This window comes from Schistocerca serialis, chromosome 4 (assembly GCF_023864345.2).
Source record: "Schistocerca serialis cubense isolate TAMUIC-IGC-003099 chromosome 4, iqSchSeri2.2, whole genome shotgun sequence".
NCBI lineage: Eukaryota > Metazoa > Arthropoda > Insecta > Orthoptera > Acrididae > Schistocerca > Schistocerca serialis.
In genome coordinates, this window is record NC_064641.1 from 135,568,186 (window position 1) to 135,629,133 (window position 60,948).

Below are 60,948 nucleotides of genomic sequence, written 5' to 3' on the forward strand. Positions count from 1 at the left end.
AGTCCAGCAGCGGAGTCGCGCGTGCGCGTGCGTGCGTGCGTGCGGCGTGCGTTCAACGGTGAGTTTGCGCTGTGGCGCAGTATTTATAGGTAGAGCACTGGATATACCGAGCTGAACAATTCGCCATTTTGAATCCCAATCCGAGGACAGTGTTACATGCTTCGCGTGGCGTAGGTAAGTGACTCAGCGAATTTTGCTTAATTTTATTGTTCCACAGTGTCAAATGGTTGGGTGTGCAGCTCCAAACTGCTCAAATAATAGCAGACATGGTCGCTATAAGTCTTATCGGTTTCCTTTAGATATAGATCGGCGTAAAAGGTGGCTTGAAAATTAAAGGCGCAAAGACTGGACATCAGAATCGAGCAACTACCTGTGTAATGTAAGTAAAAACGGTTTTTTTCCTTTGTTTTAGAAATAGATATGCTCATAGAGTGGTGGTAATGAAATTATATATGTAAGAAGTGTTTTTATTTCAATCTTGGTGCATATCATGTTTACATCACATGACGTAACGTTGTCCCAAATTTAAGTGTAAGCTACTTTTCTTGATTATATTTACAACAACTGTATAAAACCACAAGTCATCCTAAGGAGCTGTAAATTTTATAGAAAGAGTAAATTGATGATACTTACCTCATCGAAACTTCTTGGTACAAGAAAATATTTGCAGTTATTACTACAGTTCCATTTTCAAGAAAGCCAGTTTGAGGAAAACCGAGGACAAACTGAAACCAAATGCCATCCCTACTCTTTTTGATGTGCCAAATCCTCCACTTCCAATTGCTCAGCTATGTTTGAGAAGTGTTAGCCACTAGTGAGGGGTCAGTTAGTTTATTGCTTTTTCAATCAATCTGGTATTGCTGTGATTACCTAGCATTCAATGCCCTTTTAACAACATGCCAAGTTGCTTTAGTTTTATTCCTAGATTTACCAAACAGTTTGTCGTTTCTCAGTTATTTTTTTTAACTTTTTGAAACAACTTCTGACAGATTTCTTTTAAAGGTGTTAAAATAGTCAACAAATTGGCATCAGTAATATACTTTGAGTACTCATACAATTCTCTCTTCTACCGACATGACATTTTTATGTCAGTTATGTTCCGTTTTAACATTATTCCGTAATTATTTACTGTAAACTTATGGATATACCATATATAAAACAGAACATACAACGTACGGCTTACATAGCACCTAAGTTAATGTATCATATCTCGAAATACTCGACTAATCACCTACTTTAATTTGCTTGCCTTTTAATGTCAAATGTAAGCCAATACATTTACTACACCGTAATTTTATTTGCGGAAGGAATATACCCTTGATGGCCTTAAGAGCATATTAAAAAGCGAAAACGTTCCTAGAATTTAAACGAGCGTCTTCAACGTGGGGTTCAAGATGGCAGATTGTTCAGCTTGTGCTATGGAGTGCTCTATCTATAGGCACTACGTATTGCAATTAAAGAGCCATCAGTTAGCGGCTTTTCGAATTATTGTGAAACTTCTTTATAATTTACGTATAAAATTTTTACAGCTTTCAGAGTAAGCATACCGTTTGTTGTACTCGTCTATCGACCTTAATTTTTGAGATATTTACTTTTAAATTTAGGAGCTCCTTCGCAGGACAACCTGTTAAGTATTCCATTTACCTACGCCTCTTCTAACGCGTAGCTATCATTCTCAGCTGACTTTCGATATTCTGATAACCTACTAGGAAATATAGCGTATACAAACTACAGGGAGAACGGTGGAAAGACGGACATAAGAGACAACTGCAGAGGAAGGAAATAGATAAATCTTTCGTAACGGGGCTCGCTTTCTAGCGGGAAACCACAACATTTTGTCTGATAAGCCATGGCAGCTGCAAGCGGATACCACAGTAGATTGTACAGCCAGAGGACAGAGGTTACTACACAAGGAAATAAAAAATATATCTTAGTACGGTGACAGGATTCAAAAAGCAAGTTCTGTGAGTAGCTTCAAGAATAGTTTTAAGGCCACTAAACCAAACGTTTTGCCCAGGGACGTACGGTGATGTTCGTGTACTTACAATAAAGATTCGTTGACGTTCTTAAAACTATGGCAGACGTAGCTCTAACGATTAAGAAACGTGATGAGCGCAGTGTAGAAATAAGTCTTAAGAAGAAAACTGAATGCAGGACTTCTGTTAATCTGCGTATACACCTGCGTCTATACTCCGCAGGCTACTTAGTGTGTGTGGTGGAGGTTACTTCTGCTACCACAATCTGACTCCCCTCCCGTTCTCTGACCCACTCACGAATGGCGCGTAAGTAGAATGACTATCGCAAAACCTCCTCATTAGCTCTAATTTCCCAAATTTTCTCGTCGTGGTCATTTCGCAAGAGGTATGTGGCGGGAAATAATTTGTTACCCACCTCTTTCCCAAGTGCACTCTCTTAGAATTTCGATGATAAACCTCTCCGTGATGCACAACGCTTCTCTGCCACCGAAGTTTGCTGAGAAGCTGCGCGACTCTCCTGTGACGAGTGAACGATCCCGTTACGAATTTTGCCGCCTGTCTTCGCATCTACATCTGCGTCTACATCTACATGGATACTCTGGAAATCACATTTAAGTGCCTGGCAAAGGGTTCATCGAACCACCTTCACAGTTCTCTATTATTCCAATCTCGTATAGCGCGCGAAAAGAATGAACACTTATATCTTCCCGCACGAGCTCTGATTACCCTTATTTTATCGCGGTGATCGTTCCTCCCAACGTAGGTCGGTGTCAACAAAATATTTCTTCATTCGGACGGGAAAGTTGGTGATTGGAATTTCGTGAGAAGATTCCGTCGCAACGAAAAATGCCATGCTTTTAATGATTTCCTGCCCAAATCCTGTATCTTTTCCGTGACACCCTCTCCCATATTTCACGATAATACAAAACGTGTTGCCTTTCTTTGAACTTTTTATATGTACTCCGTCAGTCCTATCTGGTAAGAATCCCACACCGCGTAGGAGTATTCTAAAAGAGGACGGACAAGCGTAGTGTAGGCAGTCTCCTTAGTAGGTCTGTTGCATTTTCTAAGTGTTCTGCCAATAAAACGCAGTCTTTGGTTAGCTTTCCCCACACGATTTTCTACAAGTTCCTTCCAATTTAATTTGTTCGTAATTGTAATACCTAGGAATTTAGTTGAATTTACGGCTTTTAGATTAGACTGATTTATCGTGTAACCGAAGTTTAACGAGTTCCTTTTCGCACTCATGTGGATGACCTCACACTTCTCGTTATTTAGGGTAAACTACCACTTTTCGCACCATTCAGATATCATTTCTAAATCGATTTGCAGTTGTTCTTTTTTATCTTCTGATGACTTTATTAGTCGATAAAGGACAGCGTCATCTGCAAACAACCGAAAAATGCTGCTCAGATTGTCTCCCAAATCGTTTATATAGATTAGGAACAGCAAAGGTCCTATAACACTACCTTGGGGAACGTCAGAAATCACTTCTGTTTTACTCGAAGACTTTCCGTCAATTACTACGAACTGTGACCTCTCTGACAGGAAATCACAAATCCAGTCACATAACTGAGACGGTACTCCATAAGCACGCAATTTCACTACGAGCCGCTTGTGTCGTACAGTGTCAAAAGCCTTCCGGAAATGCAGAAATACGGAATCGACCTGGAATCCCTTGTCAATAGCACTCAACACTTCGTGTGAATAAATAGCTAGTTGTGTTTCAGAGGAACGATGTTTTCTAAACCCATGTTGACTGTGTGTCAATAGACGGTTTTCTTCGAGGTAATTCATAATGTACGAACACACTATATGTACTAAAATCCTGCAGGATATCGACGTTAACGATATGGGCCTGTAATTTAGTGGATTACTCCTACTACCTTTCTTGAATATTGGTGTGACCTGTGCAACTTTCCAGTCTTTGGGTACGGATCTTTCGTCGAGCAAACAGTTGTATATGATTGTTAAGTATGGAGCTAATGCATCGGCATACTCCGAAAGGAACCTAATTCGTATCTAGTATATCACTTCAGTCAAGCCAAGGAGCAATACTCGAGAGTGAGTCGAACAAGTAGCTTCAAGGATAGCATTAACTCCACTAAACCCAACGTTTTGGCCTGGGACGTACGGTGCTGTTCACGTACTTAACTAAGGATTCGTTGATGTTCTTAAAACTATGGTAGACAAGGGTGTCGTGAGGAGTGCCCCGGGGGAGTGTGATGGGACCTCTGTTGTTCTCTATTTACGTAAATCGTTTGGTGGACACGGTGGGCAGGAATCTCCGGTTGTTTGCCGATCATGCCGTGGTGAACGGTAAGGTGTCGAAGTTGAGTGACTATAGGAAGATATGAGACGACACAATCTATCCAGTTGGTTGATGAATGGCACCTAGCCCTAAGTTTACATCTATCTACATCTACATTTATACCCCGCAAGCCACCCAACGGTGTGTGGCGGAGGGAACTTAACGTGCCACTGTCATTACCTCCCTTTTCTGTTCCAGTCGCGTATGGTTCGCGGGAAGAACGACTGTCTGAAAGCCCCTGTGCGCCTCGAATCTCTCTAATTTTACATTCGTGATCTCCTCGGGAGGTATAAGTAGGGGGAAGCGATATATTCGATACCTCATCCAGAAACGCACCCTCTCGAAACCTGGACAGCAAGCTACGCCGCGATGCAGAGCGCCTCTCTTGCAGAGTCTGCCATTTGAGCTCGCTAAACATTTCCGTAACGCTATCACGCTTACCAAATAACCCTGTGACGAAACGCGCCGCTCTTCTTTGGATCTTCTCTATCTCTTCCGTCAACCCGATCTGGTACGGACCCCACACTGATGAGCAATACTCAAGTATAGGTCGAACGAGTGTTTTGTAAGCCACCTCCTTTGTTGATGGACTACATTTTCTAAGGACTCTCCCAATGAATCTCAATCTGGTACCCGCCTTATCAACAATTAATTTTATATGATCATTCAACTTCAAATCGTTCCGTACGCGTACTCCCAGATATTTTACAGAAGTAACTGCTACCAGTGTTTGTTCCGCTATCATATAATCATACAATAAAGGATCCTTCTTTCTATGTATTCGCAATACATTACATTTGTCTATGTTAAGGGTCAGTTGCCACTCCCTGCACCAAGTGCCTATCCGCTGCAGATCTTCCTGCATTTCGCTACAATTTTCTAATGCTGCAACTTCTCTGTATACTACAGCATCATCCGCGAAAAGCCGCATGGAACTTCCGGCACTATCTACTAGGTCATTTATATATATTGTTAAATGTGGAAATATGTAAGTTAACGCGGATGAGTAGGAAGAATAAACCTGTAAAGTTCGGATACAGTACTACTAATGTCCTGCTTGACACAGTCAAGTCATTTAAATATCCGGGCGTAACGTTACAAAGCGATATGAGATGGAACGAGCATGTGAGAACTGTGGTAGGGAAGGCGAATGGTCGACTTCAGTTTATTGGGAGAATTTTAAGATACAATGGTTCACCCGTAAAGGAGACCCCATATAGGACGCTAGGGCGATCTATTCTTGAGTACTGCTCGAGTGTTTGGGATCCGCACCAGGTCGGATTGGAACAGTTCAGAGTCGGGCTGCTAGATTTGTTACCGGTAGGTTTGAACATCATGTTAGTGTTACGTAGATGCGTCGGGAACTCAAACGGGAATCCGTGGAGGGAAGGTGACGTTCTTTTCGAGAAACAGTGTTGAGATAATTTAGAGAACCGGAATTTGTAGCTGACTGCCGAACGACTCTACCGCAGTCAACATACATAGCGCTTAAGAATCACGAAGATATGATACGAGAAGTTAGGGCTCATGCGGAGGCATAGAAACGGCCGTTTTTCCCTCGCACTATTTGCGAGTGAAACAGGGGAGGAGACCGACTAGTAGTGGTACAGGGTCCCCTCCGCCACGCACCCTGCCGTGGTTTGCGGTGTTCCTGTCTAGATGTAGATGTGTCAAGCTTCCCATCGAGTGACACGTCCAAGGTAGCTTTGGGCAGAAATGTGGGAAAATTTGGTGGCAATGTGACATCATAAACCCAGTTGAGCCGGCCGTTGGTGGCCGAGCGGTTCTAGGGGCTTCAGTCTGGAACCGCGTGACTGCTACGGTCGCAGGTTCGAATCCTGCCTCGGGCATGGATGTGTGCGATGTCCTTAGGTTATTTAAGTTTAAGTAGTTCTAAGTTCCAGGGGACTGATGACCTCAGATGTTAAGTCCCATAGTGCTCAGAGCCATTTGAAACCCAGTTGACACGTCCCTGGGCTTCTGAGTTTTTGCCTGTTTACCTTGTGTGTGGACACGCTGCTATCTGAAGCGTCGGCAAGGTAGTAGGGCGTCACGCTTTTGTACCATTACACAAGGAAGCCGTAGGCACCGTTGACGCAAATCTCAAAATTCTGCATCGCACTCGGAAACAATTACAGCATTTGAAAAAAGTGATCTTTTAATTGCTTTAGTCCTCTGCATCTTGTAGGGATGTAGATGTAACTCCAACAAGTTACTCTTATCGTTGACGAGCTACACTTCCTTAACACTCTTCCAGTCCATCTCGTCCTGGAGTCTGTTTTTCCCGTAATTTGTATTACGTGGCCATTCCGCTTCAGGTCGCTCCAGATATTTTACGGCAGTTACTGTTTCCACAAATGGGAGATATGACCTAAGTCTAAACGAGGCCACGGGAGTAGACAACATTACATTAGAACTACTGACAGCTTTAGGAGAGCCAGTCCTGACAAAACTCTACCACCTGGTGAGCAAAATGTATGAGACAGGCGAAATACCCTCAGACTTCAAGAAGAATTTAATAATTCCAATCCCAAAGAAAGCAGGCGTTAACATATGTGAAAATTACTGAACTATCAGTTCAATAAGTCACGGCTACAAAACACTAACGCGAATTATTTTCAGACGAATGGAAAAACTGGTAGAAGCCGACGTCGGGGAAGATCAGTTTGGATTCCGTAGAAATATGGGAACACGTGAGGCAATACTGACACGACGACTTATTTTAGAAGCTAGATTAAGAAAAGGCAAACCTACGTTTCTAGCATTTGTAGACTTAGAGTAAGCTTTCGACAATGTTGACTGGAATACTCTCTTTCAAATTCTGAAGGTGGCAGGGGGAAAATACAGGGAGTGAAAGGCTATTTACAATTTGTACAGAAACCAGATGGCAGTTATAAGAGTCGAGGGGCACGAAAGGGAAGCAGTGGTTGGGAAGGGGGTGAGACATGGTTGTAGCCTCTCCCCGATGTTGTTCAATCTGTATATTGAGCAAGCAGTAAAGGAAACAAAAGAAAAATTCGGAGTAGGTATTAAAATCCATGGAGAAGAAATAAAAACTTTAAGGTTCGTCGATGACATTGTAATTCTGTCAGAGACAACAAAGGACTTGGAACAGCAGGTGAACGAAATGGACAGTGTCTTGAAAGGAGGATATAAGGTGAACATCAACAAAAGCAAAATTGAGGATAATGGAATGTAGTCGAATTAAGTCGGGTGATGCTGAGGGAATTAGATTAGGAAATGAGACACTTCAAGTAGTAAAGGAGTTTTGCTATTTGGGGAGCAAAATAACTGATGATGGTCGAAGTAGAGAGGATATAAAATGTAGACTGGCAATGGCAAAGAAAACGTTTCGGAAGAAGAGAAATTTGTTAACAATGAGTATGGATTTAAGTGTCAGGAAGTCGTTTGTGAAAGTATTTGTATGGAGTGTAGCCATGTATGGAAGTGAAACATGGACGATAAATAGTTTAGACAAGAAGAGAATAGAAGCTTTCGAAATGTGGTGCTACAGAAGAATGCTGAAGATTAGATGGGTAGATCACATAACTAATGAGGAGGTACTGAATAGGGTTGGGGAGAAGAGGAGTTTGTGGCACAACTTGACTAGAAGAAGGGATCGGTTGGTAGGACATGTTCTGAGGCATCAAGGGATCACCAATTTAGTATTGGAGGGCAGCGTGGAGGGTAAGAATCGTAGAGGGAGACCAAGAGATGAATACACTAAGCAGATTCAGAAGGATGTAGGCTGCAGTACGTACTGGGAGATGAAGAAGCTTGGACAGGATAGAGTAGCATGGAGAGCTGCATCAAACCAGTCTCAGGACTGAAGACCACAACAACAACAACTGTTTCAAATGGTTCAAGTGGCTCTGAGCACTATGGGACTTAACATCTGAGGTCATCAGTCCCCTAGAACTAAGAATTACTTAAACCTAACTAACCTAAGGACATCACACACATCCACGACCCAGGCAGGATTCAAACCTGTGACCGTAGTGGTCAAGCGGTTCCAGATTGAAGCGCCTAGAACCGCACGGCCACACCGGCTGGCTAACAACTGTTTCCCCACGTTTGTCACCAGGAATGTAATCGTAAAATAGTGGATTTCTTCGCCTATTTATGAGCACTACGTTACATTTGTCTAAGTTCAGGGTCAGCTGACAATTCCGGAACGATCATTGAACCTTTGAAAGTCATCCTGCGCTGCGCAACATTCCTCAGGCGTTGCTACGCGGGTTTGTCAGAAATATGGAAACGCCGCGAGAAACTCATGCTCGAAAACAAATGCAGATCCTAGACAAGCCCCCAGGTTGCGCTGTTGTATTTGACCGCGAACGACACCTTGCAAGTGTCATTCGTGATCAGAATAGTGTTCTGTGTAGTCATGACTGCATTATATCAGAGCTAAGTGAACTTTATTTTTAATTTTTTTTTTATTTACACGTCAAGTTCCGTAGGACCAAATTGAGAGACAAATCTCCAAGGTGTCAGTACATGAAATAAGAACATAAAAGTAATAACAGATAAACATAAATGTTTATCAACCCGAAAAAAGTCAGTCCATAAGTTTAAGTAAGCGCAATGAACAGCTTAATTTTTCAAGGAACTCCTCAACAGAATAGAAGGAGTGACCGATGAGGAAACTCTTCGGTTTCGATGCGAAAGCGCGTGGATTACGGCTAAGATTTTTTAATTCGAGTGGTAGCTTATTGAAAATGGATGCAGCAGTATACTGCACACCGTTTTGCACAAGAGTTAAGGAAGTCCGATCCAAATGCAGGTTTGATTTCTGCCGAGTATTAACCGAGTGAAAGCTGCGTTCTCTTGGGAATAAGCTAATATTGTTAACAAGTATTGACGGTAAGGAATATATATATTGAGAGGCCAATGTCAAAATATCCAGACTCGTGAAAAGGGGGCGACAAGAGGCTCGTGAAATTACACCACTTATTGCCCGAACCGCCCGCTTCTGAGCCAAAAATATCCTTTTAGAATGGGAAGAGTTACGTTTTTCCATTCGTCTGTAAAGAATTCGCGTTAGTATATTGCAGCCGTGACTTATTAAACTGATAGTTCGGTAATTTTCACAGCTGTCAAAACCTGCTTTCTTTGGGATTGGAATTATTATATTCTTCTTGAAGTCTGAGGGAATTTCGCCTGTCTCATACATTTTGCTCACCAGATGGTAGAGTTTTGTCAGGACTGGCTCTCCCAAGGCTGTGAGTAGTTCTAATGGAATGTTTTCTACTCCCGGGGCTTTGTTTCGACTTAGGTCTTTCAGTGCTTTGTCAAACTCTAGATGCGGATATGGAGGGGCATGTGATCAGCACACCGCTCTCCCGGCCGTATGTCAGTTTACGAGACCGGAGCCGCTACTTCTCAGTCAAGTAGCTCGTCAGTTTGCCTCACAAGGGCTGTGTGCACCCCGCTTGCCAACAGCGCTCGGCTGACCGGACGGTCACCCATCCAAGTGCTAGCCTACCCCGACAGCACTTAACTTCGGTGATCTGACGGGAACCTACGTTACCATTGCGGCAAGCCCATTGGTTGGACATCTGTTAGTGGACATTAATATCGCATGAGTCCACCCTTCGTCTTTATGACGGATTGAACTCCGCTGGGGACGTTTTCAGTGGGTTTGGGTTGGGTTGTTTGGGGGAGGAGACCAGACAGCGAGGTCATCGGTCTCATCGAATTAGGGGAGGACGGGGAAGGAAGTCGGCCGTGCTCTTTCAAAGGAACTATCCCGGCATTTGCCTGGAGCGATTTAGAGAAATCACGGAAAACCTAAATCAGGATGGCCGGACGCGAGATTCAGTGAGGTATCTGAATGTACTTGGAGGAATGCCAGCCCATTTTTCCTCAAAAGCCGAAACCAGAGAAGTAGCGATGTTGGACGCTGGCGTCTGGAGAGGATTCGACATTCAAATTGATCCCAAGTGTGTCTCCATTGTGTTCACAAACAATCACTGTTTCCCAATCACTTACACATGACGGTAGGTTAGGTTTCCCAAGCATTCGCCAGACCCAAATCCATCCATCGGATTGCCACAGGGTACTGCGTGATTCACTGCTCCAAATCACTCGTTTTCAGACATCCACTCTCCAGTGGCGTCCCTCTTCACACCATCCCCAAGTGTTGATTAGCTCTGACCATGCAAAAATGTATCCTGTGAGGAGCTGCTTGACCCCATTCTTTTTAATTCGCTAGACAGAAGCTTTGGAAATGTGGTGCTACAGAAGAATGCTGAAGATCAGATGGGTAAAGCATGTAACTAATGAGGAGCACTACTTTATATGTAAGGCACAAATATTCCGCGATTTGAATAAACAAGACTGCTGCGACTGTTAGAATTCTTTATTGGAGAACACGACCGGGCTCGCAAATTTGCATCATCAGGTCCTTCACTATATACAAAGAAATGAAAGAATTTATCAGAAATTTAGCCATGCCAAGAAACGGACAAATAAAAGCGGTAAGGTCTGTGTTTCTACTTACAGTCAAAAGATTATGGTTCTGTTTAAACCGGATAAAGCCATTCCCAACATTTATTAATGTAAAAGACTTTTAATTTGTGAAAACAATTTTACTGATTGTAAGGACACTGGACAGTGCTGATTTATAGCATCCTAAATAGAATCAAGAAGTCTTTTGACATTAGCTGTAACAGTAATTCTGACACATAAACACAGGCTGTTGTTTCTCATTATTGCACATCAGTAACTTAACATGTGCAGACAGCCTCCAGTATTTCAATCAAGGCATCTGGTCACTCAATGTTTGCGACACTGCGCACGAGCGGTTTTCCAGGCAGGCCTCGCTACAGTTAGTGGTCAGGTGGCACTGGCAACACCAACGTTTCGTCCTCAGGCTATCTACAATGGAGGAAATGTGTGACACACTGACAACTTTTTCTCTTTTAATGTTACAAACTCGTCGATTTTGCGAAGTATTTTAATTATTTTTATTATAAACTGTTTTAATAGCTACTACGCTCTTAATTTGACATTTTTACTGTGTTCTTTTATAGGTTGGGACGGCCTTAGCCCCCAGTACATTTTATCATAGACGCTCGCACATTCGTGAAGATTTTCAAATGTGTGTGAATTCCTGAGGGACCAAACTGCTGAGATCATCGGTCCCTAGACTTACACACTACTTAAACTAACTTATCCTAAGAACAACACGCACACCCATGCCCGAGGGAGGACTCGAACCTCCAGTGGGAGGTGCCGGCACATTCGTGAGTCACAAGTTTTAAATACATATAAATAAATGTTGGGAATGGCTTTACCTGGTTTAAATAAAGCCATAATCTTTTGATTGAAAGTAGACAAAGACCTTATAAATTTTATTTGTCCGTTTCCTGGCATGGCTAAATTTCTGATAAGTTCTTATATTCCTTTGTATACAGTGAAATACCTAAAGATGCAAATTTAATTTGCGAAATTCGCCAACTAATCAGGAGGTACTGAACAGAATTGGGGAGAAGAGGAATTTGTTGCACAACTTGATTACAAGAAGGGATTGGCTGGTAGGACGTGTTCTGAGGCATCAAGGGGTCACCAATTTTGTATTGGAGGGAAGTGCGTATGGAGGGGGGGGAGGGGGGGGGTGGCGGTAAAAACGTTAGAGTGAGATCCCAAGAGATGAATGCAAAAAGCAGATTCAGAAAGATGTAGCCTGAAGTACACTCATGCTCATAAATTAAGGATCTTTGAAGAATGTGATGCCACACAACGTGGCACTACACAAAACTGGCGCTAATAGCATAGACACCTATGGAATACACACGACACAGATCTGTAAGTCCACAGTATTGGTGATAAATTGAGAAACCGTCCCGAAACGTATGTGCTACAAAACGCCACTGTTCCCTGCCCATGTACACCGACATCAATATGGGATATGATCACCAAGCACACTTACACAGGCCGCACAACGGGTTGGCATACTCTGGATCAGATGGTATAGCCTCCCATTCTTGCACCAGTGCCTGTCGGAGCTCCTGAAGTGTCCTAGTGGTGTGAAGACGTTCAGCGATACGTCGACCGAGAGCATCCCAGACGTGCTCGATGGGGATAAGGTATGGAGAACAGGCAGGCCACTCCATTCACTTGATATCTTCTACTTCAAGGTATTCCTCCACGATGGCAGCTCGGTGGGGCCGTGCGTTACCATCCATCAGGAGGAAGGTGAGACCCATTGCACCCCTGAAAAGGCGGACATACTGGTGCAAAATGACTTCTCGATACACCTGACCTGTTAAAGTTCCTCTGTCAAAGACATGCAGGGGTGTATGTGCACCAATCATAATCCCACCCCACACCATCAAACCACGACCCCATACAGGTCCCTTTCAAGGACATTAAGGGGTTGGTATCTGGTTCCTGGTTCACGCCAGATGAAAACCCGGCGAGAATCACTGTTCAGACTATAACTGGATGCGTCCGTGAACATAACCTGGGACCACTGTTCCCATGACCATGTATTGTGCGTCTTGATACCAGGCTTTACGGCTCTCCTGTAACCAGGGGTCAGTGGAATGCACCTTTCAGGTCTCCGGGCGAATAAACCATGTCTGTTCAGTCATCTGTAGACTTTGTGTCTGGAGACAACTGTTCCAGTGGCTGCGGTAAGATCCCGAGCAAGATTACCTGCTGTACTCCGTGGCCGTCTGCAGACACTGATGGTGAGACATCGGTCTTCTTGTGGTGTTGTACACTGTGGATGTCCAGTACTGTGGCGCCTGGACACTTTTTCTGTCTGCTAGATTTGTTGCCATAATCTGGAGATCACACTTTGTGGTACACGGACTGCCTGTGCTATGACCTGCTGTGTTTGACCAGCCTCCAGTCGCCCTAGCATTCTACCCCTCATAACGTCATGAATATGTGTTCCCTGAGCCATTTTCAACAGTCACTATTAGCACGTATAAAAACGTCTTCACACTTATTCGCTGCACCGTACTCTGACATGCACCAACACACCTCTGCGTATGTGGGCTGCTGCCAGCGCCACCGTGCGACGACCGCAGGTCAAATGCATCGCATTGTCATACACCGAGGTGATTTAAACTCGCAAACCGCCAACCAGAGCGTTTTATCACCATGTATCAGCATATCCTTAATTTATGAGCATGAGTGTAGTTATTTGCAGATGAAGAGGCTTCCACAGGATAGGGTAGCATGGAGAGCTGTGTCAAAACAGTCTTCGGACTGATGACCATAACATCAGCATGGTAGATGGACTACTGATAGCATTTTGGAGCTCGCGGGTAATTGATTGCGATCATTCAAGCGATTTCTTATAACCACCCTCCGCAATGCTCGACGGTCCCTTTCCGTCAGTGCACGAACTGTGCCTGGTTGTTGGTTTAGCTGTGGTCGTTCCTTCGCGTTTATGGTACACTTCACACCCACATCACCAGCAGTGAACTTAGGCAGATGAACGCGTGTTGTTATTCAGGTCTCATCCAATGACTTGTCCATATTTGAAGTCACTGAGCTCTTCTGTTACCTCTCCTCTTCTCACCTCCTTTTAAAATCAGTGTTGGAGAGGGGAGGGAAGGGGAGGGGGGCGTCCACCTCTCGTGACATCTGGTGGTCAATTCAGCATTATATAGAGGTGTCCAGACACTTTTTAGTAGACAGTGTACATCTTCTGGGAACAGCCTCATGGAACATCCAATGTTACTCGCTGGAAAATTTATACTTATGTAAACAGCAACGGTCGTATCACAGTTCCTTGTGCTACTCCTGAAATTACCATCAAACCTGTCGATAGCATTTCGTTAAGAGTGACGTGTTGAGTTCAGTCTGCAACGAAGTCAGTTTACTCAAAAATCTTATTTTGTCCACACAACGACAATGTTGTTGTTGTTGTTTTGAGTCCTGAGACTGGTTTGATGCAGCTCTCCATGCTACTCTATCCTGTGCAAGACTCTTCATCTCACAGCACCTACTGCAGCCCACATCCTTCTGAATCTGCTTAGTGTATTCATCTCTTGGTCTCCCTCTACGATTTTTACCCTCCACGCTGCCCTCAAGTACTAAATTGGTGATCCCTTGATACCTCAGAACATGTCCTACCAACCGATCCCTTCTTCTAGACAAGTTGTGCCACAAACTCCTCTTCTCCCCAATTCTATTCAATACCTCCCCATTAGTTATGTGATCTACCCATCTAATCATCAGCATTCTTCTGTAGCACCACATTTCGAAAGCTTCTATTCTCTTCTTGTCTAAACTATTTATCGTCCATGTTTCACTTCCATACATGCCTACACTCCATACAATAACTTCCAGAAACGACTTCCTGGCACTTAAATCTATACTCGATGTTAACAAATTTCTCTTCTTCAGAAACGCTTTCCTTGTCATTGCCAGTCTACATTTTATATCCTCTCTACTTCGACCATCATCAGTTATTTTGCTCCCCAAATAGCAAAACTCCTTTACTACTTTAAGTGTCTCATTTCCTAATCTATTTCCCTCAGCATCACCTGACTTAATTCGACTACATTCCATTATCCTCGTTTTCCTTTTGTTGATTTTCATCTTATATCCTCCTTTCAAGACACTGTCCATTCCGTTCAACTGCTCTTCCAATTCCTTTGCTGTCTCTGACAGAATTACAACGTCATCGGCGAACCTCAAAGTTTTTATTTCTTCTCCATGGATTTTAATTCCAACTCCGAATTTTTCTTTTGTTTCCTGTACTGCTTGCTCAATATACAGATTGAATAACATCGGGGATAGGCTACAATCCTGTCTCACTCCTTTCCCAACCACTGCTTCCCTTTCATGCCCCTCGACTCTTATAACTGCCATCTGGTTTCTGTACAAATTGTAAATAGCCTTTCACTCCCTGTATTTTACCCCTGCCACCTGCAGAATTTGAAAGAGAGTATTCCAGTCAACATTGTCAAAAGCTTTCTCTAAGTCTACAAATCCTAGAAGCGTAGGTTTGCCTTTCCTTATCTTTCTTCTAAGATAAGTCATAGTTTCAGTATTGCCTCACGTGTTCCGACATTTCTAAGGAATCCAAACTAATATTCCCCGAGGTCGGCTTCTACCAGTTTTTCCATTCGTCTGTGAAGAATTCGCGTTAATATTTTGCAGTTGTGACTTATTAAACTGATAGTTCGGTAATTTTCACATCTGTCAACACCTGCTTTCTTTGGGATGGAATTAATACATTCTTCTTGAAGTCTGAGGGAATGTGGCCTGTCTCGTACATCTTGCTCACCAGATGGTAGAGTTTTGCCAGGACTGGCTCTCCCAAGCCTGTCAGTAGTTCTACTGGAATGTTGTCTACTCCCAGGGCCTTGTTTCGACTTAGGTCTTTCAGTGCTCTGTCAAACTCTTCACTAAGTATCATATCTCCCATTTCATCTTCATCTACCTCCTCTTCCATTTCCATAATATTGTCCTCAAGAACATCGCCCCTGTATAGACCCTCTATATACTCCTTCCACCTTTCTGCTTTCCCTTCTTTGCTTAGAACTGGGTTTCCATCTGAGCTCTTGGTATTCATACAAGTTGTTCTCTTTTCTCCAAAGGTCTCTTTAATTTCCCTGAAGGCAGTATCCATTTTACCCCTAGTGAGATAACCCTCTATATCCTTACATTTGTCCTGTAGCCATCCCTGCATAGCCATTTTGCACTTCCTGTCGATCTCGTTCTTGAGACGTTTGTATTCCCTTTTGGCTGCTTCATTTACTGCATTTTTATATTTTCTCCTTTCATCAATTAAATTCAGTATCTCTTCTGTTACCCAAGGATTTCTACTAGCCCTCGTCTTTTTACCTACTTGATCCTCTGCTGCCTTCCCTATTTCATTCCTCAAAGCTACCCATTCTTCTTCTACTGTATTTCTTTCCCCCCTTCCTGTCAATTGTTCTCTTATGCTCTCCCTGAAACTCTGTACAACCTCTGGTTCTTGCAGTTTATCCAGGTCCCATCACCTTAAATTCCCACCTTTTTGCAGTTTCTTCAGTTTTAATCTACAGTTCATAACCAATAGATTGTAGTCAGAGCCAACATCTGCCCCTCGAAATGTCTTACAATTTAAAATCTGGTTCCTAAATCTCTATCTTACCATTATATAATCTATCTGAAACCTTTTAGTATCTCCAGGGTTCTTCCATGTATACAACATTCTTTCATGATTCTTGAACCAAGTGTTAGCTATGATTAAGTTATGCTGTGTGCAAAATTCTACCAGGCGGCTTCCTCTTTCATTTCTTAGCCGCAATCCATATTCACCTATTACGTTACCTTCTCTTCCTTTTCCTACTGTCTACTTCCAGTCACCCATGACTATTAAGTTTTCATCTCCCTTCACTACCTGAATAATTTCTTTTATCTCATCATACATTTCATCAACTTCTTCATCATCTGCAGCGCCAGTTGGCATATAAACTTGTACTACTGTAGTAGGTGTGGGCTTCGTGTCTATCTTGGCCACAATAATACGTTCACCATGCTGTTTGTAGAAGCTTATCCGCACTCCTATTTTTTTATTCATTATTGAACCTACTCTTGCATTACCCCTATTTGATTTTGTATTTATAACCCTGTATTCACCTGACCAGAGGTCTTGTTCCTCCTGCCACCGATCTTCATTAATTCCCACTATATCTAACTTCAACCTATCCATTTCCCTTTTTAAATTTTCTAACCTACCTGTCCGATTAAGGGATCTGACATTCCACGCTCCGATCCGTAGAATGCTAGTTTTCTTTCTCCTGATAACGATGTCCTCTCGAGTAGTCCCCGCCCGGAGATCCGAATGGTGGACTATTTTACCTCCGGAATATTTTACCCAAGAGGACGCCATCATCATTTAATCATACAGTAAAGCTGCATGCTCTCGGGAAAAATTACGGTTGTAGTTTCCCCTTTCTTTCAGCCTTTCGCAGTACCAAAACAGCAAGGCCGTTTTGGTTAGTGTTACAAGGCCAGATCAGTCAATCATCCAGACTGTTGCCCCTGCAACTACTGAAAAGGCTGGTGCCCCTCTTCAGGAACCACACGTTTGTCTGGCCTCTCAACAGATACCCCTCCGTTGTGGTTGCACCTACGGTACGGCTATCTGTATCGTTGAGGCATGCAAGCCTCCCCACCAACGGCAAGGTACATGGTTCATGGGCGGGGGACGACGACAATGCAGAACTGTATTCGGTGCCTTTCTCAAGGAACACGCCATCAACCTTTAACAGTTAAATTCGCCAAACAGCTGTGTAATTGAGATGTTATTTTATTTCATTTTCGCTACCAGTTTCGTCAGTCATTGTGCCATTTTCAGGCCTCACATGCACCTCTCAAAAATAATTGGTATTGGCATACTGGGGCCATGTGTTTCTGGCCCAGTTGCAGTCAAGTCTTCGAAGCGAGTACTTGAGCTACGAATTCACGACGTCCAGAAACGCATGGCCCGAGTATGCCAATATCGATTATTTTTGAGAGGTGCATTTGAGTCCTGAAGATGGCATAATGAACTGCCGAAACTAATACCGAAAATAAAATAAAATAAAATAATATCTCAACTGCACGGCTGTTTGGAGAATTTCGTTGTTAAACATTTGACCAGCCGCTGTTCCAAGTCCACAATGGATCAACAGAGACTCCATCAATCTGGTCACCTTAGTCTAAAGCGCTTAGGACTCAGTGCGGACCGAGCGAGGTGGCGCAGTGGTTAGCACACTGGACTCGCATTCGGGAGGACGTCGGTTCAATCCCGCGTCCGGCCATCCTGATTTAGGTTTTCCGTGATTTCCATAAATCGCTCCAGGCGAATGCCGGGATGGTTCCTTTGAAAGGGCACGGCCGACTTCCTCCCCTAATCCGATGAGACCGATGACCTCGCAGTTTGGTCTCTTCCCCCAAACAACCCAACCCAACTCAGTGCGAAGCAGTCGAAAATAAAAGCAATACAGTACGAAAGTTCTTGCAATATGAAAGTAAGGACGTTGCCCCCAAGACTGTTGTTACACCCCATGTCGGTTGCCGTTTGTTGTCAGATATTTCTGAAATATACAGACAGGACGTGGGCATCTGTCTCATACCACCATCTCTTCTGCGATATTTGTCTCAGGATGTACAAATGCTCCAGTGTGGATCTGTTTTTGCGGTAGCCACATTGGTAGTCCCCTACTGGTTCTTCAGTTACTAGGATCAGTCGTTTTATAAAGCAGTCGATATGATTTTGTGTGTAGCATCACGCTATGCAACTCTTCTGTGGTCATCACACATAAGAGGATGATTTTTTTTTAATGTCGGATAAATAACTGGTTTCCCAGTTTTCAGCTGTGCTTTGTGTCTCCCAAACAGTTTTCATTAAAGACTGTTGTTATGATTCTAGGGGTGTTGAAACTTTAATATTGGCAACCATTTATTTGAAACTTATACAAAATAGATACATGTTTTAAAGTTTTACTACCCTTCAAAGTAATCACCAGCATCGTCTACAACCCGTTATCAGCGATATCGAAGTCGTAGGGTACTGTTAACAGCACCATTTATGATAGCTCGTGTGGAGCGGTCTATTGCACGACGAATCTCTGTAGCAGCTCTGAAGCGAATGCCATGACGTGCTTCCTTCAGTTCACGAATGAAGTTGAAATCACACAGCACTTCCTAGCCTTATCGATCGAATAAATCAGTCACAACTTGGGTCGTATGTGCCCGAACATTGTCCTGCAAAACGATGGGTGGGTCCAGCAGAAAGTATCGCCGCTTCTTTCTCTAAACTGGTCGCAGGCTGTGTTCCAAAAATGAACAGCATGCAATACGATGCATGGTGATTACATACCTCTTAAAGAACCATGTCATGCCTTTCGTAACGTCCAGCGTACCATCATAAATCGAGGTGACGTCAGCATAATTATTGTCTTTGAACAAAAGTGTCATTTCTGTTAGTCTCATTGTATAATTTTTTCGGTTACCTTTTGTACTATACTATATTATGCTATGTACGATCCAAGTTTCGTTGTGTGTGGCTATAATCAAAGTGCAGCTACTCACGGATGTTCAGCGTGGCCTGTAATTATCGTATGGCTGCAAAACTTGGTAGATATCCTAATGCGTTAATGCGGAACCGATTTACGCTGCAAAAAATTCAGTTACAATTTTGGCCACCAGGTGCAAATTTGGCAACGTGAGTGCAAGAAAGATGTTTCCAAATTCTATGGATTAGGAATGGAATGTAGGCATAAAAGGTGAAACGAATGCGAAAGGCATACTGTTGATTTTACTATTAACTGTCGCGTACACAGTTTTTCCAGTATGTGCACCAGAGACATCCATGCTATGCTGCATCAACAGTTGCTCACAGCAGTTACAGTGGAACCTGTGTAGCGTGTTCCTGTGCACTGGCCTTCGAGTAAGGTAAATACCAAACTCCTTGTGAACGCATTCTTTTAGATACCCCCAGAGCCAAAAGGCACATGGATTCAGTTCAGGTGATCTTATAGACCATGCACCTGGAAAACCTCTGGAGATGACATCTTCATGGAAGGATGCATTAAGCGGGTCTTAAAGGATGGGCGAGTGACGTGAGGTGTTGCCCCAACTTGCATGAAAACAGTGGATTCCACACAGTTACGCTCTACCAAAGCAGGACTCATTTACTGCACAGGAAGGTCTCAATTACATACAGACATCACGGTGCACCTGAAAGGCCTTCTGGGTGTATTCTCTTCAAGGAAGAACGGATCGAGAATGAAGGTGCCCGTTAATCCACACCACAGAGTCGCGTACGGCAAGTGAAATAGCTCTTCGTGCATGAAACGCAGTTTAACAGTACACCAAACTCGGCAGTTCTGTGTGTAGAGGACAAGGGGGTATTTTTAGGAAATATGGTGCGAAATTGTGATTTAGTGTGTTTCAGTGCACGATGCGCCAGCCTCACGGCAGACGGCGGACGAAGGCCGGCTGGAGCGTTATGCAGGTGACACAGTTTTACAACGAGGGTCGGTATGTGTGTACGTGCGCTGCAGCCATCAGAACGCAGCATTAGCAGAATTACGCAGGCGCTGGCCGCGTGTGGCGCGGTTGCGTTAGCCAACTCATCGAGAACATTCTAATAAACACGGCGCCGCGTAACCAGCGGATTCAGCAGCGGTCTGCACTATTTAAGGGCATCAGAGGTGGGCGTCGGCATTCGGTTCGACCGACTGGGCGTTCGGTCGCTGTTACGCCGTCGTCATCTGTGACGCTGTCCCGGAGGACTGGCCGGCAGAAGGCGTTGCCCGCTGCTGCACCGGCGACTCACGGCATCGTCACGAGCCGCAGCGTCTGCAGGAGGGGCGCTGGGTCGGGCCTCGTGCTGCTAACCTCCTACCGCCTGCGAGGCCGAAGACCGAGCATGGTGTCACGTTCCCCGGGCTGCGTGCATCAGCACGTCTTCCCCACGACACGAGCGGTGGGGCTGAGCTACCGGAAAATGTATTGAAAGAACCAACAATAAAGAGGAAGATTGCTAAAAACAGCCACCTTCTTCTTCCCAGCCACACCCTACAACCCCGACCACGTCACCTGATCTGCTCATCCGATTACATGTATATTGACCCTGCAGTGTACTAAAATGTGCTACGTCACTCCATAGAATATCGCCCGGCCACATGTTATCAACGTCGATCCCAGCCAGAAAATGATGAGCAAATTCAGAACGTTGCTGTGGATCGTGAGTTTCAGTTGCTGCACTGTCTGGATCTTGTACGGGTACCATTGTAAAATAGACTACAAAACTTTCTGTGCTGCTGACCATGGGATGGACAATTCTCGTGACACTGCACGAGCACAAGCACTACCGGGGCTCGTGCAGCATGGTCAGTTACAGCAAGAGCAACCTCGTTAGTAACTTCCATCGGGATAGCAGGCCTTCCTCTTTCATGTGCCGCACGAATCTCAACGGTGTTTTCAAATTTCATTGTCATCTTCTCTAAACCATTTAATGACATCTGGCCTCTCCGCTGATCCTTCATTCAGCGATACTCTCTCAATGCAGCACTGTTATCGCTGCCGTTCACATAACACAGTTTGACTACTAGCGTGTGGTCTCTCCTCTCGATAGCCATACTGTTCACTCACATTGTGGCCTGTCAAATCGCAGCGTGGATGTCATACCGGCATGGAAACAATGTACAGCACCAGATTTGCACCATCTGACCACAACTGGAGCTACTTTCTACTTTTTTCAGTGGAAATCTGTTCCACATTAATGCATTAGCGTATCTACCAAGTTCTGCTGCCATGTGATAATTACAGCCCGCACTGAAACTCCGTGAGTAGCTGCACTTTAATTATAAGCACACGGTAGAACGATCTTATTTGGAAATGATATATCTTGCGAAAGTTACTTTTATCCTTAAGTTTTGTACACCACTGTATACAGAATGGCGTTCATTATTCTCAACACACATCAAAAGTCTTGTTTGTGTAAAGCTATTATTTAAGAAGTGGCTGAAATACATTCATAAATCATTCTATTCTCGGGCTGATTTTTTACGTAATGTTAGAAATATACGTAATTCGTCTGTAGTGTTTGTACTATTTATTGTAAATCTTATGTCATAATTCACAATGATGAAACTAAAGATGTCTTTTATTGCAACTGAATACGATGTAGTGAGCGCAAAACCAGGCTACTAAAACGACAGGGCCATCTTTCTTGTCGCACATAAGAATGATTTTGTCAAATTTTGCCCGAGGTGAAGAAGTGCATTACGTGATGATAAAAAGTTCGTGTGTGGTGGACGATGGACTGAGGAGAGACATGCCCAGTAAACTCCATTACTTAAACGCAACTGGGCAGTGTGTTGGCTCCAGGGTACACTATATGCCCCTATTGTTACGTAGCAGTCTATTGCCAGCCCAGTGGGTCTCATGCGCTACTCATAATTTGATTTATGTGAACTTTATTGCCGTCACTTAATAAAACAGTTAACCATTGTAATGAATAACGTCAGTAACTGGCAGCAGTATGTCATCTACTATATTATGAAGGTGGTTTGAAAAGTTCTCAGAATGGAGTAGAAAAAAGTACTTACATCACTGAAAATGTTCTTGTTTTTCAATTTAGTCTCCTTGTAGATTAATGCATTTCGTCCAAAGATGTTCCAGTGCCTTGATCCCAGCTTTAAAATGAGTTTCCTCCAGGCCTGCAAAATAGTTGTCAACTCCAGCTATCAGTTCTTCCTTTGAAGTGAATCTTCGCCCACCAAGAAAAATTTTCAGTTTTGGGAAGAAGTGGAAGTCTGACGAAGCCATATCAGGTGAATAAGGCGGGTGTGGCAACAATTCATACCCTGGTTCGTGTAATTTTGCCATGGCGACGGCACATGTGTGCGGCTGAGCATTGTCTTGATGGAAGATGACTTTCTTCCTTGCTAAACCTGTCCTTTTTTTCGCGTATCTTTTGTTGCAATTTGTCCCGGAGGTTAGCATAGTATTCTCCGGTAATTGTTTGCCCAGTGGAGAGATAAATCTACAAACAGAATCCCTTTCGCATTCCAGAACACTGATGTCATGACCATTCCCGCCGAAGGAATTGTCTTTGCTTTCTTTGGTGGTGGAGAGTCAGCATGTTTCCACTGCTTTGACTGTTGTTTCGTGTCTGGGGTATATTGGAATGGAAAGGTTTGGGTTTGTTGAATACCTGAAGAACGTTACCTGCCGTCACGTGTTGTGCCAACAGCGAGGTACACAGGTGGTAGTGTTGAGGTATGAGATATGAGGTGTGTGTTCCATGGTAAGGGTGTGGTTCCCTTACTACACTTACGAAAACGTTAAATGAGGATAGATATGATCACTTTTTATAGCAATGTATAGTGCGTACCATAGAGGAACATTTCAGAGATGACAACTGATTGTGTGAGCACGATAATACACCTGTCATAAAACAGCACCTGTCAGGAAATGGTTTGTGGACAGTAAAATTCCTCAAACGGACTGACCTTCCCAGACACTTTTGGCATGAGCTAGAAAGGTGACTTTATTCCTGACCCCAATGTCTAACATCATTACCTTGTCTGGTTTCAGCTCTTGGGGAAGAATGGGCTGCCGTTGTCTCCACCCCCCCCCCCTCCCGCCATTCACACACACACACACACACACACACACACACACACACACACACACACATATTCTGACTCCCCATTGCCTCATTGAAACTGTCTTCAGCAGAGTTCAAGCTGTCGTAAAAGTGAAGGGTGGACACATTTCATATTAATGTCCAGTGTAAGTGTCCTGATACCTTTGATCGGATAATGTGTACTGGGCAACAATAGCTCCATTGTTCTTGAAGCAGTCCGAAAGGGCACCATGAGAAGTTCCAGAGCTGAACAGTGCAAGACACTATTACGTATGTGGCTGAGGTTTGCACCATACATTCGGCTTACTTTCCATCCCATTGATGTATTGAGTGCACAAGGAACAATTGTTTATTCGCTTGTGTGTGAGCTGTTATTTGCTTCATTTTACCTCAATGATCGATAAATTGTGAGCTGAAGATGCGAAAGTCGACCCTTGGAATTTTCTGAACAGGTTTTCGCGAAATGTGCAGTGCCTTTCTTTGAAAGCTTGCCAGTTAAGATTAGGCCTATTTTAGCATTTCTGTTAAATGCCAACGTTCGTCACATAGGGCTGTAGCCATTCGCCCCATCTTCCCTTGCATTCACGAAACAAGACCTTTTAGTCACACGTGATACTTTATACAGTCTCTGCAAGTGTTCCCCAAGCGATTTGTTTTGTAGACATATTGCAGTTCCCGCGTGTCCTGCTCAGATAGGCAGAGTTCTATCACCAAAGAAGTATTCTTCAATACCAAGCAAAGGTTGCTCTTTTAATAAACACAAAATTTTAATACTAAATTGCTCCACTGGTAATGACTGAATATCCTCGGGTAGAGCATTTTAGGGCCACCATTGCGAAGCTGTTGTGTTTCTCTGTTAATCAATATCTTGGCCTGCCTATACCGTCTTTATTACCAGTGCTGTGTTGACGAACTTAATTTCTCTGCTGTAGATCTGATCATATGTCTTTGTGTGAACGAGCTTCTTTGTTTTGCAACATAAGCATATTCTTACAGCCTACAGAATGGTTAGATAGTAACAAAACGCCCATGGATAATGAGGCTGTGGAACATTACAGAGTGCACTTTAGTATGTACTGTTCTAATATAACATCTTTTAGTTTCCTCAAGAAGTATAGAAAGTTTAGGATGTACATGAGTCCTGATGCCAGGTTAACCTTGTATCAATGAAAAAGCCCAGAAGCTTAGTAGCTGCTATGTTACCTGGTACTTCAGAATCACTGAGGCTGCATATCATTCTGCGCTGTGTCTTCATTAATGCGCATCTTGTTCGTGATAGACCAGGCCGCAGCCTCACTAAATAGGATTTATGCTTGTTGAAGAATCAGAGCTACAGCCCCCTTTTGAGAATAGTTGTATTGTGCGTGAACTGCTAGCTGTGTCCGTTGCAGCCTGTCATAAATGAAAATTAGGAACAACAGAGGCACTATTACGGATACCTGTGGCACCCCGTGTTGTAATTTGATTTCATCCGAGTCTGCTCTGTGCACTGTGACAATATGTCATCTGTTATTCAGGGAGGCTTCACTGTGTAGTAACTTCATTTCTCCAGAGTCTGTTCTCTTCTCTGAGACACTCCGTCGTCTGTTATTCAGCTAGGATTCGAGAATTTGTAGAACAGCTACCCCAGTACCATACGATTTTAGCTTGCCGAGTAGGGCCTTATGTGGGATACAATAGAAGGCTTTACTAAGGTCGCAGAGTGCCATTGCTATAGACTCTGTGTCTTCAAAACCCTGACATATTTGCAACTAGTACAAGTACTACTGTTGTCGAGTTTCCTTCCTGAAGCCACGCTGCATATCACACAGCAGGATACTTCTTTCAGATTAAAACTCTAATTATGGAGTCCATCTGGCGTTATAGGTATGGGCCTGTAGCTTGATGCTTCATTTTTTGTAAACTGGCACATGCGTGCTACTTTCAGGAAGTCTGGGAATTTACCGCCATTGAGGCATTTATATATTGCCAGTGGTTAAAAAATTTCACATATATTTTTTAACATACAGGGCATGCCATAAATATCAGCGCTCTGCCACTGTTTGTAATTTTTACTATTTTTATAATGTCATTTTGGATACACTCTCTTCCAAGTTACCACGTTCCATTTATTTCCAAATTTCAGAGCAACTGCAGGATCTGTTCCAAAGTCAGGAATTTCACCTAGTGTGCTTTCCTTTATGTTTATAAAGTAATCGTTAAATTAGTCTTAACTGCAAACCTTAGAGTAAGATGTTGGCTTTTCCCTGTCTTCGTTAACCAGATCCCACAGAGGCTTGCAAGGACCATGAGCTACTTCAATAAATCTGCCATTGCTTTCCTACTTTGCTTTCTCTACTTCTACACATCCCTTTAACCTGTGCAGGCAAGACTGATGTGCTGCAGCTTCCACTACAGCCAGGAACATCATCTTGGCTTGGAAAATAACGACGTTTAATACATGCAACACCGGCCCTAGTTAGATACCTCACAGCTACCTCTGAGCCACGTCTCCTGTCGGCATCAAGAGGTTACCCCGTATTTGCCGTAACCTGTCAGATGCATTCCTCACAGATGTAGATGATGAACCTCAGACTTCACTATCTTGTAAAAATGCAAGGCCATCCCCGCACGGAGCGACTGGAAAGGAACACAATGGGCAGGCGATTTAAACCGGTAACTCGTCGCGTGGCTGACAATGCAGTGCAACACGGCGCAACTCTGGACTGACAGACTGCAGTTGCCATGTTTCAAGTGTGGAGGTGAGGGAGCATTGTTTGCTGCACCCAAGCATCTTTTGACTACACTCAGCATGTAGAGTACACAGTCACACTTGGAGGAAGCTGTGGTGTTCTATTATTATTATGACACACGAATGAGAAAAAATTCTGGATTCATCTGTACATGTAAAGAACAAAACTGTAGGCTGTTCGTAGCAGACAGATCGATTCGAATTATTTTTCCCGCCATTGACACCACATAAGACAAACGTGAAAGAATGCGTCAGTACAGAGGAACAAATAAAAATCTCTCTTAAGTAAGAAAGTGCCACAATTTATTTTATGCACACAGTAAATACTGAAAATTGTATCAATAATAAACATCGCAATAATTAGATTAGTAAATAATACGTGTAAATGGCAGTGCATTCTGATTGTTGTGCTTTGTAAATCACTTTTGAAACCTAGCTACTGGGACAGACAGTTGTGGAGTAGTTGCTTGGTTCATAATTTCATCGATTTGTTGTAATACTCTACACTTGAATACTTTTATTCCTTCATCACTCATCTCATACTCCTCACACAAGTTTAAGCTGAAACATTTTCGTATCTTCTCTCCTCTGGTTCTGGGATTTACACTGCTGTGAGGTGGCCTCCAGTTTGGCCTCTGTTTTAATCAGTTTGATGAAGCAGCTGTAGAGGCGAATCTGGCATCACCTGGAAATTTCTCTCAGGCAGGCAAAACTTGAATTGTACAGGTTGGCTGTCTTCATTCAGCTCAAAAGTTGCAGTCTCTGGAAAGGCTTTTTTTTTTTTTTTTTTTTTTTTTTGCACATTTGGTCCCACTGGCGTGTAGGTGATTTTCTTTTAAACAATAGATGTACCTGCCAAGTGATCTTTTCTCATTTCACACTTAGCGTTCTATCAATCCTTCATTAAGTAGCTTGGGAACTTGTACAAAATCGGATTTTTTCTACTTGCCGTACAAAGCTAAAGTTCACCACCTGCTCGTTCGTCTTAATACTAAACCAATACAGAGGTCAAAGACGCAATTCAGATTATTAGGCAATGCAGAAGTCGAGCCGCTGGCAGTTGGTTGGTGACGCGTTGCGAACGATTAGTAGTGGAGTCACGCAGCAGTCGCGCCTTTTGCGGAGTCCCATTGAACTACACAGGAAGCGATTCGCAATCGACCGGTTACCAACTGACGTCGGCAACGAGAGTTTCAATTGAGTCGCTCCGCGTGCGTAGCGCACGTCTCGTGGTTTTGAGTACTTTGCTGTGACGCTCCGCCTGTCGTGTATTGTTGCGCTTGCGCAGTGCGACATCCGCGTTCGCGCAGTTCCCTGCTGGGGCCGTCGGCTGTGAGCAGTTCGATAACGGTCGCGGCTTCGGCTGATGCGACCTCAAACTCGTACGGGCATTATTTCGAAAAACGCGGAAATCTTGAACCAACAGCCATTTCTCCAGAAACGAAAAAAAGAGTCCGGATGCAGATTTTGGTAACTTGTCAGTTGGATGTCATACTAAACCTATTCGCTTTTGCTGTAACTGTAAACCTGCTTGCAAAATAAACAAACAGCTGTTCGGAAAAAGCTATGATTTTGTTGAATATAGTCTATAGCACGAATCTCAAACATATTGCCCAGCATGTAACTCACGTAGAGCAAATAAATTTAAGTCAATAACGTCAAGTATTCCCTAAGGAGTATTTCTCGCTGGAGAGCTATTTGTGGTAAAAGTAACGTGTTCCTCCTGTTTTTTTCTAAGTTTGCAATAAAATAGTATATTACTAGTAAAACCACATTTTTATGCTTTCATCCGCAATCTATCAGTAGATTGTGAGTTAGTATCTAAAAATTTAGTTGTAATCAGTGACTAGTGTTGTTATACTGGCTTGGCACACAAACGAGTCTAATTTGAGCCTGCAACATACATGTTACATTAAATAACAAGCTGCTGCTCACTTGCTACCTTTTGGAGCCTGGGTATGGAGTTTTATTCATTACAGAATTTTCTTACACTATGTTTAGCCATAAATTCTCTCAGCTATGGTATAGTACATTTTTTGTCACAGCTGTAATATTTCCTTCTTGTTGTGCAACATGTTTCTAAACGGACTAACTCATTTACATAACATAGCTTTCCTTATTGCCCAGCAGCTGCATTCGTGGAGTTGCATCACAGTCCAGAGGCATAAACATGCCACTGAAAGTAAAAGCAGGGACTGAAAGACCCCAGGCTTCACTGGAAAACATGTAAGTAGTGGTATATGGCACAGGTGATAGATCACTTCCTTAACCAGATACTCTATGTTGATGGAATAAAAACAAATGAGATTATGAAGCTGTAGATAATACGCATTATGAAAGACAATGAACCCAAATAAACTGGATGTTTCATAAGTCTGCATGATTACACTAAATACAGATATGTAAGATAAGCAAGAAGGGCCATTTTACAGACTGTTTCATGCCACTGTCTACTGAGGATGCACTACAACTGTACTAATTTCCAATAATTCTTTTTTCACTGACATTGAACCCACATGTCTGCTTACAGAGAAAGCAGTGATTACATTTTTAAAATTAGTACTACTTTAAACTGAAATCAGAAATGTTCAAACCTTGGAGAGGGAAAAAAAAAACTTTCATAATTGACTACATTCATACTAACAAAAGCAAAAAAAATCTGTGTCAACTGATACGAATTTGGGCTTTCAATTTATTAACTGTATACAGTTGCTGTTAGTTTTGACCTCACTGTCTGAATACATTTCAGTTAAGTAAGCATTTAAACAATTCCTCCACCCATTGAGGGGATATACGGTGGCAGCACAAATGCCATTTGTGCGTATAAAATCACAGTTCTATGACCCAACTTGGATATCGTAAATCAGAAGGCACAACAATGGACTTATATGGGATAAAGGAGGGAGGGGGTTGAAGCCCACACACCACATATTCTAATTCTGTTTGTTGATTTCTCTCCAGGCAAATACCAAGCCTGCATTATCAGCACTGCAACTGAGTCCTCCATACAGCCTGCTCCACTTGAGTTTAGCATTCTATCTACAACTAACTAAATAAAGCAAAATAATTGTTGGTGTAAGACTCAAATATTTTAACAGATTTCCTGAAACACACACACAATTTAGCTATCTGCATCTGGCACTGAAATGCCCCATCCCGAAGTATTACACAAATTTACTAAGTCGGCGGTCCATATTTGCATATCTAGTGAAAAATTTGTCTTCAACTGCAGCACACACAGCCAAAGAAAAATTCCAGGAGTATAAGAGTTGTCTCTAGCACAAATGACTATGGTGATTGTGTGTATATTATAGTGAAGTGTTTATGAGGGCCTTTTTTGTTTATGAGGTGTACAGGTTATTATCATAGTGTCACATACCTCCATTCCACAAGATACTGACAGAGGTATTTGAATTAAACCCAGAACATTGGTGCAAGGTTACTCCTTGCTAGGTAAATACATATAAATAAATTTCATTCCATTCACAGGGATCAAAATGATTACCTTCTGCTCAAGCACCAATGTACCAGCATGCACTGACGACAAAGTTATGGAATTGGATATGTAAAAACTGATCTAACATAAGAGCACTCTCAGACCAATATACGTGCCACACAGAATTCAATACAAGCAGGGAGGATGGAGGGTTAACATGTGTGGTGCTGTAACTTCGTCAAAACATATCTGAGTAGAAATGCAGAGAAAAGGAATGAAGTTTGTTCAAGGTAAAAGCTATCCAAACAATTTTATTTGCAAGAAATACACAAATGAAACAATGAACTTCGTCCTCAAGATGAGTTATGTTACTCGGGTATAAAATCAGTGGGAAATACGTGTACGCAAGAGTGAAATGGCTGCAGGAGCAATCAACAAAGCGAAAAAGAAGTGTATCGTGGATGCACACATCCAGCTAATACAGAAGTCAAAACTACTTCCAACAAAATTACAAGCAAATCTGTCAACCTTAAGTATGATGATTTCTACAAGAGAGAGGGACTGCCTGCTAAGAAGGTATCCGACATCCAGTATTAGAGTTTTTTTGCAGCTCTGGAAACTTGCAATTAAATAAGACAGAAGGAATAGGTAACATATCTGTACAATTTCGTAAAACAATTGAGGGGTAATGGTAATCAAAAATGGTTCAAATGGCTCTAAACACTATGGGACTTAACATCTGAGGTCATCAGTCCCCTAGATTTAGAACTACTTAAACCTAACTAACCTAAGGACATCACACACATCCATGCCCAAGGCAGGATTCAAACCTGCGACTGCAGCAGCCACATGTTTCCGGACTGAAGTGCCTAGAACCGCACGGCCACAGCAGCCAGCAAATAGTAATCAAATGATTAAGTTTGTACACAAGGTCTACGATACTGGAGATATACCATTGGACTTTTGAAAGAGTATCATCTCCACACTCCCTAATATAGCAAACACAGATAACTCTGAGAACTATTGTAGAATCGGCTTAACAGCTCTCGGAACCAAGTTAGAGACAAGAATAATATACAAAAGAATGGAAAACAAAACAGAGAATCTGTTAGATGACAATCTGTTTGGCTTTAGGAAAGGTAAAGGCAGCAGAGGGGCAGTATTGACTGTATTAAATAATGGAGGCAAGACATGTATAATCCATAGAGCTTCACATTATTTTCCCACCAATAAATATTTGACTGTTTAATATAATGCAAAAGGTTTGGAATTATTAGAAAAAGAGGAGGTGTGAGATATAGAAAACAACGGACAATAAACAAGACATGCAATAATAAACAGGCAACAATAACAATGGAAGACCAAGACAAAATTGCTCGGATTGAAATGGGCAAAAGACAGGAATGTAATCTTCCTCCCTACTATTCTAGTTGTACACTGAAGAGGCTGTGACAGTAATACAGTTTCAGGGGTGGGGTTAAATTTCAGGGTGAAAAGATATAAGTATTTCATTGATGACTTTGCTATGCTCTTGAAAGTGAGATACAATTACAGATTTTGTTGAATGGAATGAACAGTGTAATCAGCAAAGAATATTGCTTTGGGGTGAACAAAAGAAGGAAGAAAGTAATGAAGTGGAAATGTGAGTTTAAGCAAATCCATTGAGACAGTGTATGGATTGTTGCACCATCTTACTGGAAGAGCCTTTCTTCATCTGGATCATACTGATCGATTTCAGGCAGACCAAAAGTTGCCAACATGTCAGCATAACGTTCAGAGTTCACCGTTACTGTGTTATCAAGTTCATCTTCAAAAAAACAGGGTCACACTATTCTACGAGAAGATATTGCACATTTAATTGTTACTGTATCAGAATGGAGTGGCTTCTCATGAAGATCACGTGGGCTATTTGCGGACCAATACTGGAAGTTTTGCTTGTTGAAGAAGCCACTAAAGTGAAAGTGGGGTTCATCACTCATCCATAAGTTATGCACTCTTTCTCCATTTCTTCCGATAACTAAGCATCGCTTGGCAAAAGCATATGCAATGATTGTAATCATTAGGTTTTAGGGCTTGCACTATCTATATTTTGTATGGATGACAGTGTAGATCATTCTTCAAAATCTGACCCACTGATCGATTGGTCAGACCAAGTTCAGAGCTGTGCCACCTTGCTGATTGTCATGGGCTTTATGCTAATGAATCACGTGCACAATCAATGTTCTCTGTGGTCCAGATTGTTTTTTTTTTTTTTCAATACCACTTATTTTCTTCATCCTGCTTGCAGTGGCTTCAAAGTTTTTCACCCACAGGAGGATATCTTTCCTTGGTGACACGGGAGCCTGTGGCAGTAGATTAAACTCTCAACGGAAAGCGCGCTGGGCACCAATCACACTGTGTTTTTATAATATGTTATTATATGCTTTTACACCAATCGCACATTGCATGCTTGACCAATGCTCCATGGCTACTGAAATTTCCACCTGTCTAGACACTCAAGGTCATTTCCCCCACTCCCATAACCCTCTATCACACCTGTCAGCCGGAGTCAAAATCTTTTCACTGCCTCGCCCTGTATTTCTGTGAATGTACATCTGGAATATAGCATTCAGTTAAAGTTAAGCAGGACAATGGGAAAACTGGTGATGAATATGGCACAGGAGATGAAGTAGTTGTGACCTGTGTCAAACCAGTCAGAACAATGGTGACCTTGAAGTTCAAAGTTTATTCTACCAGCAGCATTTGGAATTTTATATTTGACAGTTAAGAATGGACCTGATATTCTATCTCCTTGCAAAGACGTTGGCTGGAACATTCTGTATACCCAATTAACTACTGTTACTCAAAGTACAGCCATTTAGGTTAAAAAAATATTTGAAACACTGCACTTATGTCTAACAGTGGAAAATCCAGGTTGAATGTAATAGTATTATGAAAATTAAAGTTGCTACTCACTGTACAGCAGAGATGCTGACAGAAGACAGTGAGTAGCAACTCTCCTTTTGATAACACTTATGTCTAGTGGAACGGAAGTGCAGATGACACTGAATGTTTTGTACAAATAGAAAATCTACAAAAACAGCAGCTGAGATGAAATCCACAGAAAATAAAACACACTACCAAATGGAACATAATCAGATAGCTAAAAAATTTACTCATCAAGTGGTAGCAGGAGAACACACATATAAAACTAGGTTATACTTATGCACGCTTTCGGAGCCAGTGGCTCCTTCTGGCAGAAGGGTTGGAGGAAAAGGGCTGGAGATGATTAGGGAAAGGGGTCGGTTTCTGGAACGTCACCCTGAACTGTGGGTTAAGACAGACTTACCGGATGGGCTGGTCTTCCCTTCTCCTCCCCTGACCCATGGTTCTGGGTGACTTCTGAAATCTACCACCTTTTCTTAGGCTCTCCAGTCTTTTTCCTTCACACCTCTTCCCCCTCAGTCAAGCCACTGGCTCTGAAAGCTTGCAGAAGTATAACCTTTTATGTGTGTTTTCTCCGGCCACTGCTTGAGGAGCAGATCTTTTATCTACCTAATTACACTATATTCTAAAAAAATTATTATTTTCATTGTTGCACTACCAAATGGGAAGGATGTAACTGCAGGAGTTTCGTATTACAGCTATAACTGGGTTCATTTGCTGCTGGTCTGAAGTGTAAAACAAGTAGATTGCAACAGAAGACATCAAGTACATTTAAAATTCGGTTAACGTCAAGTTTTGAAGTTTTAGAACTGGCACTGCTAGGAGACTCCAAAAATAGAATATGAGGAAGCAGATGTACTTTCCAAAAAGTGTGTTGTATTTTACTGCTGCACACACACACACACACACACACACACACACACACACACACACACAGTGTCGACACATCTTCATGATTGCCATGTGTACGTAATAGATGAAAATCACTCTGACAGCTGATCTATAACGTTTATCATCTCACAGATGACTCTCACACTGATGAAGTCAGTCATACCAGAGACGAGCTTGAAAATACAATAGCTGCAGATGTACATCAAGTTTTCCAACAGGGTGATCACATACAGTCAAAAGTATCAAAATGAAAATGTGTATCTATTATATATTTGTTTTTATTTTCAGTAAAACAGTGTACAAAAAAATCTTAAAATATATTGTTTCTACAAATAACACTTAATACTACAACTAAAAATTATAATTATCACAAACATATGTATAAAATTTCCACCATCTTTGGTTCTTGCACTGGAAAGATTAAAATAGTGAAGAATCTAATATTAGAAAGCTGAGCTGAATTTCTACACTGCCATTTCCATCTCAATTTTGGGATGAGGATTATAATTCTGAAGCTCAAAATCTTCTAGCTTGAATTCTTCAATGTTGGCGACTTCACGTTTTATTACCAGGTTAGGGAAAGGACGAGGCTCACGCTTTATCTGCACTTTCAGTGCCTCAATGTGGTTCAAGTAGACATGAGTATCACCAGTAGTGTGTATAAACTCACCAGGCTGTAAAAGTTGCGAAAAGTTACATAGTACCAGATTATTGAGTAGAGCAACAGATTACACTTACTTCACTTTAAAGAACCATTACATGACTTTTCAACTAATTCTATGCTTATGTAAAATATCAACTCTGCGATGACTTAAGATGTGATTTATATTGATTCTTAAGGGAAAAAATTAAATACTTGTTTCTTCAGCTTCTGTAAGCCATAGAGCATATACCAGACTATTCAAAGCACTCACTACTTTCTAAATTATTAGTCAGATTGATATAAAAATGCATTAGCATAAAATGAGCCAGATGTTACACAATACAACAAATACATTATCACAGACCTTCTGGTCAGAGCAGGAAAGATGTAGGAGCAATCAGCCTGTGTTGAAATGTGAAGAACCTCTTTGTGTGTTATGGTGACAAACTACACACCATGTACATTTATTGCACTCTACAGACTTTAATAGCAACTCGTTAACACCCCCACTTCACCTCGCCCCTTCTGTAATATACATCCTAATGCCATAAGCATCATAGCACAGCCATTCAGCAGAATAACATCTCCTTGCCAGCAATGTATAGCTATGATATTAATTATCTAATTTACCAGAGACTTATGACTAAGTCATCAGCTGCAGTAACTTACAAATAGTGTCACATATTGCAACTTATGTTAATTTGTATGAAAACTGCAATGCACAGGAAGAATGGCCCCCAAAATTCCAAACTCAGATCATACTTAGAAGAGTGGAACAACAACAATTGATGAATTTTGCAAATGTTGCAGTATCAATATGTGAGTGATTACCAACAGGATGTCATAATCAGTCTCAAGTTGAACATACAGTAAACACCATTGTTGGTGTGCTAAGAAAAATACAGCATTTTTCAGATGAGTCCAGTCTCAGCCTCTCTAAGAAAGACAGTGGCATCTGCACCAGTTCCCACACTCCTACCTTCTACATGCTCCCAACCACCCAGGATGCCCCATTGTGGGTAGTTACTGTGCACCCACAGATAATCTCTGCTCTCATAGATCAACACCTTCAACCTATTACCACAACCTACTCTTCCACATAAAAGACGCCTTCAACTCTCCATGGTTCCTATTCCTTTATTGCACGACATGTTCGTCACTATTGATGCCACCTCCCTTTACGCTAACATCCCAAATGCCTATGGCCTTACTGCTATTGAACATTACCTTTCCCAAAACCTGACAGATTCCAAACCAACTAACTCCCTCCTAGTCACCATGACCAACTATATCCTCAGCCATAATTACTTGCCCTTTGAAGGCATTACCTACAAACAAATCCAGGGTTTGGCTATGGGAAACCACACGGCATCATCCCACCCCAACCTACTAATGGGCCATCCCAAAGGAATCCTTCCTAAACACCTAGAACCCCAAACCCCTCACCTGGTTCAGATTCACTGATGACACCTTCATGATCTGGATTGAGGGTAAGGGACACACTATCACATTCCTTCAGAACCCGAACACCTTCTGCCCCCATTTGCTTCACCTGGTCCTACTCAAACTACCAAGCCATCTTCCTTGATGTTGACCACCTCAAAGATGACTATATCAGTACCTCTGTCCATATAAAACCTACCAACCACCAGCAATACCTCCACTTCCACAGCTGCCACCCATTCCACTCCAAGATGTCCCTTCCATACAGCCTAGCCATTCATGGCCATGGAGACTGTAGTAACGAGCAATCCCTCTCAAAATATCCCAAGGGTCTCACTGAGGCCTTTACAGATTGTAATTACTCTCCCCATCTTGTACAAAAACAGATCTCCCATGCCGTATCTTTCCAATCACCCAACACCTCCCAAAGGCCCACCATCCAGCCACAGAGGAGCATTCACAAGTCACTCAGTACCACCCACGACTGTATCAACTGAATTACATTCTCTGCCAGGGTTTCGACTACCTCTCGTCATCCACTGAAATCATGACTGTACTACCCACTATCCCTCCCAAAGTGGTAGTCCACTGCCCACCCAAACTACACAATATCCTCGTCCATCCCTACAAAAGCCCTGCTCCCAGCCCCTTGCCTCAAGGCTCAAATCTCTGTAATAGACCTAGATGCAAAACCACTACCTACTCCAGTCCGGTCACAAACATCACCTATCCCATCAAAGGTAGAGCTACCTGTAAAACAGTCATGTGATCTACAAGCTAAGCTGCGACCACTGTGCTGCATTCTGTGTGGGAACGACATCCAACAAGCTGTCTGTCCACATGATGGCCACCGACAAACTGTGGCTAAGAAGCAACTGGACCACCTTGTTCTGAGCACATCGCCCAACACAACATTCTTCATTTCAATGACTGCTTCACAGACTGTGCCATCTGGAGCTTTTCTTAGTTGCACAAGTGGGAACTCTCCTTGCAACATATCCTATGTTCGCATAACCCTCCAGGCCTCAACCTTCATCAATCATTGTCCTTACCCATCTAGGCCCCTTGCCTGTTCCCATTCCAGCACTACATAGCCCTCTATTCCACAGCTGCACCCAGACTTTTACTTCTTTTCTGCTAAGCCCCCTCTCTCTTCCCCACCCTCCATCTAACCTCCTGACTGCACCCAGCTGCCCTACTCTCCACTTTGTCCCTGTACGCTACCACTAGCAGAACTTTACCATCCCCCACCCCTAACCTGCTATCCCCCCTCCCTCCCCACCCCAGCCTCCTCCTTACCCCCACTCAGTTGCCTCTCCCATAATGCACTGCTGCTGGCAGTCTGGTTCCAGCTGCAAGTGACTGTGGTCTTTCTCTTCTTAGCAGATGCACTGGGTTCTGACCCCACAGCTGAATTCACTGTCTTGTTCACTATGTGCACACATTTCAAATGAATCTGTGATAGTTTCCTCTTCTTCAACAAGAGGATCTTCATCAATGTCTTCTTCATCTGTGTTTTGAGCAGCATCTGGTAGAATGTAAGTGCAATGAACGCTGTCTGCAACCTCAGTTCTTCGTCTTCATTCAATATAGCCATAAGTTTTGCAGCAGACAGGGATTTTGCATAATAATCAGACATTCCTAATCAAGCAGAAACCCCTGAATGAACTGTTTGCATTCATTCATAGCAGAGCTGTGGTAAATTACCATTCAATTCATAACACACAAAAGTAAATAAAATGCAAAACTTTAATGAAACTGACTTAACAGTAGGGAATATTTGGTCACAATTATTGTTCCAGCTGTAAACACCTCTTATCACTAAAGTTCAAACTGAAACTGAAATGTAGAGGTGTATATGCCTACAAATATCTTTGTTAAGACTGTCATTTTAGAATGACACCCAAGTTATAAAACCACATTAATCCTCAGTCCCCTATTTTCGTTTGATGTTCTACACGTAAACCAACAAAACTGAGTGAATATCTTTCAAACAATGCCTAACTGTAATAAACTGTTCAGACGACAACGGATTACCAATATATCACTGAGGTAGAATAAAGCAGCCACATTTCACAAATATACTCACCAGTCCCAAAGTTGCGCAAACGCAACATTATTGTAAAACAATAGTTTGAAGTCTAAAATTAAGCATGTAAACAGTAATGTAGTATGATAACAAGATTGAAAGAAGTTCACTGTATACAATTCATTTAAAAATCATCATTTGCTAATTAGGAAAGAAAATGAAAACTTTCGCAATGAAATACACAAATTTATCTGGAAGTTTGAAAATACAAAGTAGCCCACATTACTTTCAGTGATCCACTTAAAATGCCTGAACTAGTTATTTCAGAGGTCTTGATTTTTGAATAAAGAAATTAGAAGTTTTGTGCAACTCATTTTATATAAAAAGATTATGAATGAAATGTTGTGTTAATGCAACTTTGGGCCTTAACGAGTTAAGTTCAGCATTTAGTTGTAACAGTCATCAAAAAGAACAATACAGAACAAAAAATTAAAGCTCTATTTTGGATTGTAAATCTTGCAAACAACTTCTATAAAAAAAGGCTCTTTCCTCACTTCACTTCCTTCTCCATATACATTCAAACAAATAGGAGTTACACATGTTTTTTGCACCGTTTCGTTCCATGTAGAGAATACCTTGTAGCCACCATGTCCCGTCCATAGTAGGAGTGTATGCATCTGCACCTGGATTTTTGAAAGTACTCTTATGGTTCACAGTTATGTGCATAAAGCGATCAGAAAGGTACTTGTATGATAGGATGCAATTTGAAATTACTGTTTTTCATCACATTCACAAGAACATAGAGTATCCTTTAGTCAACAACTTCAAAGAAACACTTCTTGCTTCCTCTCTCCACACTGCCCAACATCTATTGGCTAGGAATACAATTATTACCTCTTCTGAACTTTCTCTTGTGAAATGTATTCATCAATCTGTACAATATGACCAACATCTCCAAGTTTGTTGCCACTCTTCATACAGTACACAAACCAAACTTCACATCAAAAGTGGCACCAATTGAAAATAGAATGATTTGATAAATCCAGCTGTTCAACAATAAAAGTGGCCCTACTTTGTTTCACCCAAAAGTAAGTTTACTTTAATATGTTTCCTATCATCAGGCCACTTCCCACATACAAAATTTTTTGCCAAATATTATTTCGACAAATTTGAGAAGTTTTCCTGCACACCAACACCTCCATGTTTCAGGACTGGAAGCTTTTTAGACGCTGAACATTACATACGTAACCTGCTTTTTGCAATGAAATATATTCATACACAATTGTTCTATCTTGCCTTGCAAATTAAAGCAACTACATTGGAATATGAAACAATAGCCCAATAAATTGGGGCGTATTCCGAGGTACATAGAACACACATACTGAACATGAAAATCTGTAACCAACCTTATTATCCATTATCATCAGATCAATTATCATCAAGCTTTAGCTCTCCACATCAAAAATATGATTAATGAAATCTTGTCTAACATCTAATCAAGTAATCTGAGCTGGCAATTCTCACTGACTACCATATAGTATCACCCAAATGGTTAGAAGCAATGGAAAAGAATTAGTAAAAGAAAGAAATTGAAACAGATGCATGCCACAGAAGACCCTGGTACACTGTAACTGCACTTTAGCACAACTTTCTATTATCCCAAAAGTTGGGAAAACAAAGAATCTTACCTTCAAGTTGGTGACAGCAGCTAACATGCATGTCAACAGAGCATAGCTGGCAACATTAAATGGCACCCCAAGTCCCATATCTGCTGACCTCTGATACAGCTGACATGACAACTCCCCATTTGCTACATAAAACTGGACCAAGCAATGACAAGGGGGCAGTGCCATTAAGCCCAAGTCTGGGGGGTTCCATGCACTCATGATAATACGGCGGTCATCTGGATTTGAACGTAGCATGTTTATTACTTGCTGGAGTTGATCAACACCTTTTCCTTCATAGTTTGCATGTGGTCCTTCATAGTCTGCCCCAAAGTGGCGCCACTGAAAACCATATACTGGACCCAGGTCACCTGCAAGTTAAAATGTAGAGTTTAAGATCAATTCAGTCTCATGCATGGGAAAAAGATTGGGAGGAAAGGAAAAGTGAGAATCACATAAATATAATAGTATCCAGGTACTGGTTCTGTTGTAGCCCAAACCACGAACATGCTGAAAGAAATTAAAACTGTTTGACTGTACATTCTTTTTAATAACTATCGGATGATGTTGGCAACATCTGATTGTTTCTACAAAGAATACAGCAAAATCATGTCACTCTGTTTCAACATGATTGTGTGTCACACTAACCAACTGTTCTCATTGTAATCAGTTCAAAAATTGGTTTAGCAGCTATCCATGTTAATCTATCTCATTGAAGTCTTCACACCTACAAAAAGATACTGCACCCAACATCCATTTACTGCAGTAAGACTTTAGTCTGTCTCCCTCTACAGTTTTTACTTCCCATACTTCTTTCCCATTACTAAATCAAATACCCCTCAATGCTTTATGATGTGCCCTACCATCCTGTTCCTTCATTTAGCCAAGTTGTGCTACAAAGCACCATCTTCCCCAATTTGACCCTCTAGCTCTTCACTAGTTACTCGATCTCACCACCTAATTTTTGGCATTCTTGTCTAACACAATGCTTCTAAAATTTACACTCTCCTTTTGTATGCACTGTTTTTGCTCATATAAGGCAAGACTCCAGACAAATACCTTCAGGAAATACTTACCTACACTTAAATGTATGTATGGTAACACTTATCTTTCTCAGAAAAACATGTCTAGCTATTGTAAATCTGCATTCTAAACCACCTCCTATGATCAACTGTTATTTTACTCCCCAAATAAAACTAACCTACTATTTTCAGCTTCTCAATTCCTAATCTGGTGCCTCAATCATTGAGTGATTTAATTCATCTACACTTTTAATTCTTTTTATGTCTACATTATACAAGACACTCTTTCGAGGCACCACCCATTCGTATGAAATACTTTGGCATCATCAGTGAACTTCAAAGTGTTTAATTCTTCTCTCTAATTTTATTTCTTCCTATTGTCTGCTTGATTTCCTTTAGTATTTGTTCAGTGTACGGAATGAACAACATAAGGAATAGGTTACAATCCACTATCACTTCTTAATTACAGCCTCCCTTTGATTTCATTTGCCTCTTAACAATAATATTTTTTCCTTTAAAATTTTAGATAACTTTTTACTCCCTGTATTTTATCCTGGTAACTTCAAAATTTTGTTTCACTCAACATTATCAAAAGCCTTTTCTAAATATACAAGTATGGATTTTAGATTCTTCAATCAATCTTCTTAAGTAAGCTGTAGCGTCAGTACTGCCTACAATGTTCTTACATTTCTCCTGACACCTATATGGTCTTTCCTTAGATCTGCTTCCACCAGTTATTCCAATATTGTGTTAACTTGTGTCAGTAGTTTTCATCTATGACTCCTTAAACAGGCAGTATGGTAAGATACCTGTCAGCATTTGCCTTCTCTAGTGCTTGCAAATTACCTTTTTCTCCAATCCTGAGAAAATATTCCACGTGGGAAAAAATATATCTAAAAACAAAGATGATGTGACTTACCAAACAAACGCACTGGCATGTCGATAGACACACAAACAAACACAAACATACACACAAAATTCTACCTTTCGCAACCAACGGTTGCCTCGTCAGGAAAGAGGGAAGGAGGGGGAAAGACGAAAGGATTTGGGTTTTAAGGGAGAGGGTAAGGAGTCAGTCCAATCGCGGGAGCAGAAAGACTTACCCTAGGGGGGAAAAAAATGGCCTCTGTATGTGTCCGCTTGTGTCTGTATATGTGTGGATGGATATGTGTGTGTGTGTGTGTGTGTGTGTGTGTGTGTGTGTGTGTGTGTGTATACCCGTCCTTTTTTCCCCCTAGGGTAAGTCTTTCCGCTCCCGGGATTGGAATGACTCCTTACCCTCTCCCTTAAAACCCAAATCCTTTCGTCTTCCCCTCCTTCCCTCTTTCCTGACGAGGCAACCGTTGGTTGCGAAAGCTAGAATTTTGTGTGTATGTTTGTGTGCCTATCGACATGCCAGCGCTTTCGTTTGGTAAGTCACATCATCTTTGTTTAAGATGCTGTTACTTACGGAACGAAAGCATGGGAAGCATTGGTATGTTGATAGGAGACAATAAAAAGCACACAAACACACACACAAATTTCAAGCTTTTACAACCCAAGGTTGCTTCGTCAGGAAAGAGGGAAGGAGAGGGAAAGACGAAAGGGTGTGGGTTTTAAGGGAGAGGGTAAGGAGAAAAAGGGACAGGTACACACACACACACACACACACACACACACACACACACACACACACAAGTAGATATGTCTGCCTGTGTCCATACATGTGCGGATGGACACGTGTGTGTGCGCGAGCGCACACCCGTCCCTCCCTCCTCCAAGGCAAGTCCCCCCGCCCCCGGGACCGGAACGAGACTCCCCACCCTCTCCCCCAAAAGATGATGCGACCCACCAAACGAAAGCGCCGGCAGGCAGAGAGACACACACACACACACACACACACACACACACACACACACACACACACACACACAAAATTCAAGCCCTCGCAACCGACGGCCGCCCCACCAGCCAGGAAAGAAGGAAGGAGAGGGAAAGATGAAAGGACGTGGCATCAAGGGAGAGGGCAAGGAGCCACTCCAATCCCGGGAGCAGAAAGACCCACCCCAGGGGGAAAAAAGGACAGGTACAGGTACACACACACACACACACACACACACACACACACACACACACACACAGAAATTTGTAAAGGCAAAGAGTTTGGGCAGAAATGTCAGTCGAGGCGGAAGTACAAAGGCAAAGATGTTGAATGACAGGTGAGGTATGAGCGACGGCAACTTGATTGGGATTGGAGTGGCTCCTTTCCCTCTCCCTTGAAGCCCGCATCCTTTCGTCTTTCCCTCTCCTTCCCTCTTTCCTGGTGGGGCGGCCGTTGGTTGCGAGGGCTTGAATTTTGTGTGTGTGTTTGTGTGTCTTCGGCCTGCCGGCACTTTCGTTTGGTGGGTTGTATCATCTTTGTGCGTGTGTGTGTGTGTGTGTCTCTTATATATATATATATATATATATATATATATATATATATATATATATATATATATATATACGAGCGAGTGTATACCTGTCCTTTTTGCCCCCTAAGGTAAGTCTTTCCGATCCCGGGATTGGAATGACTCCTTACCCTCTCCCTTAAAACCCACATCCTTTTGTCTTTCCCTCTCCTTCCCTCTTTCCTGACGGAGCAACCTTGGGTTGCGAAAGCTTGAATTTTGTGTGTATGTTTGTGTGTCTATCAACCTGCCAGTGCTTTTGTTTGGTAAGTCACATCATCTTTGTTTTTACGTATATTTTTCTCACGTGGAATGTTTCCCTCTGAAACAGTTCGGTCATGATTGAGTGTTCCACATATCTTAATAATGCTGAAGGAAATATGTTTGTCTGCTATAGGTGTCTTTTCAACTTAGTCCTTCCAACACTGTCAAATTCTTCTCACAGAACTGTATAGTCAATCATTATCATCCATTTCCTCTTCTCTTTCCATAACACCGCCATGTAGTTTTCCCCCGTGTCTATGTTCCTACCATCTTTCAGCCTTCTCTACTTAGTGCTGGGCTGTCATCTGAGAACCACCTTTTCACATAGCTACTTCTCCTTCTTCCAAAGGTTTGTTTAGTTTTTTCCATAATCGGCATCTACCTCTGTTACAGTTGCATGCTTCTACAGCTTTGAATTTCTTCTACCTATCTCTACTTATTAAATTATGATTTTATAATTTGCAAAGTAGAAAACTTCAAAAATTTTGTCACTTTCATGTTACACTATAGGATTGTAATAGTATCTACAGATCTATTTACCAAACAATACTCATTCCACAAAGTACATACAAGAAGAGAAACTGAAGTGTGAAAAGGAAATATCACTTAGCTTAATCTCTCCTCTCCCCATCAGCCATAAAAAAACTTTAAAACTGACTTTCTTACATGCTCAGCAAAGGTACGATGAATTCTGCCAGTACTTAATTTCACTCACTCACTGAGTTGTTCGTACTGTATGAGCTTAACTCCTATCAAGTACATCAAATCATTTAAAACGTGTTTGCTGTAAATAAGCGCATGCACGCAGGTCTCCCCTGTGCCAGAAGTTTGTCCTTTGACATCTATTCTGAATCCATTTACATTCTGCTTAAGAACAGGAGCATTTTATTCAATATCTCATCTTTCTATGGCGTGAGAGGTGATCTACATCTACATCCATACTCTGCAAGCCACCTGATGGTGTGTGGCGGAGGGTAGGGGGGTTTGTTGGACAAGCACCTTGTTGTTCATGTAGACTCTTATTTTCAGGTCATCTGTTTTTATATCTGTCAGACTTCCCACACGACCATTGCAGTGACACCTCATGATTTCCACCTTTCGGCTCTGGTTTGTCATATCTTTCCCCTGGTGACACAGTGGCCAGCCTCTGCACATAACTTCATCTGCCCACACAGACGAATGTGCAGTTTGTGATGTGAGCTGATCTGACATGCAAAAATTCAGGTTACAGAACCAATGGTCTGGTGTTACGTCTCTGACCAGTCCTCCTATAACTGGTTGGCTATGTCAATTCGTCATTGGAGAATGGCAAGTGCACATTACCTCCAATAGGACTATGCTGAGTGAAGTGCTATTGTCATTAAACCAACCACTCTGTTCGTGACAATTTAACCATTTTTATGCTTAATGTTGTGCAACATTAACGAGCCAATGCTTTACTTCTTCAAGACACAATGCAATCAGCATCTTTCTCTACATATCCATTATTCTTAAATCTGTCTTTTCCACTTCAGCCACAAATCTGTGGAATAAACAACCCAGTTAATGGTGTCAAAACCACACCTCTCCTGCACTCAATAGAATACTGAAGTTTCCCTATCAGTGTATCCCACTGTCCTGCCCCAATGGTGGCCCCAGACCAGCGAACTTTCTCTCCAAATTTTATTTTATCATGGCAGCTGCCATATACTTGTAATTCCCACATTTTATAAGAATGTTATATTGTGAGAAATGTATTTAGCAGCAACAGGATTCACTACAGTAAAGAATTTCCAATGATTACTGGATAGAGGCCAGAGTCCTGGAAGCTCAATCTTCATCACAAACTAAATGCATTTGTAATGTATCATGAACTCTACATCTTGATGTGCACATGAATTTTATACGCCATTTACTCCAAGGATCCTCAGACATCCAGAATTGCCTAATCTGCAGTGTTCATATCACCACATTTAAATTACATCATGATGTAACATGCACCCTTGTACAAATAGGGCAAAATTGCCATTAACTTCATTCAGTTCTGTCTTTACACACATTTTTAAATGTTTTTACCAGAAATACTTGTAAATTGATAGAATAGGTGTCTTATATTCATCATGACTGAACAGCCTTATTTGCAAAGGTACACTCAAAAATCTTAACAATGATTGTTAAAAGGTTAAAAGCTCCCTTCAAGTCATGAAAGAAACTGGGCTTTTGAGCCAAGCTTGCAAAACAGCCATTCTTGTTGTGTCACTCAAAAACAGCATAAATTTTCCAAATCTAGGAGATCCTACCATCAGTGTGTAAAAGTCAGTGGTTTGTGGCAACATACTACTCCTATGGGCCCCAATTAACTATGGACTCTTTCCTGGATACTAAAGGCACACAACATGGGCAATTTCCAGACCGCACAAACAGAGGCCATGAGAAAAATAAACATAGTTGTTGGACTCATTTTAAAGAATTATTAAAAATGTACTGAATTTCTGCACCAAATGAATGCATCTACCCATCTGTCACACACATTAGGACAGAAGTTCAGAGATTAATCTATCAAATTCCCAAAGGAGATTAAAGTTATAACTGGAAGTTATTTATTTAAAAAATGTCATTGAAATATACCTCCTAAATAAGGTTTTCTTACTGAAATCAGTACATAGGTTAATTTTAAAAAGTGACGACTAGATCATACTTCATATTTTAACATAAGTTCACTATGTAATTTTTTTTTTTTACCTGAAAATCATACATGATGTGTGTTGTGCATAATACTAATGGCTTATTTTCCTCAGAACATTGTCTCACTTGTCATGGAGCAATGCTGACTAAGTTCTTGAGACAGACAAAGGAAGACAGAGACATAACAGAGGTGAGGCAGTATGGTCACTGTCTCAAGTTACCTGTAAGTATGTGTGGCATCTAGAGTGACACATTTTGAGTGATGATATGAACAGCACACAATCATTTTCCATGTTATCAAGCTTACTAGTTCCAAGTGCATACAAAAAATATTTACGACAAAGCACGTAATGAAGGATGTACATCTGTTAAGGCACTGGCTTCAGGAGGCTGGAGTTTCTACACTGTGGCCAACAATCCTGATTTTACACACTTGCCAGCTCAGTCAGTATAACACTTTCCCACAAATGGCAGAAGTCTCGAGTTTTAATCTCAGCCCAGCACACAGTCCGCTGAAGCCAGAGCTGACTATCTTCCTCGCATTAAGCTGACAAACCCTGACAGCACCTGTCCTAATATTTTAAAGAAGGGTCTAACAATTGTATGCTTTGGTCTATGTACTTCACAAAGCGGTGCATTAGATATGTTGCTACATCTGAAGATTCTGTCAGTAGTTTGCTTGAAATGTTTCCAACAGCAAACAAATTCTCTCTTTTAAGAGAAAATTAATTTTCTAATACCCTTGGAAGAAGTTAGCATGACATGAAATCAAATTCTTATGCCATCTATTTGCAAATATAATTCACGATTTTTCTTTGCAGCTGATTGTATGGAGCTCTTTGTTGTTTACAAAGATGATAAAGTTGCCACATGTTTGTTGTAAAGCATTATAGTCATTACCTTTTGTTACTACATCATCTAGGTACGTACTTAGCCGAAACCCCTAGAGAACTTTGCAGATGCGCTCAGTTGACTATCAATATGCATAATCATGACAGATTTTGATGAAATTTTGTGTGAACACTTACACATGTTCCCAATGAAAGTTGGTAAAGTTTTACTTTTGCCTATTTAACACTAGGAGAGAGAGAGAGAGGTATTTGTATGACTCCATAGCCCAGCTATCAATAGTGTTCCTGTGAGATTTTGGCAACTGACACATTTCCCATAATATTTTCTTGACAGGTAGGAAACTATATCTTTTATGCAAAACAACAATAAAAGATTTCCTGAGTCATTTGCATATGGATAATCTGAAGTGAAGTCAGCCAAAAAAGTATATGAAAAAAAGCGAAGTTAGCTTTTTATATCTCTGGAATCAATTGCGGCATACATCTGAAACTTTGCACGCGATGACATACCAATACAAGATCTTAGAATACAAAATTTCACTCTCCTAATGTTTTCCAATAGTTTATGAATTGAGTACAAAGTTGACAATATGTCAAAATGTGAAAAATGGCTATTTTGGCACACACTTGCAAAAAATAAATAAATAAAATAAAATAAATAAAAATAAAAATCTACAAACTCTCTTAAACCATTTTGATTAGAAAGACCATGTCCTAAACGACCTAAAAAACTGTTTGGTTTTGAATGTGAGCATACACGGCCCTACAAAAGAACGACAACATGGAGGTACATTGAAAATTGACCTATATTCTGCTGATACTCAAATCTATATCTTTTATTATTTTCGAGAACTATTCAATACTCCCTGTGGGAGATAGTATCAAAAGTCATGATTAGTAGGAAAATGAGCACGAGCCAGAAAAACGAAAAGATAGCAGTCGTTTTCTTTGTGTTTTTTTTTAGACCTCAACAGCATTCTGCTCTACGAAATTCTTTTTATAAAAAATGAAATGGAATAAGGAGTCAAAACATAAGTTTTTTTTGTGGCTCCAATAACTTGATGTAATATCATTTGAAAAATGTAATTTTTTTTGCATTCTGTCTTATCAAAATTTCTTCCCAAACAATCCTATCAGCAGTATATTACAGAGCACATAACTGAAACCTATAAAAAATTCAAGCAACTTTATGATAACACAACACTGGGTTCTTAGAAGAGATCTTTTCTAGCTTTGGCCCCATACTTATAGAAATGTATCATCAGCTTGGGATCCTGATGATCACGTTTGGGAACCTGTGTAAAAACATTTGCCCCTGGCTGCTGCTGCTGCTGCTGCTGCACAGCAATCGGGTGTGGCCCCTATGGCGATGGGGCTGCTGGTTTTCTGACTTTAAAAGGAACCTGCAGTGGTTAAGCCATCATTCACCATACCAACACATGTATACAATTTTTGAAGTGTACACAAATGTCCCATATTAACCACAAACTATGCTAGTACTAATTACCCTATACATTGAACCAGAATCAAACTAACACATCAATAAGTTTACACAATAAAAAGGCACATTATTAGTTCTCTATAACATGAATCCATTTCAAAAAGTGACAGGAAGACAGCTGTGAAATTCACAAAAATTTACACAATGTGGCTGTGGCATAAAACCTGCAGCCTACTTATATGAAGTGTGCTGCAGCTGTTATGCAACAATTTTACTACCACGATCTCCTCTGCCTTGGTACTGCACAGTTAGATTGTGAGGTTCATAACCGGTTTGATTTTGTAGTCACAGCAGAAAAACAGACTAAAATATGTCACTATGAGTCGTGACAAAAGACAAACCTTTTTTTAACTTTTTCAAGCTGTCTCTCACTTCCTTGTCATCTGACTTGACTGATTTCCCCAGGGAGTGCTAAACAATTGTAGGACATAATAAAAAGACATCAGATTGAATCTGCAGAATATGGACTGATTTTCAATGCACCTCCACCTTGCCATTATTTTTTTATGACCTTATAAGCTCTCACTGCAAAACTAAATATAATCTGTAGATGGTTTAGAACATAGCCTTTCTAATGAAAATAGCTCAAAAGAATTAGCTAGAGACATTTTTTAAAAGTGGTCCAAAAATTGCCATCTCTGGCTTTTCAGAAAAATAGTCAACTTTGGCTTCAATTTGTATACTATTGGAAAGCTGTAAGACTGAAATTTTACATCCTGAGACCTTGAATTGATGAGGTATTATGTGCAAAGTTTCAGATGTATCCCACAATTACTTCTAGAAACATAAAAATCTGAAGTTCGCATTTTTTTAACATCTATCTCTTTGGCTGACTTTGCTTCAAATTATCCACATGCAAATCACTCAGGAAATCTGTTTTATTATTTTGCTTAAGATAAAAATAATAAACAATGCTCCTTTTCCACACTTGCTGCACATGACTCTGGTGGCAACTGCCATTATACTTAAAAATCTCATACCCATAGATGTTTTGAAACTTTTTTTCCCCACATTGAACCATACGATCTACATCTACATCGCTACTCTGCAAATCACACAAGTGCCTGGCAGAGGATTCATCAAACCACCTTCACAATAATTCTCTATTATTCCACTCTCTAACAGCACGCAAAAAAAAACTGATGTCTACATCTTTCCATGCGAGCTCTGATTTTCCTTATTTTATGATGATCGTTTCTCCCTATGAGGTTGGTGCCAACAAAGTATTGTAGCATTCGGAGGAAAAAGTTGGTGGCTGAAATTTCATGTGAAGATCCCACCACAACAAGAAATGCCTTTGTTTTAATGATATCCCCTCCAAATTTTTAAGTGCATGACACTCTCTCCCCTACTTCTGGATAATGCTTAACGGGCTGCCTTCTTTGAACATTCTTGATGTACTCCTTTAAGACTATCTAGTAAGGACTCCACACCACACAACTGTGCACCAAAAGAGGACAGACAAATGTAGTCCAGGCAGTTTCTTTAGTAGATCTATTGCATTTTCTTATTGTTCTGTCAATAAAACACAGGCTTTGGTTCTCCTTGCCCACAACATTATCTGTGTGTTACTTCCAATTTAAGTAGTTTGTGACTGTAATTTCTAGGTATTTAGTTGAATTTAAGTCCTTTAGATCTGATTATGTAACCAAAGTCTATAGAATTCCTTTTAACACTCATGCGGATGACATCACACTGGTTAGCTGCCAATTCTCACACCATACAGATATCGTACCCAAATCATTTTGCGATTGGTTTTGATCTTCTGGTGACTCCGCTCAATGATGAACAACAGCATTATCTGCAACCAACCCGAGATGGCTGCTCAGATTGTCTCCTAAATTTTTTATATAGATAAGGAACAGCAGAGGGGTATAACACTACCTTGGCGAATGCCAGAAATCACTTCTGTTTTATTTGATCACTTTCTGTCAGATGTTACAAACTGTGACCTCTCTGACAGGAAATCATGAATCCAATCATACAACTGGGATGATATTCCATAAGCTCACAACTTGATTACAGACCACTTGTGAGGTACAGTGTCAAAAGCCTTCTGGAAATCTAGAAACACCAAATCAATTTTAAATCACTTGTCGATAGCATCCAACACCATGTGAGTAGAGAGCTAGTTGTGCCTCTTAAGAACGATGTTTTCTAAATCCGTGATGACTGTGTTCATAAACCATTTTCTGAGTAATTCATAATATTCAAACACAATATATGTTCCAAAATCCTGCTGCATATCTATGTTAATGATATGGGCCTGTAATTTAGCAGATAACTCCTACTGGCTTTCTTGAATATTGTCGTTACCTGTGCAACATTCCAGTCTTTGGATACTGGTCCTTCATTGAGTGAACAGTTGTATATGATTGGTAAATAAGGAGATATTGCATCAGCATACTCAAAGGAACCACTGTCATCATTAGCATTTCCACTATTATTGCACAAACAAGACATTGATTGTATCTTCCCACTAACATACTTTGCATATGACCAAAATCTCTTTGGCTTTTCTGCCAGGTTTCAAGGCAGTTTCAATGTGGAAACTTATTATAAGTATCTCGCATTTAAGTATGCGCTGAATTTTCAGCTTCTGTGAAAGATCGCCATCTTGGGGATTTCGCATTCCCCTCCTCCCCGTGCAACAATGTTCTGACCCATTTTGTGTACAAGTGGGGCATCAGCTCCATTGTTTGCTAGTTTATTTGGAATAAATCTTTCAACTGCTGCCAATACTCTACCTCTGAATTTAAGCCACATCCAGTCTACACTTACATTGCTAATTTGGAAGGAGTGGAAATTGTCACTCAGGAAGGTCCCAAGCAATTTTTTATCTGCTTTTCTGAAAAGATATATTTTTCGTTTACTTTTGGTAGATTTGGGAGTCACAATATTCAGTCTCACTATGACAACCCTGTGTTCACTAATCCTAGTATCCGTTTTGATGCTCCTTATTAGTACAGGATTATTTGCTGCTAAGAGGTCAAGCATGTTTTCACAACTGTTTACTGTTTGGGTGGACTCTTGCACTAATTGCTCAAAATAATTTTCAGAGACTGCATTTAGCACAATTTTGGATAATGTTTTATGCATACCTCTGGATTTAAACATGTATTTCCACCAACATATAAAGGGTAAATTGAAGTCAGCACCAACTATAATTGTATGAGTTGGGTATGTGCCTGAAAGTAACTTAAGTTTTCTTTGAACCTTTCTGCAATGTTATCACCTTAGTTGGAAGGCCAGTACAAGGATCAAATTAGTATTTTATTTCAGTGGCCAAGTATGACCTCTATCCATACTAATTCACAGGAACTATCTACTTCAATTTCGCTACAAGATAACTCCTTGTAACAGCAACACACTCGTCACCACCAATGCACACTCCTGGAAATGGAAAAAAGAACACATTGACACCAGTGTGTCAGACCCACCATACTTGCTCCGGACACTGCGAGAGGGCTGTACAAGCAATGATCACACGCACGGCACAGCGGACACACCAGGAACCGCGGTGTTGGCCGTCGAATGGCGCTAGCTGCGCAGCATTTGTGCACCGCCGCCGTCAGTGTCAGCCAGTTTGCCGTGGCATACGGAGCTCCATCGCAGTCTTTAACACTGGTAGCATGCCGCGACAGCGTGGACGTGAACCGTATGTGCAGTTGACGGACTTTGAGCGAGGGCGTATAGTGGGCATGCGGGAGGCCGGGTGGACGTACCGCCGAATTGCTCAACACGTGGGGCGTGAGGTCTCCACAGTACATCGATGTTGTCGCCAGTGGTCGGCGGAAGGTGCACGTGCCCGTCGACCTGGGACCAGACCGCAGCGACGCACGGATGCACGCCAAGACCGTAGGATCCTAGGCAGTGCCGTAGGGGACCGCACCGCCACTTACCAGCAAATTAGGGACACTGTTGCTCCTGGGGTATCGGCGAGGACCATTCGCAACCGTCTCCATGAAGCTGGGCTACGGTCCCGCACACCGTTAGGCCGTCTTCCGCTCACGCCCCAACATCGTGCAGCCCGCCTCCAGTGGTGTCGCGACAGGCGTGAATGGAGGGACGAATGGAGATGTGTCGTCTTCAGCGATGAGAGTCGCTTCTGCCTTGGTGCCAATGATGGTCGTATGCGTGTTTGGCGCCGTGCAGGTGAGCGCCACAATCAGGACTGCATACGACCGAGGCACACAGGGCCAACACCCGGCATCATGGTGTGGGGAGCGATCTCCTACACTGGCCGTACACCACTGGTGATCCTCGAGGGGACACTAAACCGTCATCGAACCCATCGTTCTACCATTCCTAGACCGGCAAGGGAACTTGCTGTTCCAACAGGACAATGCGCATCCGCATGTATCCCGTCCCACCCAACGTGCTCTAGAAGGTGTAAGTCAACTACCCTGGCCAGCAAGATCTCCGGATCTGTCCCCCATTGAGCATGTTTGGGACTGGATGAAGCGTCGTCTCACGCGGTCTGCACGTCCAGCACGAACGCTGGTCCAACTGAGGCGCCAGGTGGAAATGGCATGGCAAGCCGTTCCACAGGACTACATCCAGCATCTCTATGATCGTCTCCATGGGAGAATAGCAGCCTGCATTGCTGCGAAAGGTGGATATACACTGTACTGGTGCCGACATTGTGCATGCTCTGTTGCCTGTGTCTATGTGCCTGTGGTTCTGTCAGTGTGATCATGTGATGTATCTGATCCCAGGAATGTGTCAATAAAGTTTCCCCTTCCTGGGACAATGAATTCACGGTGTTCTTATTTCAATTCCCAGGAGTGTATTTAGACTATTCTTTCTGAACACCATCAGCTCCTAAGCGAAAATTTTGGCTAAACTTCTCCAGATTTAGCCAGCTTTCAGTGCCAGTAACTATTTGAGTATCAATGCTTTCTATTAGTGCTTGGAGCTCTGGTACTTTCCCCACACAGCTACGACACTTTACAATAGTTATACAGTTATATTGTTTTATACGTCTACGAAGACCTACTTCTTCCTGTGTTTGACCTGCCTCATTTAAGACTACAGCCCCTTTTGTGTTTTTCCCTAACCTAAAAAGTCCCCATGTCGCACAGGCCCCACTACCCTTGCAGCTGCCTCCTGCATGTAATGGACCACTGACCCATTCAGTGGAATTTGAAACCCAGCCTCCCTATAACGCAAGTCGAGGAATCTCCAACCTACAAAGTCTCAGAACTGCCTCTGATTCAGAGCCTTCACTCGGCTCTGTACCAGAAGTTCTCAATCAGTCCTGTCAACTGCTTCAAATGGTGAGCTCTGCTTTCACCTCACAAACATGATGTGCCTTTAACACTTCAGAAAGCCACTCAAAATTGGAGGAAATCTATTCCGATCCAAAGCAACAAACATCATTGGTACAGGTGTGAGGCAACACCTGCTGTTGGCTGCGTCCTGTGCTCTTCACGGCATCCAGAAGGACCCATTCCACATCTGGATGGACTCCAAGGATTGCACACTGGCTTTCTTCCTTTCCTTGGCAGCCATGTCCCTAAGGGGCAGGGCGTCATAATGCGTCTAACACTGGAGGTCCCAACTATCAACAATCCCACCTTCTGTGATTGCCCAGATCTTGCAAGCTGAGAGGTTTCCTCTGAAACAGGATAAGCTAGTGCATCTGGCTGAGTGACACTGTCAGCCACAAGTAGCACCTGGAACCTGTTTGCAAGACTAATTAGTGCGGGTTTATGTTCAGTCCCCATGGGAGTCTTTCGCAGCCTGCCACACAATGAGGCGATCTCCCAATTCGCCACGACTGTGGGGTCAACCAGAGTGAGCAGTAACTGGGCTGGCCACTGGTGCAAACTAATCAGCAGACTTGTGGGTCAGGTTGGACATCCATTTGATCCCCACAGACAGTCCACAGCAGTGATGTCCAATCACCGCACCCTCATGCTGTGTAACCAAAGACAACACAGCCTTGAGCTGAGAGCAAAGTGTCTCCAACTCACCTTGCATGTTAACACAGCAATTGCAATCCCTGTCCCTACTAAAAGCGGTGGAAAACTACATTCCACAGACAGACACATGACTCCTGAGACTGCAATACCCTACTAACAGACACTAATGAAAGAGCAAGAACTGGGCCTAGTAAATTATACTAAGACAGATTTATAAACTAAACTACCAAACCACAAAAGTGAGACTCAATCATTCACTCCTTGTTAGGAACTCTTAATATGTTCCAAAACCTATAACTTTCCTGTTGCTACTGCTTCTCGACTGTCAGCTGGTGTCTGACAACACTCATACTGTCATTAGTCTGGTTCACAGTTATTAAACCAAAATAGGAATTATTCTCATATAGTAGTAGACTACATAGCAAGGCCCTGCACAATAAAAATACATTACATAAAACTAAATTTCAATGTACTGCCTGCAGATGCAAAGAATTTAAGAAATATTAGGTAAATTTATGAAGCTAGTGAAAAAGTTACTAACATCTAATAGTTCCCGTAACATTTAGGAATATATAAACCTTCCAGTTTGACACAAGTCTGCCACTTTCTTCAAGAATGTGAGAGATTGTTTACTGTAAGGGGTGTTCAAAAATAAACTAGCCAGAGGGATAATTACAGAAACCAGTACCTGTATTTTAGAAGTATTGACCCTGGCTGTTGAGACACTTTTCCCACTGAGACACAAGGTGGTCAACCACCTCATCGGTGAGATTGCTTGGTTGTTTTGATCGCTTGGCGAAGGATGGTCAAGGTTTGCGAGTAACACTGAGCACTCACTGCTGTCTCATGCTGTCTCACAAAATTCCCAGGGCTGCGATGTTAACCAGTTTCGCATGTACACCTGGACATCATCATCCGAGATGAATTGTTTGCCCCTCAGAGCTTTTTTAATGGGACCAAAAATGGAGTAATCACAGGGAGAGATGTCCGGACCATATGGAGGGTGGCCGAGACCCATCTGAATTTCTGCAGGAGTGCCGCAACTGTGATGGCCGTATGAGGCTTTGCATTATTGTGAAGCAGAATGACCTCATGGGTGAGATGGCTTGGTTGTTTTGATCGCTTGGCAAAGGATGGTCAAGGTTTGTGAATAACACTGGGCACTCACTGCTGTCCCATGCTGCAGGAAGTGAATCAGAAGGGAACCACCTTGATCAAAGAAGGTCAGCATAACCTTTTCTGCACTGGTGTGGGTGACATCCAGCTGTATGTGCAGAACTGGTTAACATCGCAGCCCTGTGAATTTTATGAAACAGCCATTAACATCCTTGTGTCACAGTGGGTCAAGTGTCAACAGCGAGGATCAATACCTCGAACATACGTGTACTGTTTTCTGTAATTACACCTCCGGCTCATTTCTTTTTGAATGCCCCTTATACATCTTTCACACAAGAAATATTTCTGTGGCTGCTGCTTTGTTTTGATTGTTTCAGGAAGTTGCATACCCAGAAGCTGTTGAAGTGAGTCTATTAAAGAGCAATACATATTGTACAAGTTACATCAAGTGTTAGTTATGAGTGTCAAGTAGTTGTTATGGCCCGTCCACTGCCACGCAAGGATTACATTCCACATACTGTTTTTGTGCATAAGTAAGACACCGATTTGTTTCCACCTTATATGTTCTGTGAGATGTACACCTTTTGTAGAGGTGACTGGTCCATATGATTCAACAAAATGATCACAGGATGAATAAACGTAATTTTATTTCACAGTCCACAAAGACACACCATTTTACCTCGTATTCAAACAAATATTTGTCAAAGACTTGTGTATTATCTAATATACGTTTTCTGAATTTCACCTGCAGTTTAGGTTTTTAAGTTGAAAAGTGTATTAAATATGGCAAAGTATTTCATTATGACATGAACATAAAGGTACACTACAGCACATCCTGTTACCACAACCTTTATTTACCATTTACACTCATTGGTTTTACTACCTCACAATCAAATTATTACCTTTCAACCTAACCTAGGCCTCTGACTGCAGTACAAACTTGACTGTCCACACAATTAACATTTTAGGAGGGGGCTCAGAAAAAAAGAAACACTGGGGAAAAAAAACTGTCACTGGTACTGTATATACCTGTTACATTTACGTACCTTCTTCTCTGTCATGAAATCCTAAACTGTCGAGAAATTCCCTTGAGCTATTTCCATTCCAAATATTTATTCCCTTGGCTTGTAATTCTTTAGCATTGGTTGAGCCACGTATGAACCACAAGAGCTCTTCGACAACAGCCCTCCAGAACACTCTTTTGGTGGTGAATAGTGGGAAAACACCTGTAGAAACAAAATTATAGAATGTGGACCAAACAGAACTTTAAAAGCAGACTACTAAACAGTGAGCAAAGCTTTGCCAACAATACAAAATGCTTGCAATAAGGAATAATTACCGTAATCATATTGCGCTATTTCTGATACATACCACAGTATCAAAATTCACAGCTGACAGTGTCTAACCAAACTACACTCAACACAGAAACAAAATTTCAATATCCCCATGTTGAGTTCTAGTTCTAAGCCTCTCAATATGCAGTATTTCATTCTCAACGAACGATTAACGAGCAACGAGATGCAGATTATACCTTAAGTCTCACATAAACTTGCTCTTCACAGTCACACATCGGTATTTTCGAGAAATAACTAGTGCACTTTATTAAAACATTTAACGCCTGTATGTCGTTACCTGGATATCAGAGACCAGTCAAAGTATTGCGGAAATATGCTGTGACAAGTATACCAGTAAATTTGCTTATTAATTCCTTCACATTACTTGTGTCACATGAAAGCTTAATTTAAAATTAACGTAAAAATATTCACCTTCTCTCAATGAATATCGCATTTGAGCTCCAAAAAGTGACAATGTTCCAACACCAGTCCTATCACTCTTCTTGTTCCCATGCGAAATTATTTCTTCAATGTGTTTGAGATACTGATACTCTTCATGAACAGGAAGGACACCATTTGTCTTCTCGAATGTCACATCTGTTCCATTTTCAGCCACATTTTTCAATGCAATGTTTGAAATGTTATGTTTCCCTGCTGTTTCTTTCTTGCTTGGGCTACCATTCTGCAAGGTACAACACTCAGTTTCACTCATGATTACAAACTAACAGAACAACACGTCGCAACATGCACACGCACTGACAGCTTCTCGTACCGCCGGCGCCAAACTTCAAAATCTGAAGCAGGTTTGCCACATGCAACAAACATGAAAACACTTGGCCTTCCCTCGAGTGGCGTCACCGATGTTGTGTGTGCATAAACCCTTTGGATCGTTTTGCAGACAAACTGGATATGAATGATTTTCCAACTTTAAAATATAAGAAACTGAAATTAGCCCGCAAATTATACTACTGACCAGCCGCAAAAAAGCCTCAAATTTCTACATAATTAATTCTGATCATTTTTCTAGTTGCAAAAATACTGTATATCTATCATGTAAGAATCAGAATAACACTCAGAAAATATTCTACTAAAATATTCTGACATAATAATAGTTTGATGAAATTACAAGTGCATATTGATAGATGTGTCTGTGTAAGAGAAGACGATCGAAAAAATAGAGCTGGATTTTCAGGTGCACTGAAAACTTGCATATTCTCTCTACCAGTTTTCTCAACTTGTAACAACTAATATGCATGTGGAAAAGCCCTTCTGGCAATAAGACCAACCTGTTGACTTGACAACTCAAATAACTTATATGTTACATTGGCAGGTCTAACAGATGATGGTACTGGCCCAACAGTAAATCTGTGTGTAGAAGTTGCTACCAGTACAAGAAAGTCAATCGACTCACCTGCAAACGAGTTAGCAGAAGTAAGTCAGCAGCATCCAATAGCAAAGAAGAAGCCACAAGCAATCTCCTCACCCCCCCCCCCCAAAAAAAAGTGGCAGTAGCAGGCCAACACCGTCTGGAGACCCAAAAACAACATGCCATTAAGAATATACTGCACATACTGAACTCAATAATAAGTTAATAGCACAAAGGATTTTTAACATTAAATGTCAACACTGTTTTATACCAGGAAAATTGAAACAATGCATTAAAGTTCTGGACAAATACCAAATCCAACTCTTAGCCTTGCAAGAAACCAGATTTATGGATGAAAAAACAATGAAATTCGAAGGATATAGAATTTTCAAGGGTAAAAATGCATGAAATCCAATGAGAAAATGGATCCCACACCTAGGAGTGGGATTTATCATTCACAAATGAAACGTGATTTCTACCAGATTCTTATTCACCAAATGAGAGCCTTTCAGTTTTAACCCTCTGATGTGTGAACGAATCACATACTTTAAATTTCCGTGCCAAAATTAACGAAAATAATTAAAAAAAAAAAAAAAAAAAGTGGCATGCTTCTGGGAAGCTCTTGGGCACGAAATGTCTAAAAGGTCAAGGAACAATAAATAATACTACTGGGTCACTATACTGCACAAACATGAAAACACAAAAATATAGTAAAACTGTTAGAGAATATTCAGTTCTCAAAAAACAAATAAGACTGTAAAAAGACTCATAGAACTGTGGAAAAAATAAGACTCATAGAACTGTGGAAAAAATTCAATCTCTGGTTGATTTCCACAACTTTTTAAAAACTTCCAAGGAACAGTAAACATGGAAATCGCCAAATTCACATTTAGGAGAATATTTCATTTTAACTAAGTGAGTACCTCTTTTGTACAAGTTAAAAAGGCAGTAAATATACAGGGTGCATCATAATTGATGGCGTAAACGCATACAGTTGAAAGTACATGTTACTAGAATCAAAAGAGTCTCAGTAAATATAGGATCGAAAATGCATACCTTAAAAGCTAGGAGTAGTTTTTCGACTTTGATACTGTTAAACAGATCTCTTCTACTGCAAGTTCTTTGCTTTCCATATTTTGAGAAGTGGTAGTATGGAGCAAAATAAGAAGTAAAAGTCTTACAAACATGTTCTCTAAAATGCATACCTTAAAAGTTATGAGCACTTGATCATTACAAGAATTGTGTTACAAACTAGCAAAGATGAACAAGTGCTCATAGCTGTTAAGGAATGCATTTTAGAGCACATGTCTAATGGACTTTTTTTCTTCTTTTGGTCCATACTACCAGTTCTCAAAATATGGAAAGCAAAGAACTTGCAGTAGAAGAAATTTGTTTCACAGTATCGAAGATGAAAAATTGCTCATAGCTCTTAAGGTATGCATTTTTGACCCTATGTTTACTGAGACTTTCTTGCTCCTGGTATTGTGTACTTTCAACTGTATGTGTTTACGCCATTAATTATGATACACCCTGTATAAACCATTCTCTTACTACTATAAAAATGAAACTCATATACAGAACAGAAAAAATTATCAAAACGTTAAGAACAGATATAGAAATACTGAATGACAAGAAAAAAGAAAAGAGAAGTTGATGTACAATCGGAAAGTTTGCGCCAAATTCAGTCTAAATTGATCAAGTCAGCTTATGTAGTTGCCATAGTAAAGAACAAAGATACACTGATGGTGGAATTCACTATGTGAGTAAGCATTATAAATAAGAAAGCTAACTTGGATTAGCTGCTGGTAAGCCTTTTTGGGTGTAAGATCACAGTCCAAGAAACTTTCCTGTTCCTGACGTTTCTTCCAGGACTGCGCTGGACATCCTCAGAAGCGCTCTTCTGCTGAGTCTTGCAGACCTCTGGGGATGTCCAGCGCAGTCCTGGATGAAACGTCAGGAACAGAAGAGTTTCTTTTACCATGATCTCACATCCTGAAAGGTTTACCAGCAGCTATGTCATTCAGTCGTGAAAGCCTTCATTCTATAACTTGAATTAAATGTTACTCTTAAAAAAAAAAAATCCAGAAGATTGTGTTGTATTTGAAAGACAAAAATCGCTGACAGCTAATATTGTGAGATAAATTAAACAGAGCCATGAGAAGGATCAACTTTTGCAACTTCATGAGGAATTCCAGAAAAGGAATAGGACTTCATTCTACAAAGCTTTTAAATCTAATTTGCAAAAATATCAACCACCAAATCTGTGTTTCAAAGACGAGAAAGGAAGCTTGTTCCTAAATAGTCAGGAAAACTGTAGAATACTGGCAATATACTTTCAGAAACTGTAAAGAACAGAATGAGAAATTGCTAAAGCCGGTTCCTTAACATAAATTTGATGATTCACAACCGCCTCATTTCCAGGAAATTCTCCAAGTTATTAAAGAACTAAGAAGTAACAAAGCTGTGGGATAAGAGTGGGTGGGTGTTTTGGAGGAAGAGACTAAACATCTAGGTCATCAGTCTCATCGGATTAGGGAAGGACGAGGAAGGAAGTCGGCCGTGCCCTTTCAGAGGAACCATCCCGGCATTTACCTGGATCGATTTAGGGAAATCACGGAAAACCTAAATCAGGATGGCCGAACGCGGGATTGAACCGTCGTCCTCCCGAATGCGAGTCCAGAGTCATGGGATAAGACAATTTGGTGGCAGACATGTAGAAAATACAGGTGATTGAACAGTCAAGCAACTACAAAAGGAATTGTAAGCGTCTTGGAAAACGAACAAACACCAGACAAATGGAAAATAGCGCTTATTCTTTCATTAAACAAAAAGGGGACAAAACACATGTAAATAATTATTGAGAGATATCTCTCCTTGCAGTCGAGTATAAAATGTTAAAATCAAACAGGGGAACAGTTAGAAGAACAGAACAGAGAGTTTATGAGATGACATTCATATGTTAAGTGATGTTAAACCTAAAGCTCTTAATCAAGGATATGAAACCGGGCAAAGCCCCAGGTTTTGACAACATACATCCAGGATTTCTAACCTACGCTGGAAAAAACGTAGTCAAATGGCTGGCAAGTTTCTTTTTCAACATTTTGACTACAAACCATCTCCCTAGAGAATTCAAAAAGGCAAGAATAATAGCTTTGCTGAAACCAGGGAAACCAGCAGACCAACCGCTAAGCTACAGACCAGTAGCACTTCTTAGCTGTACATACAAACTTCTCGAACGACTTGTCCATAATCGAATTAGCGGCATTATTATGGAGAACTTACCTACAGAACAGGCAGGCTTCAGACCTGGCTGTAGTGGCTGT

General features: G+C 41.5%; 1 protein-coding gene across 1 annotated transcript; it reads right to left on the reverse strand.

The window, feature by feature from the left end:
- Window positions 1-33,632: 33,632 nt before the first annotated feature.
- Window positions 33,633-57,047, reverse strand: LOC126474161 (thymidylate synthase). The gene is made up of 4 exons (XM_050101618.1): window positions 56,692-57,047; window positions 55,972-56,151; window positions 39,176-39,522; window positions 33,633-34,046 (listed from the first exon to the last, which is right to left on the reverse strand). Exons 1-4 carry the CDS (start codon window positions 56,969-56,971, stop codon window positions 33,837-33,839), a joined length of 1,017 nt encoding a protein of 338 aa, XP_049957575.1. The 5' UTR covers window positions 56,972-57,047; the 3' UTR covers window positions 33,633-33,836.
- Window positions 57,048-60,948: the final 3,901 nt, after the last annotated feature.

What these genes read in the sequence shown, in the direction of transcription:
- LOC126474161 (XM_050101618.1), bottom strand. Translation starts at nt 56,971, where the DNA reads ATGAGTGAAACTGAGTGTTGTACCTTGCAGAATGGTAGCCCAAGCAAG. An exon ending in GCGATATTCATTGAGAGAAG is followed by an intron (nt 56,152 to 56,691) that starts GTGAATATTTTT and finishes TTGTTTCTACAG; the next exon opens with GTGTTTTCCCACTATTCACC. An exon ending in CTGCTGTCACCAACTTGAAG is followed by an intron (nt 34,047 to 39,175) that starts GTAAGATTCTTT and finishes CAACTTTTACAG; the next exon opens with CCTGGTGAGTTTATACACAC.